We start from the raw sequence: 72089 nt of genomic DNA, 5'->3' as shown, positions 1-72089 counted from the left end.
GAGTACAATGGAGGTGAGGGGTACCTAGTACCTTCCCCTTACTTAATTGACTCCCGAACCTAGTCTCTCACCCTTAATCAATAGGTTTTATCATTGTTTCCTTGTTCCTTAGGAACAAATAAAGGATGATGGCGACTCTGTCATTTTTTTCAACCGCGACACCTAATATAGTCACGCGTGAGTCGTAAGTTAAAGCCCCTCAAACACGTACCAACATAAATGATCCACTTTAATTTCAATTTATCATCATCAGAAAACTCAAACGTCAACTATAGTTACATCAATAAGTATGTATTAGTAATTACAGAAAGTAATATCAAATCGATGATTAAAACTAATTCCATAACGTCTGTCCATATGGTATCTTTCATATCTTTTTTTTTGCTTCTTTCTAATCATCCATCAATATATTAACTTTGTTGCATGCAAGGAATCTAACATAAATTTTTAAAAGTAAAGAATAAGTACCATCAACTGTCGAATATATAACATTAAACTCGATCGACAATTTGATACCCGAGTTGCAAACTTTTGTTAACTTATCCATCATTGTGGCCCCTGTTTGTTTTCTTTTTTATTTTCCGTCTATAGTTTGAGAATCATTTGTATCAATTTCGCTGCTCCTAGATGAAGAAGAGTCCATTTATCTTCAAAAACAATAATAAAAGATTAATCAAATATCTTAACCAAACAAATGTGATCATAAACATTCAACAACAACAACATAAACAACAACATAACAAATGTGTCTCATACACATTCAACAACTATAACAAAAACAACAACAACATGACAAATATGTCTAATACACATTAGTTCAACAACAATAACATAAACAACAACAACAACAAAATATTAATCCAATCTTATCCAAACAAATGTGATCATACATATTCAACAACAATAATAACAACAAGAACAACAAGAACAACAACAACATAAACATTCAAGAACAACAACAACAACAAAAATTCAACATAAAAAACATAAGCCTAAAACATTCAACATTAACACAGAAACATAAAAATCAACAATAATGGCAACTAAAGTTTACTAGATGCATGAGGAAAAAAGTTTACGTACCAGAAACACGATGAATAAGTAAAAGAGTCAAATAAATGTTGTGAGATTATTCTTTTTCCTCCTCGACGGTTGTTAAGCCAAGAACGATGAATTTGGTGTCGTCTTCCTCCTCATAGGTACGTTAGCCAAGAACGATGAAGTTGGTTTAATGATGAAGATGACGTTGGTTGAAAAGGGGTTGGTTTCATCTCGTTTCGTTAATGAACGATGAAAATGAAGATGATATTAGTTGAAAATGGTTTTTTATTTCGTTTCTCAGCACTGAATGTTAGGGTTGAAAATGGTTTCACTAATGGAAATGAAAAAAAGGGCAATTGACGAGACAAGATAGTTGTGTTTCTTGTAAATTAATAAGGCATTCCATCACTGTCATTTAAATCAACTATGGTGATATATGATTTACTTAATGAAAATTTATAAAAAAAAGCATTAGTTTTTAAGCATTTAAATTTTTTAAAATAAAATTAAAAATATATCGTAACGGTTGGGTTAAACAACCATAGTGATATCTCATTTATTTTTTATTTAAAAATTAATCAAAACGAGAGGCGCAACTAAAATATGAAGTAAAATATATCACAACGGTTGGGTTAAACAACCACAGTGGTATCAAATTTATTTTTTATTTAGAAGTAAATCAAAACGAAAGACGCAACTAAAATACTTAAGAAATCACAAATTTGTAGGCGTTGATATTCAAACCCATAAAAGGTTAAAGATATCGCCATAATTGGTCTAACCAACCGTGGTAATATGTTAACAATTTTTAATAAAAAAATAAAAACTGTTGACACCTAAGTTTAGAGATGTCACCACGGTCCTTCAAAGGATCGTGGTAACATGTGTGTTGTCGTATATATTTTTTGTAGTAGTGATCAAGTCAAAATTGATAATTGCAAATGAATCTTAGGTACATGAACAATAAATCATATTTGCAATTCTATAGACTGATTTATATCTTATATTCCCTCCGTCCTATAATGAGTGACCCAAAATGAATGATATATTTCAATTTCCAATGCATTTTTTTCTCCAAATTTTACCCTCTAATTAATATTATTTTCATCATTCTCGATACATGATAAGGATACTTTAGTAAAAATATCATTCTCTCTCTTATATTTATTTATTTTTCTTAATATATGTGAAATGGTCAACTGGGTCACTCATTATGGGACGAAGGGAGTAGTGAATTAGTTCCTCCTATATACGTTGGTTTGCCAAATGGAACCAAAATTCAAGATCATATAGTTGGAAAAGTCAAAATGCATGATAATTTGATCCTAGAAAAGTGTTATACCTTTCTGGTTTTAATGTGAATTTGATATATGTGTCAAGATTATTTGAGAAAAACAATTGTACCCTAGTGTTTGTAGATGTCAATCCTCATAAAATAAATCTTGATCAAAGAACCAACAAGGCAGTCTTCATTAGATATAAGCAAGGTATGAAAGGGTACATTCCCTTATATCTTCATTCCAAGTTTATTTAAGTTTCTAGAAATGTCCAATTCTATGATCTTGAATTCTCTTTCCTCACTAATCATAATGACTTGAACCAAACCAATCAACCATTAAACCACAAAGAACTAACAACTCAAAACACATAAAATCTCAATCATAAAAAACTTAAATATATTCCAATTGATGAAGTCTCTATTGTAAACCAAGACCATACCTATGAAACCAATATGTCTCCTGAACAAATTTTAACACCTGCATAACCTACTAGACAATCCACTAGAATAAATAACAAACCTAGCTATCTAAATGACTATGTATGTCACTCCATCTCCACCTCACCTTATCTTATAACCTCATACATCAACTATACCAATCTTTCACCATAATATCTTACATACACTTTAGCCCTCATTAATGACATTGAACCAGCATCCTATGCATCTTCTAAGAAAGATTCCAAATGGATAATGCAAGCTAAAATATATGCTCTACATGCCAACCTGACTTGGGAATACACAACTCTACCTCATGGAGTAACACCTATAGGAAGTAAATGGGTGTTTAAAATCAAAATACATCAATGGGATGTAAATAATGCTTTCTTACATGGAGATCTCAATGAATCTGTCTACATGAAGATTCCACAAGGGGTTTAACCACCTAAGCCAAACTTAGTTTGTAGACTCACAAAATCCCTCTATAGCTTGAAACAGGAAAGTAGGAAGTGGTTTGACAAACTCACTTCCCTCCTTCTGAAACAAGGTTTCATTCAAGGATAATCTAATCACACTCTCTTTATCAAGTTCACAAACACTGCATTCTTGGTATTGTTAGTGTATATGGATGGCATATTATTGGCAGGTCCTGAATTAGCAGAACTCATATCTCTCAAAAAGGTCATTCACTCAACATTTTGCATCAAAAACCTAGGATAATTAAAATTCTATCTAGGGATGGAATTTTCTCAATCATCAAGAGGTATTTCCATCTGCCAAGAATATTGTATTGAGTTACTTGAAGATTCAGGAACAAGCAATTCAAACCCAACTAGCACACCACTCGATCATGCTCTAAAGTTAATTAGTGATGATAACCCTCTCTTTATGAATGTTGGTTCCTATAGAAGATTGGTTGGTAGACTAATCCATCTTACCACAACTAGACCAAACATTGCTTATGCCACACAAAAATTGAGCCAATTCATGTCATTACCAATTGAAAACCACCATAAAGTTTCTATTCGAATTTTGAGATATTTGAAAAAGACTCCTGACCGTGGTTTTCTCTTCCCAAGGAACTCAACTCTTCAATTACAGGGATTCAATGCTGCAGATTGGGGATGATGCTTATATATTTGCAAATCCATTTCAGGCTACTATTTCTTTCTTGGTGATTCTCTAATTTCCTGGAAATCTAAGAAGTAAAGCATTGTGTCTTGTTCTTCAAATGAAGCTGAATACATGGCTCTTGCTGTAGCCACCCTAAGATTGCAGTGGATAACTTTCCTCATGAAGGATCTTGGTCAAGATTGCATCCGACAAGCCATTATATATTGTGATAGTCAAAGTGTTATGCAAATAGCTGCCAATCATGTATTCCATGAAAGATCAAAATATTTGGATATAGACCACCACATTGTCAAATTAAAAGTTCAAGAAGGTTTCATGAGATTACTTCCTATTGCCTCTAATTCTCAAGTAGAAGATGTATTCACCAAGGCATCCAACCCTCGACCATTTCATGCATTAGTGGCCAAGCTTTTATTTATGGATATATTCCACCCTCCATCTTGTGTGTGTGTGTGTGTGTGTGTGTGGGAGGGGGGTTAACAAGAGAAGAAGATGAAAACGAGTAACTTATTGTGAAAGTTACCATTGTTGACTCATTGTGCAAGTTACCATTGTTGAACTAAGCTTTGATAATTTTCTCTAGCTTTACTTGTTGCATAAGTAACCTAGTTTCCCTTTTTGGTTAGTTAGAAAGCTTCTTAGGTATTTATCTCTCTAACTAACTCGTAACTACCACTAGCATCTATTTAAGCTAGTTTGGTTTTCATTCTTAAGCTAATGAGTCATTGCTTCTTTCGTTCAAAATACCATACAATCTATTTTACTATTAATAAGTGATAGTTGTTTGAGTAACGGTCTGAATCCTTATATTGAAAGCCTTCTTGAAAAGGTGGTGGTCAAACAACATTTCTAATTGAAGTGCCCGTGATATGGTAAGGGCGTCAACAATGATACAAGTGTATATGGATGAAAGAGCTTCCACTTGAGAGGGAGCATATAAATGGATGGACTCACACTTGTAAATATATTATTGTGACACAAGTTTGAGTTGAAAGTTTCACATTTCTTGGAAAAGTGGAGATTAAACACTTAATAAGTTAGAGGACCCCTATATCTAATGCCTTAAGGTTTTGGTTGAATATGTGGTGTATTTCTCACTCACATGGTTTCTCTTTGATTCAATATAAATTATCCTTCATAACCCATCATGATGGAAACTGTTGGATCAACGACTCTAAATGAAAGAGAGAAGCGTCTATATGCGATGCATGCACCTAAGCAACTCCATGTGATGCGTGACTATTTGTGTGGCACTGTAGCGAATTCTTGATGAAAATTGGGCCTATGTGGTTTGAACTGGTCTTTATGGGTCGTTGGCCATCCTGAAATAGTTATTCATATTTTTTATATCAAAAAAATACTTAATATATAATCATTTATGTGTGAACAATTATTTTTAATATAATGTTTTTTTAATGGCTTATATTTACAGAATTAGCGCTTAAACTAGAAAAATATGGCAATCCTAATTCACCCCCTCTTAGGTTCCATCTAATATTTACATAAAGGATATCACGTAAAAGGATAACAACATCCGTTAACATCCTATAATACCATTTACCTAGAAGAGTGTAACTGGCCAGACATATATCTCTTACTTTTAAACCACCTACCCCAAAAAATATTAGAATTCCCTTTAATCCCACCAAAGGAAACCTCTCTTGTTTTATAATTATCATTTAACACATCTTGATCAACAACTTCAAGAAGTAAAGGTTAAAAATATGGATTTAATTTAGGAATGAGTTTAACAACACCACCCTCCCTTCCATACTCACATACCTATTTAACCAAGAATAAAACCTACTTGAAATAATAGAAATCAGAGGCTCCCCTATTGTTGACCAAGTAACTCCAAACACAAGAGAAATGAGGTGAATTGTGATGGTTAAAAATCGATCACAAATTAAAAAAACTTTGATTTATGAAAACAATTAAATTAATTTTATTAATTAAATAGAGATTAAACAATGAAATATGTAAATAGATAGATATACGAGAGATACAGAGAAATAGTTAAGAAGGTAGGAAGATAAATAAATATAGCTTAAAAAAATAAAGCGATGGAAAATAAAGAGATAAGGGCACGAGACACATGCACCGGAGATTTATACTGCTTTGACTAATCACTTGGCATACTCTTATCCCACAAGAATTTCCTCTTGAGAGTTCCACTAAATTGAGATGTGAGTTTTTAATAGGTTATTCTATGATCCTTCTTACAACTAACAAAGAGATTTTAACTTGCTAATCCCAAACCAAACAAGAGATTTTATACGAGATAATATTTAAACCAAATAGAGCTTTTCACCAACCAAGCTTAAGAACTAGACAAAGATTTTTAACAGGTTATTCTCAAGAACCAAATAGAAATTTTATATGGCTAATCTCAAAAACCAAATAGAAATTTTAACATGCTAATCTTTAAAACCAAACAAAGATTTTAACAGGCTAATCTCAAGAACCAAATAGAGATTTTCACAGACCGATCACAAGAACCAAACAAAGATTTTGATAAGCTAATATCAAGAATTAAATAGAGCTTTTCACTGTCAAGAACCAAATAACAACTTCTTTCAAAGATATTATACAATATACAACACTCTCTTGAGTAAAGTCCAATGTTAGCACAACACTAGTACAAAATTCTCACAAGTATTTTTCACTCTTGATACTAAGAAAACTTTTGTGAAAGAATAGAAATTGAAGAAGGAAGGAATAGAAATAAAGGTGTTTTGTTATATTCAGATCAAATATTCTACCCACTTTCTCCAGCATAATATATTTGTTCAGACCAATTTAAAACTCAACCAATAAAACTTTCTTTAAAATAGTGGACAACACCCACTTCCGCTGACATGTTGTCCTCTTGTGAGTAAATATCCTACCCACTTTCGTCGGCGTAATATATTTTTTTATAGAAAATTTTGAATACAATTATTAAAAATAAAGTTTTCTCTATCAAGTTCAATACACTTTCGTCACCCCGACTTGATAGTTGGGTGCTTCTTGTCTGGATATCACATTATACCCTTTCAACTTACATGTGATATCTATTTTGTTCCTACTTTCGTAACGAACTTAAACATTGGAAAACAGAAACACTGGAATAATTTTTACTAGATTCTCATAATGAATTTACCGAAAATCTACATGAGGTATGTCACAAGACAATCCTCGTGATCCTAAACTCTTAATAAACTACTCAGACATGTAAATTGGTAAAGCAACAAAAGCGAAAATAACATACATGATTTGCAGAAATAATAATAATGATAAAAGGAAATAAGAACCTAAATTAAAATAAAAGGAATGCTTGAATAAGAAAAATCTCTAATGGAGTGTTTGAGTATAATTTTTATAAAAGGAATATTGTAAGAGAAATAAACTTTATGAAGTAAACTAAAGTCAGGGCAAGATATGTCTTTCTCCTATGATTCTTGTGCCTTTTATAAGATTTCTATCATGAATACCAATATAATTTCGTATAACGATCAACAAAGAAGTGTTCCTTCATGCCTTGGTACAATTGGGAAGTGAAAAAGGCAAAAAAATGTTACGAAATTGCAAAGGTGCGTAACTGGAACTGAGGCAAACACGAGTGGTGTTGATGGATACATGGGGTAGTGTTATGTAACAATTCCCATGTTAATTAACACTGTTAGGTGGTGTTTCTATCTGGAATTCCTACTGGAAAAACCTTGTTGGCTAACACGGGTTGTGTTGATGGACACGACCCGCCCATGTTGGCTAATGGAAATTTGTAATGGACAATTCCTTTTATATGTATTCTTTTATGCCTTTACTTATGTTTTGTCCCATAAGGCCCCTATCACCTTAAAATAAGAGAAATCATACAAACACTCATAAAAGTAGAAAAACAAGGATTTAAACAGGTAATAGCAAATGAAAAAAAAACTAATAAACTAGTGCAAAAATCGTCTATCAGTAATCAATTAGACAAGCCAAATATGGGAAGTTTTTGAATTTCACCATCATTAATCAATTAAAGGCACCAATTGATTGGAGACATTACAAATAAGTTAATCAATTAAACCTAATATGGTAATTAATTAATCAGGGTAAAAAGTACTCCTAATTAATTAAACAAGACCTTAATACATTAAGTACGCATATAAAAGGTTTTTAGGTATTTTGTAAAATACGATAGGCTTTTAAAAAACATTTGAGTGTGTGTGAAATGTCTTAGTATCGTGAGAATTACTCTTATACCGTTACATTAAACTGATCACTCAGACACACGCTACGGACATGATTATGTGAACTTTCACACTTTCTCTATTTCAGAACTTTTGAGCTTCGAGCCTCTTTTGCTAGTTCATCATTGACTTTAGCACTTTATCAAGAATTTGAATCTTCTGATTGATGAGGCTCAAGCTATCTTCTTGATAGGATGCCATCATCAGAGAGATTGTGGAACAGGTGATGTAACCCCAATTTTTGATTTCATTATTTTAATTAAGTTTACAATGCTTTATTTTGTTTTATTTGAGTGTTAGAGTGTTTTATTTGATTTAATTAGTATTTTTGGGAATTATTGGAGTGTTGGAAGAATTATTAAAAAATTTAATTAATTTTTAAATAATACAAATAATAGAAAAAATGAGATAATTGGTTTCGAAAAAAAATAGAAGTATAATGAAAATTAAGGAGGGGGGAGGGATTTGTAAAAAATAATGGGAATAAAGAGAATTAATAAAATAAACTAGGCTTAAATTAAATAGGGGAGTTGGGAGATATTTAAGTCAGTACGTGTTTTGGGTGGAAAAGAGACAGAATATAGAGAAACTTAGAAGAAGCTTTTGGAAGGAATGTAGAGGAAGCCTCTTAGTCAAAGCTTCATAGTGGTTGCAAATTCGAGGTATGGGGAATTATTTATGCATGAGTGTTTAAGCAGATAAATAGTAAGATTTCCTTACCCTCCTGCCTCTTTTTCTTCATTTTTCTCTGTGATTATATTTGTGGCCAAAGAAGGTTTGAGTAAAACCTTCTAAGGTAGTTGTTATGATAATGCTTTTCTTTTTGTGCTTGATCGATTGTTGACTTTGATTTGATAATCTATGTTGATGCCTCTTGATAAGGCGAGAGTATGTGTCTATGATTTTTGTTGATTTCTGCTATCCCTGGTTAACCTGTGGTGATTAGGACCGAAATAGGAGAATTTGGCGAGATTAATTGAATGAATGATGGTTATGCCTTATGATAAGGTATGAGTTTAATTGATAAATTATATTGTTTCCTTGTGATAAGGCGAAGGTTGAATTGGGATTTTTTTTTAGACTTCATGATTAGGCATGAATTGAATTGATTTTGTTGTTGTCTTGTGAGTTTTTTAAAACTGTGTTGATGCCTTATGTTAACGCGAGTTCTGGTTGATAAAATATGTTGTTGTTAATCCTAATTTTTGTGCCCTTTTAATGGCTATGTTTTTTTGTATGTTTTTAGGGTAGTGAAAACTAAAATAGGTGAAATAAACGAGTTTTGGATATGTTCAATAGAGAGAAAAACACAAAAAATCACAGGTAGACATAGAAGAGGATATACCGTCTTGTTTCATGTATAACTTGAGTTTCATAAGTCCATTTAAGGTGTCGTTAGTTGCGTTAGAAAGCTAACACAATAGTATTTATTTTGAAGTGGGGAAATTGGGTATATGAGCGCTACGATAGTAGAAAATCTCTATTTTTTTATACCAGAGGCATAGTCAAATTTCAATCCTGAGTTGGTCATCTTTTTTCATGCGTAACTTTAGTTTTGTAATCTCGCTTAAGGCGTGGTTAGTTATGTTTGAAAGAGGATTTGATGATCTTCCAAACTGGAGAGTTTCATAATTTTATCATAAGTGTATAATGTTTGGTTCTAATTTGAAGTCAGACATTCTGTTTTAGAGTTTATGCAAGAAATATTATGATATGGTTTAATTGAAACTAATAGGACTGGAATTTAGTAACTCTAATCAAGATGTAATCAATTGAGTTTGAAGCAGAGTTTAAAGAAATTTTAAACTAGAGAGTTTCATAATTTAATCATGAGTCTACAATGATTTGTGCTATTGTGAAGCGAGACAATTTTAGAGTTAAGTCCAGAGTTTGGGAAACCCTTCGGAAATTTAAGGAACTGAATACATTTATAAATAACTTTAATTGAGTAGTTTGATATGTTTAGAGTTGACTTCGATTAATTTAATATTTTTAGAGTTGAGTCTGGAATGTTTATAGATGAGTTTGAAGTATTTGACATTTTTAGAGTTGAGTTTGAGGTATTTGATATTTTTAGAGTTGAGTTTGGAGTATTTGACATTCTTAAAGTTGAGTTTAAGGTATTTGATATTTTTAGAGTCGAGTTGAAGAAAAGGGGTTGAGTTCCGAGTCACTTGATATGTTTAGAGTAATGAGTAAGTTATTTAGTTATGTTGATGTGTTTGGAGAGTTGTATGTGTTAACAGGGTTGAGTTTTTGAGTTATCTGACATGTTCAGAGTTGAATTGATGAGTAGTTGAGTTAAACTTAGAGTACGCCTCGTGACTCGTAATCCTTGAATAAAAAGTGAAAGATTTTGTTGTGAACTCTGGTGAGTTAGAAGTTGACCATGTTGAATGCTTAGGGTTGTTTAATGCTATTTTTACCTTGTTGGTAAGTATTGTTGAGTAATTATTGAATTATAAATATTGTTGAGTTGTAATTATAAATTCATGATGAATTATGTTGAGATACATAGTTAAGAGAGGAGCTACTTTAGTGGCCTTATATCAGTGATATTTATGTTGAGATGTGCAGTTCAGAGAGGAAATACGATGGCAGTCTTATATTGGCGATTATGTGGGTTTAGAGAGGAACCAACGATGATTTTTGCATTGGTATTGTTTGTTACATTTCACTCATCATGTATGTCAGAGATAAGTGTGCGGACTTTGGTCTAGAGAAGAGTTTCTAGTTTAGAAGTGGGGACAAGTGACGAGTCTGGAACTTCTGTCCAATGACAAGTTCCATGTTTAGAAGTGGGGCCTGGGATGAGTTTTAGTTTAGAGAGGAATCAAGTTCATAGAGGAACCATTAATGGGTAGATAAATTAGTAACGTAACTCTGATATCCAAAAGTCGGTACCACATGCATTGGAGTAGAGATGTTGATTGCATTGTATACACAAATGCACTGGTGAATGATGATTGTTATGGATGATTATATGTTCAATGGTTGAGTGAGCTATCCTTGTTGTTTTATACACCATTAATATTTATAAATGTATTCTCACTCCCGTTTTTATGGGGTTGACTCTACGCGTATGGTGCAAATACTCAGGTAGAAATTGATGAGCCTTATCTGCTGCTTGTATGGAAGATGGCTAGCGGCCTTATTCGCTTATTGTTTTCGGCATCGTTTAATTACGTTATGTTGCTCTGATAGTGTAACACTTGGGTTTGGATCATTTACTTATTTTATTCTACGAGTTATTATGTTACCTAAACTAATATTTCACTGAGTAAAAATGATATCTATTTTGATGAGACAATGAAGTTGTGTTTTTTTATTGTTTAATTTCTGCTGCTATTAAGTGTAATTTTGAGGAAGATGTTTAATTGAGAAAAATGTGTCATCCTTTTGAGAAAAATACCCATATTACTTTATATATTATATGTTAGGGTTTATGATGTTACATAGTTGGTATCATAGCAGGTCGGTTCATTCGGCCTAGGTTGTGAAATTGTTTGTACCCTAGTGTGCGACATGTATGTGAAACATTGTCGACCCGTTAATGTTAGCATGATAAGGGGGTTAGAGAACCAAAGGAGAGAGTATTATTGAGTGTTGTTTCCTTTAGGTAATTTTCGAGGGTGGAAATTCTTTAAGTGGGAGAGAGTTGTAACACCCCAATTTTGGATTTAATTATTTTAATTGAGTTCAAAATGATTTAGTTTGTTTATTTGAGTGTTAAGTGTTTTATTTGATTTAATTTTAGTATTTTCGGGAATTATTGGAGTGTTGGTAGAATTATTAGTATTATTAGAATTTTAATTAATTTTTAAATATTAGAAATAATATAAACAATGAGATAATTAGTTTTAGGGAGGAAAATAGAAATATAATGAAAATTAAGGAGGGAGGTGGGATTTGTGAGAAATAAGGGGAATAAAGAGAATTAATAAAATAAAGTTAGGTTTTTATTTAAATATGGGAGTTGAGAGATGTTTGAGTCAATACCTGTTTTGGGTGGAAAAGAGGTAGAATAGAAAGAAACCTATAAAAAGCTTTTAGAAGAAATAGAGAGGAAACTCCATAGCTAAAGCTTCATTATTGCTGCAAATTCAAGGTAGGGGGATTATTCATGTATGAGTGTTAAACAGGTGGATAGTGAGGGTTCCTTACCATCTTGCCTTCTTTTCTTCCTTTTTCTCCGTGACTATGTTTGTGGCGAAAGAAGGTTTGCATAAAACCTTCTAAGGCAGTCGTTATGATAATATTATTCTTTTTGCAATTGATCGATTGTTGACTTTGATATGATAATAGGTGTTGATGCCTCTTGATAAAGTGAGAGTATTAATCTATGATTTTTTGTTGATTTCTATTATCCATGATTAACTTGTGTGTATTGAGGCGATTAGGACCCAAATAGGCAAATATGGCGATACCGATTGAATGAATGATGGTTACACCTTATGATAATGCGGGGGTTAAATTGATAAATTATATTGTTGCCTTGTGTAACAACCTAAACCCTGAAACTTATATAAAAAGATTTAATTGACAAATTAAGGTGTCACTACGACAACCATCCAAAAACTTTCAAAAACATTTGACAACATGCAGCGGAAATTAACATAATAACAACTTCAAAATTAAATTTCACAAATAAAGTATTAGAATTTAAACCACATAATTCAACACTTACTTACAACAAAGTAAAGCGCCATATCCCCGATGTTATAAATCATAACATAATAAAAAAAATTATACTCTTGATTATCTACAATATCTCCTTTATGGACAACGGAGAGCAAAGGGGTGAGAATACACTTAAATATGTTAGCATTGCAAAATATTAGTGAAGGGTAGTCTAAACAAAAGCAACAACAATCATCGATAATATAAACTCTAACAAAACAATCCAATCAACTCACACAATCAATTACTCATTCGCAACAACTCATATCAATAGCTAACTCAAACTTAATGCAGATATGTATGCAACACTCGACTCCTTAACTCTGTCAATTCTCCTCACGGTCCCCTCTCATAACCGGACTCACAACTCAACTATTTATGAAAGTGGTACCAACTCAACAATGGTTCTTCATATGAATTGGGTCCCAACATCTGAATCCAGAGCCCCCTCTCTGAACTTGGGACAAATGACAAGTCTCCATATTTGAACTTGTGACTCACCTCTTTCACAATAACGAAAACATATGATGCATGGCATACGATAATGAAACGACAACAACAAAATAATGATTACAGCCCCATGTCTCACTGAAAATAATCATGCAACGACAACAACACAACAAAGATTACAACTCCACATCTGAATATAAATAATCATGCAACAACAACAACACAAAAATGATTATAGTTCCACATCTAACTATAAACAATCATGCATTTAGACGCATTAACAGTAGTTCTCATTCCGAACTATGCATCTCAACAATCATCAACAACTATTTACAACAATTCACCAAATTATACTTACACTTTACATCATATATTCAAACATAGAATAACATCCACACAACACTCAATCATATTAATTCATTCATTTAGAAAAATTAATTGTTTGTTTGTTACCATCAACTATTACATAACGAGTAAAATAATTAATTTTCAGAAGTTCCAGTACCCATCCAACCTCTTAATTCAACACTATAGTATATTCAGACGCGTTAGCTTTTCAACGCTTCAAACCACACTTCATTTAGATTTACATAATTAAAATTATGGAATAAACGATTGGATAGACAATAGGTTTCAGCTCATCAATTTTTCAAAATTTGAATAACATCAATCGATTGACATATACCTTCAATGGATTGACTTGATTCCTCAATACATTTTGTTTCTATTATTTTCATGTTTTGCTTAGTGCAATCGATTGATTCAGGGAACTATCGATTGGCATGGTTTGATTTTTCATATTTTTCCAAAATTACATGTGATCAATCGATTGACACAGGATGTCAATCAATTGACATCAACCAATTTTCCAAAAATTCAAGCCTTCAACATATTTACTTCATCTTCCTCATTCCCTAACCCTCATACATCAAACCAACTCATACTATAACACCCAAAACACAACATATCATGGATTTAACAACATATAACAATCTCATAACAATTAAACATGTTATAGCGCACATACTAAATCATGAATCATAACAATTGGACACACAATTTATACAATTTTCATCAAGAACACATGAGCACAACAACAATAGTGAAATCAAAAGAAAAATTTAGAAGACGGTGAGGATCCCTCTCTACCCTTCATACAATATACACCCATAGAACAATAATCTCTCTTTACCTTGGATTTCCAACAAAGCAAGCCCTAAGCTCCTCAACAATGGTATTTTCTTCCCAAACCCTAGGTTTCGTCCCTTGCCTCTTTTCTCTTGTTCCAAAATAATACATATTGTCAAAGTTCAACCCTCACTATTTTTTATTTAAACCAAAAATCTAATTCCCCTTAATTAAGTTATTCTACCATATTCTACCATATCCACCAAATTCTACCATTTCTCTTATTTTTTCTACAACTACCTTATTTTTAGTTATTCTACTCAACTTAAATTAATTAAAATTAATCTAATAAGTTCCTGTCATTTCCTTAACTCTCTCAAATATCCACCAAGACACATACATTCACCAATTATCTAAATAAAGGCATATATATAACTTAACCATTTAAATAAAATACACCTAAATTGAATTAAATAAATAAATTAAATTTAGAGTGTTACAACTCTCCCCAATTATAGAATTTTCACCCTCGAGAATTACCTGAAGGAAACAGAGTCAGATAGGACTCTCTCATTTGACTCTCCAGCTCCTATGTCATGTTGCCTCTAGTAGCTCCTCCCTACACCACCATCATCAACGAAATCTCCTTGCCTCTCAAGTGCTTTACCTCACGATCCTCTACTCCCAAGGGGATGCCTCAATGATCAAGTTCTCTCTAACTTGCTCATCATCCACTTGAATCACATGAGACAAATCGAAAATATACTTGCTCATCTAACACACACAAAATACATCATGAAGATTCAAAATAAATGGAGGTAAATTAACAATGTAAGCCACTTCTCCTAATATCTGTAGAATCTAATAAGGACCAATGAAACACGGCGTGAGCTTTCGAGATTTCAAAGCAGAACCAACACCTATCACCGGAATGACTCATAGGAATACATGATCTTCCTCTTGGAACTCAAGTTTTTTCCTCATCTTATCATGATAACTCTTTTGGCGACTGCGAATCTTTCATCTTCTCTTGGATCATCTCGATCTTCTCGGTAGTTTGCTGAATAATCTCAAGTCCAAGCACGACATTTTCACTAGAATCATACCAACACAAAGGTATTATACACCTCCTACGATACAAAGCCACGAATGGTTCCATTCCAATACTAGAACGAAAACTATTTTTGTAACTAAACTCAACCAACAGTAAGTAACCCGACCCAGTTACCTCTTTTCTCCAATACACAAGCTCTCAACAAATCATCCAAAGATTGGATAATCATCTCCGCCTGATCGTCCGTATGAGGATGATAAGCAGAACTCAACTTCAGCTTAATACCCATGGTCTCCTGTAAACTCCCCTAGAACCTCAATGTAAATCTCGGATCTCTATCAGAAACAATACTCGAAGGAATACCACGCAAGCTAACAACCTTCTCAATATACAACTCGACTAATTTCTGCAAAGGATAACTGATCTTAATCAGAATGAAATGAGCCGATTTAGTCAATCTATCCACTATAACCCAAACTGAATAATTCCCTTTAGAAGTCTTGGAAAACTCGTCACAAAATCCATGGAAATACTATCCTACTTCCACTCAGAAATACTCAACAGTTGCATCAAACCCTATGATTTCTGAGGCTCAATCTTTGACTTCTGGCAAGTCAAACATGCCTAAGAGAACTCGTCTATATCCTTCTTTACTCATGGCTATCAAAACATTTTCTTCAAGTCTAGATACATTTTAGTAGCACCGGGATGAATACTCGGACCATTTTTATGACCTTCTTGAAGAGTACTCTTCTTAAGTTTTAGCACATCGGGTAAACAAACTTTGTCACCAAAATGCATAACACCATTCTCATATATTCTGAAACCCACATCTTTACCTTGATTGATCAACACTAACCGATCAATAAATCCCAAATCTGATTTCTGACCATCTCTGATTTCTTCGAGAATTCTACTAGTCAGCTTCAACATACCCAACTTCACGCTGTTAGGATTCCTTTCACACAATAGACTCAAATATCTGAATTTCTCGATTAAATCTAATTCTTGAACCATAAGCATCGACATATGCAACTATTTTTTTCTTAAAGCATCAGTTACGACATTGGCTTTACCCGGATGGTAACTTAAGCCAAAATCATAATCCTTCAGAAATTCGAGCCATCTCCTTTTCCTCATATTCAACTCCTTCTAATTAAATAGATACTTCAAACTCTTGTGGTCAATGAACACTTCAAATCTGGAACCAAACAGATAATGCCTCCAAATTTCTAGCACAAACACTATGGATGCCAATTCTAGATCATACGTAGGATAATCCTTCTCATGAACTTTCAACTGTCTAGAAGCATAAGCCATTACCTGACCATTCTCCATCAACACACCACCTAGACCCATTTTCAAAGCATCACATTATAAAACAAAGGATTCACTTGGAATTGGAAAACTCAAAACTGGAGTTGATGTCAACTTCTTCTTAAGTTCTTGAAAACTCTCTTCATACTGAACACTCCATACATAAGCTTGACCTTTTCGAGTCAACTAAGTCAAAGGTAATGCTAACATCGAAAAGCCTTCGATAAACCTTTTGTAGTAACCAGTTAAACCAAGAAAACTTTTGATTTCAATAACAGACTTTAGAGTCTCCCACTACAACACTGCATCTATCTTTGATGGATCCATTATGATACCACCACTAGATATCACATGACCAAGGAAACGAACTCACATTTAGATAACTTCACATACAACTTATTCTCTTTCAAGGTCTACAACACAACCTTCAAATGCTCCACATGCTCTTCATCAAACTTAGAATATATCAAAATATCGTTGAAGAACACAACCATAAACTGATCTAGATACAGATGGAAAATTATATTCATGTGCTCCATAAAAAAACCTGGCGCATTAGACACGCCAAACGACATCACATAATACTCATAGTAACCATGTCTCATTCTAAACGCAATCTTTGGAATATCTTTTGACTTCACGTGAATCTGATGATAACCCGACCACAAATTAATCTTACTGAATACACAAACATCAACCAACTTATCCATCAAATAGTCAATTCTCGAAAGAGGATACTTATTCTTGATAGTAACTTTGTTCAACTGCCGAAAGTCAACAGACAACCTCATGCTACCATCTTCTCCTTAACTAACATCATCGATGCTCCACGACAAAATACTTGGTCAAACAAACTTCTTCTCAAGTTGATTCTCTAATTGTTTCTTCAGTTCACTCAGATCTGAAGCAGACATCCTATATGGTGCCATCGAGATAGGACTAGTACCAGGTACGAAGTTTATAACAAACTCCACATCACGCTCTGGAGTAGAATTACTGGTGTCATCTAGGAACACTTTGATAAAATCACACACATTAGGTAGATCCGTAATTATTCTCTTGCTTCCCCCTCTCAAGGATGAGAACACCATGAACACTTGAGAACTCTCTCTCTCTCTCTCTCTCTCTCTCTCTCTCTCTCTCTCTCTCGCAAGGACATCCTACCTGCCTTGCGGTCATGAAACTCAACTCCATACTCTTCTCGAATTCAAGAAACTTCACTCATTTATCAAAAAATTGATATGCACATGGTTGAAATCTAACTATTTCATTCCCAGAATAACATCGAGTTGACTTAGAGGTAAACAGACTAAGTCAATCCCAAAATCTCTACCATAAATTGTCAAAGGATAATTCACACACACCAACAAAATAGTCATTAAATCATTAGTCGGGGTATCAGTAACCATACTACTATTCACAACAGACACTTCTAAATTCAATCTTTTCACGCACTCAGTAGATATGAACTTCGAATCTTCCTTTTCAACAATCTCAGGCAACAACACTAACTCATCCAACAACCTGTACTCTTTTAATCAGCGGCACGCTGAACCAATCCTCCACACTTTAAACCTCTCAGAGAAACATAAGCTTTTTCCTCACTTGTTTCAATCCGCTCTTGCTGGCAAGCGGTTAGAAAAAGAAACAAGCACCAATAGTGTTTCATAAGCATGTCATGTACCAAAGAACATACAACATTATAAAAACCTTAAAATTGATAAATGATAAAATAAATGAAGATGAGCTCCAAGAAGCTATTTTTCACTCACACCAACAAACCTATACTCCCGATTATCTATAATATGTCCATGGTGGACAACAGAAAGCAAAGGGGTGAGAATACGCTCAAATATGTTAGCGGTGCAAAATATCAAGAAGGGTAGCCTAAACAACAACAACAAAAACAATCATCAACAGGTAATGTATTCACACAACAATCATCGATAAAATAAACTCACACAAAACACTTCAATCAACTCACACAATGAATTACTCATTTGCATCAACTCATATCAGTAACTAACTCAAACTCAATGAAGATATGTATGCAATGCTCGACTCTTTAACTCTGCCAATGCTCGTCACAGTCCCCTCTCTGAACCAGAATTACAACTCAACTATATATGTATGTGGTACCAACTTAACAATGGTTCTTCATATGAATCGGGTCCCCACATCTGACTGCAACCAATCATGCAACGAAAACAACAAAATAATTATTACATCCCTACATCTGACAATTAACAATCATGATAAAACAACAACACAAAAATGATTACAACCCCATATTTGACCTTAAGCAATCATGCATTTAGACGTATTAACAGTAGTCCTCACTCCGAACTAGGCATCTCAACAATCATCAACAGGTATTTACACTAATCCACCTAATTATACTTACACTTCACATAATATATTCACACATAGAATAACATCCACACAACACTCAATCATATTATTTCATTCATTTACAACGATTAACTGTTTATTTGTTACCGTCAACTATTACATAACAAGTAAAGTAATTAATTTTTACAAATTCTAGTACCCATATAGCCTCTTAGTTCAACACTATGGAATATCCATACGCGTTAGCTTTCCAATGCTTCAAACCATACTTCATTTGGATTTACATAATTAAAATTATGGAATAAATGATTGGATAGAACAATAGGTTTCAGCTCATCAATTTTTCAAAATTTGAATAATATCAATCGATTGACATATACCTTCAATGGATTGACTTGATTCCTCTATACATTTTGTTTATATTATTTTTCATGTTTTGGCTTAGTGCAATCGATTGATTTAGGGAACTTATGGATTAGCATGGTTTGATTTTTCATATTTTTCCAAAATTACATGTGATCAATCGATTGACACATGATGTCAATCAATTGACATCAACCAATTTTCCAAAAATTCAAGCTTTCAACATATTTACTTCATCTTCCTCATTCCCTAAGCCTCATACATCAAACCAACTCATATTATAACACCCAAATCACATCATATAATGAATTTAACAACATATAACAATCTCATAAAAATTAAACATGTTATAACGCACATATTAAATCATGAATCATAACAATTAGAAATACAATTTACACAATTTTCATCAAAAATACATGAACACATCAACAATAGTGAAATCAAAATAAAAACCTAAAAGAGGGTGAGGATCCCTCTTTATCCTCATACAACTTACATCCATAGAATAGTAGTTTCTCCCATTACCTTGGATTTCCAGCAAAGCAAACCCTAAGGTTTTCTCCCCAAACCCTAGGTTTCCTTCCTTGCCTCTTTTCTCTTGTTCCAAAATAATACGTACCGTCAAAGTTCATCCCTCACTATTTTTTATTTAAACCAAAACCTAATTCCACTTTATTAATTTATTCCCTTATTACCCTTAACCTACTCTCATATTCCCTATTTTGTCCTTACACTTCTTACTAACTCCAATTTCTTTTATTTTAATTTCTAATAATTCAATTATCCACCAAATTTTACTATTTCTCTTATTTTTCTATAGCTACCTTATTTCTAGTTATTCTACTCAATTTAAATTAGTTAAAATTAATCTAATTAATTCTTGTCATTTCCTTAACTCTCTCCAATACCCACCAAGACACATACATTCACCAATTATCCAAATAAAAACATATAAATTACTTAATAATTTAAATAAAATGTAACTAAATTCAATTCAATTAATTAATTGAATTCATGGTGTTACACCATGCGATAAGGAGAATGTTGAATTGAAATTTTTGTTGAGACTTCATGAGAAGGCATGAATTAAATTAATTTTGTTGTTGCCTTGTGATAAGGCGAGAGTTAAATTTTTAAACTGTGTTGATGCCTCAAGTTAAGACGAGTTCTAGTTGATAAAATATGTTGTTGTTAATCCTAATTTATGTGTCCTTTCAATGGCTATGTTTAATTGTATGTTTTGGGGGCGGTGAGAACTCAAACATGCGAAATAGGCGAGTGTTAGATTTATTCAATAGAGAGAAAATTGCAGGTAGAGATAAAAGGGGATTGATCGTCTTATTTCACATATAACTTGTTTTTCAAAGGTCCGTTTGAGGTATCACCGGTTGCGTTAGAAAGCTAATGCAATAATATTTCTTTTGAAGAGGGGAAATTGGTTCTAGGATCAGTACAATAGTAGCAGTTATCTGATTTTTACACCAGATGTGTAGTCAAATTTCAGTCATGCGTTGGTCATCTTGTTTCATGTGTAACTTGAGCTTTGTAAGTTCGTTTAAGGTGTTATTAGTTGTGTTAGAAATAGGTTTTAACGATATTTTATCATAAATCTATAATTTTTGGTGCTATTTTGAAGTCAGACATTCTGTTTTAGAGTTTATACAAGAAATATTGTGATATGGCTCAACTGAAACAAATAGAACTAGAGTTTTATAACTCCGATTGAGATGCAACCAATTGTGTTTGAAAGAGAGTTTAAAGAAATTTGAAACTGAAGATTTTCTTAATTTTATAATAAGACTATAATATTTTGTGCTATTGTGACGTGAGACAATTTTAGAGTTAAGTCCAGGGTTTTGTGAAACCCTTTAGCAATTTAAGGAATTGAATATATTTATAAATGACTTTAGTTTGAGTAGTTTGATAAGTTTAGACTTGAGTTTAAGTTATTTGATATTTTTAGAGTTGAGTATGGAATTTTTAGAGTTGAGTTTGAAGTATTTGACATTCTTAGAGTTGAGTTTTAGATATTTGATATTTTTAGAGTTGAGCCTGAAATGTTTAGAGATGAGTTTGGAAAATTTGACATTCTTAGAGTTAAATTTTAGGTATTTGATATTTTTAGAGTCAAGATGAATAAAAGTGGTTTAGTTTGAGTCACTTGATATGTTTTGAGTTATGAGTAAGTTATTGAGGTAGTTGATGTGTTTGGTGTTTATGTGTGCCAAGAGGGTTGAGTTTTTGAGTTATCTGATATATTCATAGTCGAGTTGGTGGGTCGTTGAGTTAACGTTATAGTACGCCTTGTGAGTCATAATCCTTAAATAAAATATGGAAGAGTTAGTTGTAAACTCTGTTGAGTTATGAGTTGACCCTATTGAATAATTAATAATTTAACTATAAATATTGTTGAGTTGTAATTATAAACTCATTATGAATTATGTTGAGATACGTAGTTCATAGAGAAGCTACCGTGGTGACCTTATATTGGTGATATTTATTGTTGGGATGTGTATTTCCGAGAGGAACTATTGCGGTGGCTTTATATTGGAGATAATGTGGGTTTAGAGAGGAACCAAAAAAGATTTTTGTATTGGTATTATTTGTAGCATTTCATGCATTATGTATGACAGAGATGAGTGTACAGACTTCGGTCCACATATGAGTATCTAGTTCAATAGTGGGGCCTAGTGACGAGTCTGGGACTTCAGTCGAATGACGAGTTCCAGGTTTAGAAGTGGGGACCTGGGATGAGTTTTTGTTCAAAGAGGAACTAGGTTCGGAGAGGAAACATTGATGGGTGGATAAATCAGTAACATAACTCTGATATCAAAAACTTGGTACCACATGCATTGGACTAGAGGTATTGATTGCATTGCATACATAACTACACTGGTGAATGATGATTGTTGTGGATGATTATATGTTTGATGATTGAGTGAACTATCCTTGTTATTTTATACACCATTAACATTTATGAATGTATTATCACCCCCTATTTGTTTCTGGTGTTAGCTTTACGCTTATGGTGCAGATACTCGGGCAGAGACTGAAAAGCCTTAAATGTTGCTTATGTAGAAGATGGCCAATGGCCTTCTTCGCTTATTGTTTTCCTTGTCATTTAGTTACATTGTATTGCTCTGATAGTGTAACACTTGGGTTGAGATCATTTACTTGTTTTATTTTGTGAGTTGTTATGTTACCTAAACTAATATTTTATTGAGTAAAAATGATTTCTATTTTGATGAGACAATGAAGTTGTGCTTTTTTAATTGTTTAGTTTCCGCTGCTATTAAGTGTAATTTTGAAGAAGATGTTTAATTTAGAAAAAATGTGACACCTTTTTTGAGAAAAATACTCTGATTACTGTATAAATTGCATGTTTGGGTTTAAGGTGTTACAATTGATACCAAATACTTCACCGAATTCCTTTGATCTAAGGTGTTATCATCATTGAGATGGCTTGACATTTATTCTCACAAAGAACATCTTGATAGATATAGACTGCACTATATGCCATTTTACATGAAGTGTTGTCATCACCAAAACCAACAATATTATTTAACGAGCGCAAAGAACTGTATATGTACAACACATAGATCCAAACCTATGTGGACTCTAAACGAGGGATTTACCCCACTTTAAGACCCAATTATTTAAAAGGGAGAGTTGCTCTTAGCCCAATGTTTACGCTCCTCCTCATGCTTTGGGTGAATATGTGGTGTATCTCTCACTTGTGTGTTGCTCTTAGCCCAATGTTGATGCTCCTCCTCATGATCCAATAAACGATATCAAAGTCTTTGGTTCGAATAAAGTGACCGACTTACTTGTATTGAAATGCTCAAGATGAGGTATCTCGTTGAAATCAAAATGTCCAGGAAGAGGTGTATCAAAATGCCCAAGAAGATGTGTCAAAGGCGGTACAAGTGTATGTGTACAAAAAGAGTATCCACTTGAAGGGATCATTATGGACTAACACTTGAGATAGAGGGGGTTAAGAATAATAAGTCAAGTGTGAGTTAGAGTCTTACATTGGCTATAAATGTGGATACTTGAACATTTATAAGTGGAAGAACCCACACACCTATCATCTTAAGTTTTTGGGTGAATATGTGGTGTCTCTCTCACTTGTGTGTTGCTCTTAGCCAAATGTTGATGTTCCTCCTTATGACGCAACAATAAGTTTGTTATTGTTTATAAAAAAATTCATATTGTTGTTGTAAGCTTGTTATTGTTCATAAAAAATATTCATGTTATTGTTGTAAGTTTGTCGTTGTTCATAAAAAAATATTCATGTTGTTGTAAAAAAAAATTATTTATAAAATATATTCATTTTGTTGTTGTAAGTTTGTTTTTGTTCATAAAAAATATTCATGTTGTTGTTGTTATAAGTTTGCTATTATTTATAAAAAAATCCATGTTGTTGTAGGTTTATCGTTGTTCATAGAAATATTCATGTGGTACTTGTAGGTTTGTTTATTGTTCCTAAAAATATTCACGTGGTTGATGCATATTTGAATGCTTTGTTGAATGAGAGAGGGAAAGTTTGTATGTGGTGGAAAACACAAATCGCATCCCCTCGGTAAGCGCACCCCACTATTTTTCTATTTTTTATAATTGGGCTCAAAAGCCCATTAGGAAGAGGCTTCATGTGTTTGAAAATTCAAATCACATCCCCTCAATAAGCGCACCCCCTGTTGTTTTTAAGTTTTTGATTTGGTTAAACTAGGCTCAAAAGCCCATTAATACTGAAAAAATCAAACTGCATCCCACCCCTCTACTTCTATTTGTTTTTTTATAATTGAATTTTAGATTATTTATGTGGTGCTAGTTTCTAACTAGGCCCATTGATATGTGAGTTCTTTTTTGTGTGTGTGTGTTCTACTAATGTTATCCTATATTAGATGTTTTGGTATTACACACAAAAATTCATATTCATAAAATTAAATTCAATTGAATTGATTAAAATAATTTTAAGAGAGCGGTCTAATAGATGTACATCTATCTTGATCATCGAGTTTTCAAGACACTAGTCGTACAACTTGTTTGTTCGACTCATTTTCCTTCCCGAATGCAATTTGGCCGCTCTAAACCTTCTTTTAACAACCACGTCATACTGAAAATTGATTAAATTTATGTACATCTATTTTGGGGGTTGAGAGCTCGAAACACAAATTGTACAATTTGGTTATTTTGAATCTTATAAGAAAATTTTAGAATAAAAAATAGAGTAATTTGATGTACATCATTTTTCTCTTGAGGGTTCAAATGCAAGGCACACGTCTTGTTCGTTATAACCCTTGTTTTTCTCCCCGAATACATTTAGATGTTTTAAACTTCATTCGTTATTTTTTAATAGATTAATAACTAAAGTTCAAAGAATAAAAACTGGTTAAATAGATGTACATCTATTTTAACCGTTAAGTTTGCAAGACGTAAGTTATACAACTTGGTCGTTTCAGTTCTCATTTTTTTTATAAACCAAAATGAAAGTAAAAAGGTATTTCTTGGATGTACATCCTTTCATCCTCGATTATGCATACATAAGTCATATAACTTGTTAGTTCAAATACTTGTGTTCCTCCTAAAAGCAATTACACCAACGAATAACTTTTCTTCATCCTTCGGGCGATCAAATCCTTTTATTTTTAACCAACGAACAAATTCTCCTCCGTGTCAACATGATCAAATCCTTTTTATTTTCAACCAACAAACAAATTTTCCTCCACCTCAGTGCAATCAAATCCTTTTTTTTTTATTTTCGACCAACGAACAACTTTCTTTCTGCCTTAGTGCGAATAAAGTCCTATTTTATATTATTTATTTTTGATCAAAGAACAACTTTGTTTCTGCCTTAGTGCAGATAAATCCCTTTTTTTAATCTAAAATCAATCAACGCACAAGATTTTCTACCAAAGAACTACGTAGTTTTGAATTCTCCATCACACCGGGAGATATGTAGGAGGAAGAATAAATCTTGTCAAGCACCCTAATAAAGGAAAACATGTTTCTCCTTTATTGTAAATATATCATAATAATTAGGAGAAATTAAATACGTTAAGGTTTAAACTATTTTTCTCAAAATTAATTAGAGGTAACCATTATTTAAGCGGATGTCGTAGGGTGCTAACACCTTTTCTACGCATATTCAACTTTGGCACCTAAATTTGGTTGCGACAACCATATTTTTTCTTTGAGGGTTTTATCAATGTTTTCCTTTTTTAAAATAAACTTTGGGTGGCGACTTCATTGTCTTTCGAGCATTTATGCGCTTGAGTATTTTTTGTGCCGCGACAGATACAAGGCAGAGACGTCAAGCAAAATAAATGGTTAAAAATCAACCTCATATCTTCCTAAAAGTAACTACTAAAATACCTTTAAAAATAAGTAACTAAAACCATCAGAACCCAATCTCTTGTTTCCATCACTCTGAACAATAATGAGATCAATCTTAGAGAAAGAAAATAAGACAGAAAGTATGGAGTTAACTTCTTGAGAGATCAATCAAAACTCAATCCCATTTAGACTTGGTCTATCTAGGAGAGGCTCCACAAACTGGTTATCAAAGCATTTAATCCCCTTATCCCTTACCTTTGAGATCCCTTCTACCTACACACCTTATACTTTTAGAGCTACCAAGATATTTATTACCATCCTCTTCTTCACACAAGTGCGGAAGTACCCTTAGTTGACATCGCCTTCCTTGAGTCACCTAGCCATAGACTTATAGAAGTTTAGAATATTGTTTTACACTTAAGAAGGGAAAATGAATATGACAATGCCTCATTCCTAAAATATAACTCAAACTTGGAGAATGCACTTCTCTTCCTCTTTGGAATCTATGTACTTAATTTCCTCCTTTAGAAGCTCAATATTGAAATAGAAGTTATCAATGATCTTTTTATCCCACTTATTCATTTCACCCTTTAGAGATTTGAGAGCTTCTCTTTATAGGTAAAGTCTTTCTACCTCGAAGATACATTAGAGCTCCAATAGCTTGAAACCACATATTGTAGATCATTATGATCAAGGTAGTAGTTATTAAAACAAAAGGCTTCAAACCTGAGTGTTGGTTCGAATAGTCGAGGACCAAAGGAAAATGATAAGATACATCCATTGGGAGATCCCACTAAGAAATCCATTCCCATTTCTCGCACCAGACTTTTGAAGCCAAAATTCTAAAATCTCACTTGGTGTTTTTCTACTAGGATAAAATCAAGTGATATACATTCTTAGGAGGGGTAGTTAAATCAAATCGATAAGATTAATGAACTTTTCGAATTCCATACACTCTGCCTACATTCGAATAAATACCATTCACACAGATCCTTTCATTGACTGTGCGAATGACATTAAAATCTCCCAAGACGCTCCAATTGTCTATGCAATACCTTTTTATCTTGAAAACACACACTTCGAGTAAAAATTTATCACAAAATAAACCATCTTATTTGCCCTAACTTTAGCCAAATACCGAAAAATCCCGACCCCAAAAAGGGAACAAGGAGGTCTCGTTGGATCTACACTCGATCAACAATAGACTTCCAGCATTTCCAACATCTTAAACAAAACTCCAATCACAAAAAGAATTCACCGACAAAAAATAAACCAAGGCTTCCCCCACCCCACTTAAATTAGTTTCATGGATCAGAGCCAACCCAAACAACTCATATGGTTTTTTTGTCACGCTCCAACAAATTTCATGAATATTAAAAAAGTTATAGTATATGATTTAAGTATCTATAAAATTTATTTATATTTTATAATATGTATCCACTTTTAGTCTCTAAAGATTACAAAACTGTTTATTTTTAATTCCTATTTAGAGATTAAAACTCTATATTTTTGTATTTTTGAGAAAAAAGTGAATACATTGATTAAACAAAGAATCTCTCAAATCTCTAAAGGGTGAAATAAGTAAGTAGCATAGGAGATCTTTGATAACTTAGATTTTAATATTGAGTATCTAAGGGAGGAAATTAGGTACATTGATTCCAAAGAAGATCATCAAGGAGATTATCCGAATATAGAGTTGATTTCTTTTGCATGGCAATGAAGATAAGAGAGGAATAAATTGAATAAAATGGAGTATTATTTGTAAACCTAAAGAGGGAGGTGGATAAGGTGTCATAAACATAGAATCTTTCAACATTGCATTACTTTTAAAGTTGAAATGGAGGATGTTGGATGAGGGTGAGGTTATTTTGAGGGGTATTCTAACTTTCAGGTATGGTACCTTCCAGAATCATACTTTGTGTGGAACATGCTTAAATGGAATTAGGAAAGCTTAAACTTGATGGAATGGCATTCAACAAATTGGGAGAAAAAAATCAAGCTAAAGATGAATGGTTTGCTTCTAACATTTTGAGTAAAGTAGGTGCAGGAAACATGACTATGTTCTGGAAGTGTAGATGGTTAGGAAGTAGGCCATCAAGTGTTACCTTTCCAGCCATGTACCAAGCGTCTGCTAATCCAGATGCCCCAATTAGAGACTGAGGAGCTTGGCTCGAAGGAGTTTGGATATGGTATGTCAATTTTGATGTTATTAATATCAATGTAGATGTCAACGAATAGAGACTAGCGCTAACATACATTTCGAAGGGAGTAATGGAGTTTAATATGAGTGCAACTTCTCGTTAGATGTATTTTGTATGATGTCAAAACTAGGATACTTTAGCGTTTATGTATATAGGATGATATCCTCTGAGTCTTAATGTGCGTCTTAGAATTAGGAACCATAAAAATATTTTGGAAATGATTTAGAAAAGGTTATAAATGATTCTACATGGAAAAATGTGTTTTTATGCAAGACATAAGCTTATGTGTTGACACATGCGTTGTATGAACCGACACATGTTGATGAGTTTTAAAGCCTGTAGCATATGTTTGATGTGCCGACTATGGAGGGCTTTCAGGTCGACACATAGAAGAAAATTTTCTTCTATGAGTCGACACATGACCTGTATAGGTCGACACATGCTTCTAATGTGTCGACACATGACTTACATAGGTTAACACATATGATGCATTTTCCGAAAAATTCATGATTTTTTCAAATCTTTTGCATTCATTTTGCCTCCAACTTGTATACTTATAAATACTTCATACATGCATCATTCCAAGAGGTGGAAAACCTGAAAGATACAAAGAAAAATCTCACCATCTTCAATCTCTCATTGCATGTGCATAACAATTACACATAATCATTCTTGTTGTGTCACATCAAGGTTTAAAATTGATAACGTCCAATTTAGGTTGGTGTAGCTGGTACAATTGGGTTGAGATTCTTTGGGGGTTTTCATCAGGAAAAACCAATTGGGGTTTGTCCTGCAAGATTGGTGTAGCTTTGGAGGTTTTACACAAGATTTCGCAATCAGATTCAGCTGAGTGAAAGCTTCGAAGAATGGCGGGTTCGTTCGAAGGAGTAGTGGTAAATGAAGGATCATTTGAAAATCTTGGTTGACATTAATTTGCAACTGGATTCAGCCAAGTGAAAGCTTCAAAGAATGTTGGGTTTGATCAAAGGAGTAGTGGTAACTAGAGGATCAATTAAGATTATTGAGTGCTTAATCGAGCTCAAGATCAAGAAAGATAAAATGTTAGAATCAACATCAAACATAGGGGTTGTGGGGGTTGTATTGCTACATTTTTCTTGTAAAACTACATTCGCAAAGTAAGATTGATATCTCAATTCTATTTGGAATTAGAGGCAGACGTAACCATAGCAAGGACGATTGGTGAAATGCCTAAACAAATCCTTGTGCACTCTCTCTCTCTCTCTCTCTCTCTCTCTCTCTCTCTCTCTCTCTCTCTCTCTCTCTCTCTCTCTCTCTCTCTCTCTATATATATATATATATATATATATATATATATATATATATATATATATATATATATATATATATATATATATATATATATATATATATATATATATCCCTCTATCTCTCTTTTAATTTTCACTTACAAATTGTTGAATTGATAGATTGTGCGATCAATACGTTTGGTTAAACTTTTGTTGATAAAATTTTGAAAACAGTTTTGTTGTGTAGATTGTATTTGATTTTTCAAATCAACAAAACCATAGAAAATTCTAAACGAAATTGACTGCACACAAAGTGTTCGATAATTTGCCTCAAGAATTTTTTTATGTATTTTGTCAATGGAAATAGCCTTCACCTTTAGCTATATCATTTAAATGTTTGATTTTTTAAACATATTGATTGATTTGTCAATCATTATTATCATTTGGTTTTCATATACGTATATATGAGCTTCTTGATAGAGGTTTGATTTAGATTATTTGATCCGGGTCACCTCCTATAACCGTTAAATTTTTCAAAACAATTTTTGTAAAGTTTTTTAACTTGGGATCTATTCACCCCCTCTAGACGAGTCTCATTCGCCTAACAAGTGGTATCAAAAACTCCGGTTAATTTTATGCTTCAATATTCGCTTATTATAAAATGGCTACCGAACCTAAAGGGGCGTACCATAGAGCCCCCGTCTTTACCGGTGAAAACTATGGCTATTGGAAAGGTTTTATGCATATCCATATCAACTCGGTTGATAAGGGTGTGTGGGACATCATCACCAATGATCCTAACCAAATTATAATGACCAATGGTGAATGTGTCTTTGTACCAAAATCAGAAGCACAATGGAATGCTAATAATAAGAAGATGTGATCACATGATTAGAAGACACAAAATATTCTCATATCCGAACTTGGTGTTGATGAATATTATCATGTATTCCATTGTGAAACTGCCAAAGCTATGGGAATGGCAACATAAGGTCACCATAATCAAAGAAGCAAATAATCTTAGAACACTTGACCTCACAACTTTATTTGGAAAGCTAGAAGAACATGACCAAGAACTCACTTTCTTGGAAAAACATGAGAAAAAGCATGAGAAGAAGATAAATAAGGATAAAGGCAAGGACAGTGAGGTAGAAAGGAAGTGTATTGCTCTAAAGGCTTCAAGTTCAAAGTCCTCAACCAATGAGCAAAGTGATTGTGAAACAAGTGATGATGAGAATTCCAATGATGAAGAAATGGGGTTGTTCGTCAAAAGGTACCATAGGTATATAAGGAAAAATGAAGCCAAGCACTATGACAAGAACTTAATCAACTTTATAAGACTATCGAAATCCTCAAAGGAAGATGAGAATAAGAAGGGTAAACTTAGATGCTCATGCTAGAATTTTAGAAAAGTCGGTCATTATAAGCCGAATTGTCCATTGATCAAGAAAGATAAAGAGAAAGCTCATCACAATAAATCTAGCAATTCTAGAAGAGCCTATATTGCTTGGGAGAGTGCAAGTGATTCTTCAAGTGACGAAAGCTTAAGTTCAAGTGACGAATCAGCCAAGTTTTTCTTCATGGACAATAAAAAGAAGAAGAAGAATGTAAGTCATTCTAAACTTGAATATTTTAATGAATTGTATTATTCCCAATTACAAAAGACTTTTGAAAATCTACATAGAGAAGTCGTAGACGCTTTTAAAACACTAGCTTCAAACAAAAGAATCGTTTCATATTTAGAAGATAAAGTTTTAGAGACCAAAAATAATATGGAAGCTCTTAAGAAATCTATGGTAGATATTCAAAAAGATAAGAATGAGGATGAAGAACCTTCATGGTTTGGTTGTGAAACTTGCCACATTTGGCAAAAAAAGGTAAATACTCTTAAATATAAATTGGACAAGGCATTACAACCAAAGATTACATTTTCTATTGATCTATCAAAGTTTAAACGGCCTTTGAACCCTTCATATAAAAAGTATAAATATGTTCAAAAGGATTCAAATAGAAAAATTACATCCCTTCACAACTTATCTTGTCACTATTGTTATAATAAAGGTCATACTATTGCAAAATGCAAGTTTAGGAGACTCTTTGTTCCTAAAAGTTTTTTTCAATGGTTTCCCAAATGAAACATTTATTTCACTCACTCTCAAGAGCCCAATGAAAATTGGGTACCTATTACTCTTATTTGATTCTATATGTCGAATGTCTTGGCTCTACAGAGAAAATATGGTTTCTCAATAGTGGATGCTCAAGACATATGATGGGTGACATCTCTTTGTTCATTGAATTTGTGCCAAAGAAGAAGGGTTTTGTTACCTATGGAGACAACAAAAAGGGAGTAATACTTGGAAAAAGTAGTGTAGGTACTCCCTTGTCTACTTCTATCTCTGATGTTATGTTAGTTGCAGGTCTTAAACATAATCTTCTTAGCATTAGTAAATTATGAGACAATGGGTTTAAAGTAACTTTTACAAATACTTGTTGCATGTTTGAACACAATAAAAATAAAGATTATATGTTTAATGGCTTGAGGGTTAATAACTCCTATATGCTTAACCTAGATAGTATATCCTTTATGGGAATTAAATGTCTAGTGACCATGAGTGAAGGCTCTTGGTTATGGAATATATGCCTAGCTCATGTCAACTTTGATTTACTAAACAAAGTTACTTCAAAAGATTTAGTAATCGGTCTATCAAAAATAAAATTTTCAAAAGACCATTTATGCGATGCATGACAAATGGGTAAGAAAACAAGAGTCTCGTTTAAATCAAAAATTATTATTTTAACTTCGATACCTCTTGAGCGTCTCCGTATGGATCTCTTTCGTCCCTCAAGGACCAAAAAAATATGTGGTAATTACTATGATTTTGTGATAGTAGACGATTACTCGAGATTTTGTTGGGTCATCTTTTTGCATAATAAAGATGAGACTTTTTTAGCTTTCACACAATTTGCAAGGCTATCCCAAAATAAGATGAATTTAAAAATAGTTTATATCCGAAGTGATTATGGAGGTGAATTTGAAAACCACCTCTTTGAGAATTATTGTGATAAACATGACATTAAGCATAATTTTTCTGCTATAAGAACTCCACAACAAAAGGGTGTTGTGGAGCGTAGAAATCGTGTTTTAGAGGAGTTGGCTAGAACTATGCTCAATGAGGGTAATCTACCTAAGTATTTATAGGCTAATGCCATTAGCACGACATGTCATGTCTTATATATGATATTAATACGCTCTATTTTAGACAAAACTCCTTTTGAACAACTAAAGGGTAGAAAACCAACTTTATGACATCTTCATGTTTTCGGATGCAAATGCTTTATTTTAATTAATGGAAAGGATAATCTTGGAAAGTTTGATACGAAAGTTGATAAAGATATCTTCCTTGAATACTCTCAATCAAGCAAAACTTATAGGGTTTATAACAAAAGATTACTTATTCTCTAAGAGTCGGTACATGTCAATTTTGATGAATCTTATCCGAGAAATGTTGGGAAAGGTGTTTATTTTCATGATGCAGAAGTGTCTTTACAAGACATACTCAAAGAAACCGAAGAAGGAATTGATCAGCATAAAGCGATGCAACTTAAGAAAGAAGAAGATAACGATTGTGAAAAGGAAAAGGTTGAAAGTCCAACTGCAGTTGATGATCTACCTTTGGCTTGGAGGACCTCCAAGGATCATCCAATCGACAACATACTTGGAGACATCACCAAAGGCATGACAACATGCTCCAAGATAAGTAATTTTTGTTATCACTTTGCATTCGTTTTACAAGTTGAACCTAAAAATGTAAAATATGATTTACTTGATGAGCATTAGCTTATGGCCATGCAAGATGAATTAAACCAGTTTAAAAGAAATGATGTGTGAGACCTTGTCACTCATCCGCGAGATCATCAAATTATTGGCATTAAGTGATATTTTAGAAATAAACTTGATGAAAATGAAGTGATAACTAGGAACAAAGCCCGAATAGTGGCTCAAGGTTATAACGAAAAGGAGGGCATTGATTATGAGGAAACTTATGCTCCGGTTGCTCGCCTCGAGGCTATATGCCTTTTACTAGGTTATAGCCATAAGGCTTGGTATGAGAGACTTAGTAAGTTCTTAATCAATCAAGGATACTCTAGAGGGAAGGTATATACTATATTTTCATTAAACATCAAGGAGAACATACTTTTATAGTTCAAGTTTATGTTGATGATATCATCTTTGGTTCCACTAACATGCAATTAGTCAAAGAGTTTTCTAAACTAATGCAGGGTGTGTTAGAGAAGAGTCTCATGGGGGAGTTGAACTACTTTCTTGGTCTTTAAATCAGGTAACTCAATGAAGGGACGTTTGTGTGTCAGACAAAATATTACAACTAATTTCTAAAGAAATTTGGTACGAAAGATGCAAAATCAATTGACACTCCAATGTCTACAAATGGAAACTTGGAAAGAGATGAAAATGGTAAGGATGTTGATGTCAAAAAGTATAAATCTATGATTATGATTGGATATCTTCTATATCTTACTGCATCTAGGCCAAACATTGTGTTTAATGTGTGTATGTGCAATTGTTATTAATCAGCTTCTAAGGAATCTCACTTCAAAGTCGTAAAGCGCATCCTTAGATACCTTCATGGTACATCTAAGTATGGGGTTTGATATTCAAATGGAAGTGACTCTAATTGGTTGGTTATACCGATTCCGATCTTTCCAGTTGCAAATCGGATAGGAAAAGTAGTAGTGGAACTTGCCACATGTTTTCAAACTCCTTAGTAAGTTGGCATAGCAAGAAACAGTTTTCCGTTGCTTTGTCAACTGCCGAAGCGGAATACGTTGCAACCGGTAGTTTTTGTGCTCAAATATTATGGATAAAACAACAACTACTTGATTTTAATATTAAACTACAATGTATCCCTATTATGTGCGATAATATTAGTGCTATTAATCTAACCAAAAGTTCAGTGTTACACTCTCGCACTAAACATATTGAGATACATCACCACTTCCTACATGACCATGTTGAAAAAAAAGATATTGTATTTGAGCATGTTGATAGCAAAAATCAACTTGCGGATATCTTTACAAAACTTCTTGCGAATGAACCATTTTTCAACATTTGAAGGGAATTGTGCATACTTGATATCTCAAATCTTGCCTAAATATGATTTGTTGCATGGACTTTATATACCTTTGCTCTAACTTTCCTTGGAAGTTCAATTACATACGAGTGCATCCTTCATCAATTCATACGTGAGGTAATATTGTTTCATTTTATCTCTTTGAAAGTAAGTCTTTTACTTTTGCATGTTGTCTATGTCCCAAATGCTTGATATGCTTGATGTATGAAATATTTCATGAATGTTGACTTTCAAAAATTTCAATTGATGTATTTCAATTTATATGCTTATAGTGACTTCATGCTATTCTTCTTCCATACTTGAAATATGTTCTTTTTGTATAAGCATGTTATCTATTATTAGTTTTTGCATGATATATGTGAGGCTATTGTTTATTTATTCTAGCATGAAATCTATTTGAACATGTTATAAATTTCAAAAAAACTCTTGTAGTGTGTCATTGTTATGATAACATTTTTGTTTTTGGTTTGATTGATGATAAATCTAAATAATCGCCTTGCTAGAGCACATGCGTGTGCAACATTCGGGAGCACCAAAAGTATATGTCACGTAAACGTGTCACTTTTGACGCAACTCAAGAGTTTTTTATTGCATTAGATATTTCATCTTTTGTCTTTATTGTATATGTTATTTGGCATGATTTGTGGCAACTATGTTATATTGTTGCTTAATTTGCTTTTATATATGTTTAGGCATTTTCAATACTTACATCATTATATGTGAGTGTTGTTTTATTGATGATTTTATCTCTGCAAACGCCTATGTGTGTTATATTAGTATATATGTGATATAAAATACTTCTCATAGACTGTTTTGTCTCCTTTTGATGTTGTTAAAGGGGGAGAAACATCTGCAAGAGGAATTTGGGTTGCATACATTCAGGGGGAGCTTTCACTAAGACACGAAATGCATCATCTTAAGTTTTGCCATCATAAAAAAAGGAGGAATATGTGAGTGCAAATTCCCGTTAGATGTATTTTGTATGACGTCAAAACTAGGATACTTTAGCGTTTATATATATTGGAAGATATCCTCTGAGTCTTAATGTGCATCTTAGAATTAGGAGGCATACAAACATTTTGGAAATGATTTAGAAAAGGTTATAAATGATTCTACATGGCAAAATGTGTCTTTATGTAAGACACATGCTTATGTGTTGACACATGCGTTGTATGAATCAACACATGTTGAGGAGTTTTAAAGCCTGTAGCATCTGTTTGAAGTGCCGACCGTTGAGGGGTTTCAGGTCGATACATAGAAGAAAATTTTCTTCTATGAGTCGACACATGACCTATATAGGTCGACACATGCTTCTAATGTGTTGACACATGACTTACATAGGTTAACACATACGATGCATATTTCCGAAAATTCATGATTTTTAAAAATATTTTGCATTCCTTTTGCATCTAACTTGCATACTTATAAATACTTCATACATGCATCATTTTAAGAGGTGTAAAACCTGAAAGATACAAAGAAAAATCTCATCATCTTCAATCTCTTGTTGCATGTGGATAATAATTACACGTAATCATTCTTGTTGTGTCGTATCAAGGTTTAAAGTTGATAACGTCCAATTTAGGTTGGTGTAGATGGTACAATTGGGTTGAGTTTTTTGGGGGTTTCATCGGGAAAAACGAATTAGGATTTGTCCTCTAAGATTAGTGTAGATTTGGGGATCTTGCACAAGATTTCACAATTAGATTAAGTCAAGTGAAAGCTTCGAAGAACGGTGGGTTCAATCGAAAGGAGTGGCGATAACCGGAGGATCATTTGGAAATCTTAGGTCACAATAATTTTCAATTGGATTGAGCCGAGTGAAAACTTCGAAGAACAGTGTGTTTGGTCGAAGTAGTAGCGGTAACCGAAGGATGAATTGGGATTATTGGGTGCTTGATCGAGCTCAAGATCAAGGAAGATAAAGTGTTAGAATTAAAATCAAACCTAGTGTTTGTGGGGTTGTATTTCTATATTTATCTTATAAAACTACTTTTGAAAAGTAAGATTAATATCTCAATTCCATTTGGAATTGGGGGCAAACGTAACCATAGAGAGGACGATTGGTAAACTGCCTAAACAAATCCTTGTGCTCTCTCTCTCTCTTTCTCTCTCTCTCTCTCTCTCTCTTACTTTTCCTATGCAAATATTTGAATTCGTAGATTGTGCAATCAATATGTTTTGTTAAACTTTTTTTGATAACATTTTGAAAACAATTTTGTTGTGTTGATTACAATCCATTAAGTTGTGGTGTTTTTTTCAAATCAACAAAACCATAGAAAATTTTAAACGAAATTGACTGCACACAAGGTGTTCGATAATTTGCCTCAATAAAGTTTTTGTGTATTTTGTCATTGGAAATAGCCTCCATCTTTAGCTATATCATTTAAACGATTGTTTTTTTTAAACATATTGATTTATTTTTCTATTATTATCATCAATTGGTTTTCATATATACATATCCAAGCTTCTCGATAGTGTTTTGGTTTAGACGATTCGATCCGGGTCACTTCCGCTAACCGTTAAATTTTTCAAAACAATATTTGTAAATTCACCTTCGTCTAACATTTAACACCTAAACTCCTTTAATAATGCACAAGAGGAAGAAGATGATGAACAGTTGCAGAGAGAGAAAGAGAGAATTACTTAACTAACTTTCAAATCTCAAATTACAAATGTTCAATTCTGTTACAATCTCTAACTAACTTTGGGTTTTATACAATAACAAAAAAAATGCACACTAAATGCAACTGAAATATGATTGGTAAATTACAAAGTCTACTAATCTTCCAATGTAGTAATAAGGGAAATTTTCCCAAGTATCGGTCTCAAGGACTGCTTGATGATACATAATTAGTGTTTTAATTTAGTTAAACAAAATACTTATGGGGTTTTGGATTGTTGGTTTGAAAATTAGAAAATATAATGCAACAGAAAGTAAAGAAAACAGTTGAACATTGTAAAAGTATTTTGAGTGAACATGATAAAGAAGGTGTATTATTGGATTCTTCAACAACATTAAACTAACCTTGTAACAACTTGATTTGATAACATTGACTACCGATTCTTAAGAGTGTTTACTCCTAAGTCCTTAGTGAGAAAACATTTGATCATTCAAATTAATCCCTATGTCCATAGTGAATCACAAATGAAATTAAACATTATTTTAATCAAGAATATTCCAGTTTCCACTGGGTATCCCTAGGCCTAGGTGATATCTACTATGAATTATTCACAATTAAGTATTAACAATGGCGGTCCAACCGAAATATTAAGCACATATCAAAATCAATTTTTCTAAAAGATAAAGCATTAAGCACAAATTGTAAATAAAACAAATATCACAAAAACCAAAGACATTACAAAGGTAGAAATTTAGAATTGTATCATAAATCTGAATCAGGGACACTCCATAGCATTGAGGGGTTTAGCTACTCATAACAATAATGAACAACATGACATAAAGTGTAGACGTTACAAATTAATGGAAGAAAAGAGGTCTTCAATCATAAAAATTCATGAAAATCTTGATCCACCATGAGTTCCTTAGTGTTCTAGCTTTCAAAACGCGTTCTTTGTACTAAAAAATTGTCCAACCCTGAGAAATTCATGTTTTTCGGCTAAATAGACAAATTATGGGCCTTTTCAGATTTGGGTCGTGCCATATGCGTATGGCCTCGATCTATACGCGTATGTGCTGGTTTTGGACTGACTCATATGCGTATGGCTCAGGGTAGGGCGTATGGCTTTGCTGGAGCCATACACGTAAGGCTTCTGGCTACGTAGAGGGGGTATGGCTAGTTAGCCTAATACGCGCATGGGCCTTCCCATACGCGCATTATAAGAGACTTGAATTTCATCTCCCTCCCATTGTTAAACGTATGGTGGAAGGTGATGCTGAGTGGCCATACACGTATGAGAGGCCTCAGACGTGTATGGGAAGGAAATGTGATTTTTCCTCTTTTTTTCTCCTGCTCATGCATTGTCGTCCAGTTTCTTCTCTGATCCAGCTCCTCTTCACTTTTCAGCCATGTGAATACATAAAACACTACCTCAAGTGCGTAAAATAACTCAGAATTATTAAAACCTTCGTAGATCAAGTTATTGTAAAAATCTACCAAAATAAACTTAGACTACTGCCCAAACTCACAACAATTCACATGCTTTTGACATTCAAATGATATAAAATATTATATAAATGGTGATTGATCATAATCCCAAACTTAACATATTTTTTCCCTCAACTAACTTTTAGCACAAAAATATCATGTCACCAATCATCAACACACTAAAGCTATAAACACATACATCTGAGATCTTCCATGGTTCTCTTTCCTTCCTACCTTTAGTTCGGCCTGATCATAAAGATCGAATGTTCTATCACACTAAAACTTGAGAACACTGTTTCTCTTGTCAGCCCTATTCACACTCTAACCATTTCTCTCCGGTGTTAATGCATATACTCTCAAAAATCACAGTATGCATTACCATACCATAGGCTTTCATAAACTCTATTTCACTTACCAAATACACACTACACACACTTTTTAAGGTCTTTTAAGGTTATAATATGGCTAGGGATATGGTGGGATATTATATGGATAAGTAGGCTAATGGTTTAAAGTATTGCAGTCACTCTTTTCACTATGTTCACTCCAAGGTATTACTGCTGGAATCTCTTAAACATTTCAGTTCTTTGGTCAGCTAGTCTGGACTTCTCAATTTTTCACTGAGTTCTCCTTTTAGTGAGTGCTCATGTGTCTTATTATTTTTTAAGCTCTTTTTCATTTCTTTTTTAATTTTAATTTTCAGGTGCGCTCATCTTTAGTACTACTACACAACTACCCTAAACTTAAAGGTTGATATTCCAACAATAACCTCAAACTTAGAATGAAACACAAATTCAAAAAAAAAAGACAAAACTTTGAACAAGGTAGGGAGGTGTTTGGGTCATGGGTTCATGATGTGGTGAAATAATAACAAACAATGTGGATATAGGCTTAAAGTGGGTTAACAAAGGATACATTAATATAAGGGATGGCTAGAAAGGCTCAGGGCTTAAAACAAACAACGTGCCTCAATGTGTCTAAGCATGTAAAGGATATCGAAAAAGAGAAAACACAATTTCTAGATGATAAAAACATACATGGATGCTCTTTCATATGATAAAGTTGGTGTTTGTCTTTTTCTGTTCTCACCATGTTGATAAGAGCTAACAATGTCCATAATGTCTTTCGTATGATGCAACATCATAAACTTATAAAATGACCCTACACCCATTCCAGTAAAACTTATATAAAACCATATCAAATCATTTCAGAGATATTATGATTGATTGGTATGGTCATGAATAGGGCATATAAACTTTATCTGGGTGCTCATAGTCAGTCACTCATGCTAGCTATCACCACTTAAATAACATAAACATAAAATTAGATTAACTGAAAATAACTGCAATATTATGAATATAAAAGTTTTGGGCAATACATAAAAATTAACCAAAAAGGAAAGTACATCGAGCTCATCAAAAAAAAGAAGAAGCTAAAAATAGAAAAAAAATAAAACTAATCCTCCTTCATGCCCCTGTCTTTGTCCATCATCTAAGTGTCATAGTTGATCATGGCATTCGGGTCTCCATGATGCACAAAGGTAGAAATATGAGACATTTGTCCCGACTAGCCTCTTTGATCTGCACTTTTGAAGGGAATCTGGTGCTACTGAGGGGTGTGCTAAGAGAAGGGAGACTAGTGGTGAAGCTGTCCTCCTAGGGTGCTCTGCAATCCACCCGACATCCAATGGCAATGTTGGGTTCATAATGCGGCCATTTTTAAACTTTGGTACCCCTGCTTGCCTGCACAAAAGAAGGATGACAATAGCATGCCCCATAGAATTCTTAGTCTGACTCTGGCCATCTCATCCATGTCAGAAGAGAAAATACAATTGGCGTTCATAACATGTTGATTCAACAAATAATATAAGGCTAGATCTCCCATAGTGATGAGCTTTGACCCACTACGATTAATGTTCATAGTGTGGTGCAGAAAGTAAGTCCACGCCTTCGGGACAACATCCAGGTCCACAACAACTAGCTTCCTAGGAATAGTACTAGAAGCAGGTTACCAACCTCTTCCCTCAAGTGCTAAACAATTCAGCATTGCTCGGTAAGGCCAACCAGTCCTAAAGGACGTCTTCATCAGCTGATACTCACAATTTGGTTACGTAAACTTCATCTTCCACAACCTGTTCACAATTTTCCAATCGTACAAGATTTTTTTCTTTGACCTAAGAAATTAATACAGGCTCTGCGGGAGCATCCTCAATAGGTGGTCTGTAAGCATTTGTATTGAACTATAACACTAGCTCCTTAGCCATTGGCTGAAATTTGACTATTCAGATAAGTCAGTTTATGCTTCTTGAGGACATCATGTATGTCATTGTGTTGGTTAGGATGAAGGTTGAAGGTTCTCTCCTCAATTATTTTCCTATCTAGCAAGGAAAAGCATCTTTCTTCGTGTTCAGCAGAGAAAAACCTCTTAGATTCATGAGATGAAGAAGAATAAGTATCCATTTGTTGCTTACTTGTGGAGATCTAACCTGTAGCAGATGAAATTCATGGAAAACAAGAAAAACTCAGAGAACATAGTGAAGCGTATAGCTCAGGATGGGAAATGTAAGAAAAATGTCAGAAAAAATATATATAGTGCCCAATATGCATCATACACGCTGCCAGGTGTCGCAACTGGTGCGAAAAAAACAACCGGCGAAAAAAAGAAACAGAAGAGTCGCCACCGTTTGTTATTTATCCCAAAGGAGGGAAAGGAAACGATCGAAGAAAACCTGAAGAGAAGGAAAAGACAAGGTCTCGCAACCAAATCTTGGGTTCGGGAGTCGATTATGCGAAGGGAAGGTATTAGCACCCCTACGCATCCGTAGTACTCTACGGGATCCACTCTTGTTGTTCTAGTCTAAAGGGTGTAGGTATATCTAAAGTACTATCTGCTAAGAGAAGGTCAAAAGAACATGACCCGCAAGGATGTCGCATCCACTGCCTACGTATCTCATCTGAATATGAGAATAAGAGTCTTTGTAGCTTGGCTACCTATGGGTTAAAGAGAAGTGTGCTCTCTAAGACATCGCGTCTTATGCCTACGTATCTCATCTGGAATGAGAATCAGAGCAAGACGTAGTTCAGCTAACTACGGGAACAAGGGTCTCGATTGCAACTAGGGCAAGAGAAAGGGAAGGTCTTGATCGCAACGAGGGCGAGAGAAAAGAATCGCAACAAGGGCGAAAGCAAGCAAGGATTAGTTGTTAGTTATCAGTCAAAAACTCGGCAAGACATCGCATCTCGTGCCTACGTATCTCATCTGAACATGAGAATCAGAGTTGTCGTAGTTCGGCTAACTACGGGTTAAGGATTGCCATCTGAACATGGACTTACAAAAGAGGACACCAGCTGTGTCAAAGGAAAGTGGGAAATGTGTTCAACGTCCTAGCAGTAGGTGTCGCAGCTCGCTGAATCGAGTCTTAGGCAGTTACCTCTTTGCAATAGAACGAATTGACATGCCACAAGATCGGAGACGCACGGAAGGTCTAAAAATGGGGAAGCTCTGCCCTAGAGTTGTCATGCAATGTGGACCTATGTGTTAGGATATACAGAGGGGAACATCTACCTAATGTTAGCATGCAAAGAATAAGGGAATTCTACCTATGTTATCATACAAAGGGTTCTACCTAATGGGTGCTACCAAAACGGAACAAGTGTCGACGGATGGAGCAAGGAGAGGAGCCACGGATAAGGGTAGATGGCGATGCCTAAGGCAATCGACTTACAAGTAGATGGCGATGCATGAAGCGATCGACTTACAAAAGGATGGATGAATATGTGCTGGTTCTGTTAAGTTTTGAAAATGATTACTCGACGTTGGGTCGAGCTTTTGATCTTGCTTTGAAATGATTATCGTATTTTCGTTTTAATTCTTGTATTCATAGATGAATAAAGAATGAAAGAATAAATATTATACACTTTATGGGAGAGGGGTACATTTGTTATGAATGGGGATTGTTCATGGCAATTAAACAATAAGAATATATGCCTCATACATCATACAAGTAGGCAACAGTTATCGATCAAATCAAATAAGCAAACAAGTATATAATCAAATCCAAGAATCAAAGAATGATATGATGGAGCATTAAACAATGTATGGGAGTATGAACATGGTAAACAATCAAGCAATATTAAGCATGGATGAAAGAAACAAATGCAACAGATAATAGGTGAATCAAACAGATGAAAAGAAATGCACCAAAGGTTCACTGAATAATTTAATAAGGAAATGAGGTAAGTACCAAATAAAATCAAGATGAAAGGCCTCTAATACATGGCATATGAGATGAACAAGGGAGGATTAAAAGATCTCTTCAATTGCCATAAGCAATCCCTAAGTCAAACATCAATCATAGAAAAGTCAACTGAAAAGTCAAGTCAACTTAAAAAATATGAAATAAATAGCAAATTAATCAAGAAAATTATGAAAAATTAAACTAAATGAGTTGGGGTCAGGACATCATCAACCCCCAAAAATATTTCAAAAATAATTAAAATTGGTGCATAAATTAATTGAAATAATACAGAGGTCAAACCAAAAATCAACCAACAAGACTAGGTAAAAAATAAATCCAAAATAAATTGAAAATTGGAAATAAAATTCCAAGAAAAGGTCAGATTGACCATGGGACAGTGGTCAACCTTCATCCCAAAAATCAAAAGCTAAAAATAATTTTAAGACATAAAAATAAAATCAAGAGTGAAATGTATGCTAAAATGGACCACTTGGAATAAATAATTAAAATAAAATACTAATATTAAATAAATACAAAAATAAAAATTAAATAAAATTAAATAAGACATTAAGAAATATAGAAAATATTTTTGGATATTTTTATGAATAAAGAAAATATTTTAAAATAATTAAAATCTAAACAGAAAATAAATGGAAATTAAAATAAGAAAATAAATGAGATTGTTGGTGGGCCTTGTGCGTGGGGGTGTGGAAAGCAGGAAAGCGGAGGCCCAGTCCACAACCATTTATTCAGGGCGTGACAAAGATTAAATAACGTTTTAATAAAAAAATCATGTAACATGGTTATCAATCGGTCAAGGTCACTTAAGTGACTAAAAGACAAAAACGCATGCACGGCCAGGATTAGAAGATGCGCGCTCGATCCATCGGTTTAGGAGGCGCCACGTAACCATCTTCTTCCATAAACCAAACCCTAACCATGCCATGCTCATGCAGCCACGAAAATATGCAGTGAGTTTCTTCAATCTTCCACAATAAAATACAACCACTATGGGGCACCAAATGAGATGAAATAAAAACCAAAATTCAAGTACAAAATGTGTAGATCATCATGGTATCCTTGTTTGAGTAAAATGATGGCTTGATCATGGAGAAATATTGACAATAAGATGTCAATATGGGCACGGCATAATGGAAAATTACAACACAAATCCATAACATCATGAACACAAGCATAAGATTGGCATTATAAACAAACATGAAACAACATGAGCATATGATTAACAATGGCAAAACAGTAGTGATAATAATGATGAGCATGGTAAGCAAGCATAAGAATGAGGAAAACAATGGCCATGGAAGATGGAGTAAGATGGTTACCTTGCCTTGCTTGCCACGAAAATTCACCAATGCCCCTTTTTGGTTTAGGGTTTGCAGCTTTTAAATAGGGTGGATCACATGCTTCATGGGCTTTTAAATAATTGATTTATCCATAAGTAAAAATAATGCCAAAGTGAGGTGTATTAGGGAATGTGAAATGTTATATTTTGGGCCAAAATTAAGTGAATGGATATCCAATGCATGGCCAAAAGAGGTGGCAAAAACGTGGGCTGGTTTGCTGCATGGCTTGGCAAGCAAGAAGTTCATTTCAAAGTGATGACTTTGAGGCCATGTAACTTAATGAGCAAGCTACCAATTGATGAGACAATGCAAACAATAGTAAGACCTCATGGAGTATGTCATCTTTCATGTTGAGCACAAGTTGAAATGATGAATGGAAGAAGGTGAAAAATGGTCTCAAAGTCATGTAACAACATTGCAAAATTGGTTGGTCCAGCTAGGCCCAAAATCTGCCTAGAAAATCAAGTCATGATGCCCACTTTAGGTGGATGTATCTCTCAAACCATGGATCCAAATGAGATGATTCCAAAAGGAGGTGAAAGAGGACATGGCAAGGTATAATTATTGTGAAGAAAGTATTTTCAACTAATGCCTTGAAGTGCAAGAAATCTGGCCAAGAAGTCTTGACAAACTTTGAAGATCTTTGGACTTAGAAATTTTCTAAGTGTCCTAAAAATATGTCTCACTTTGAGTAAGCATAACTTTCTCAATCTTAATCCAAATGGAGCAAACTTTATATGTCTAGAAAGCTTGGAACAAGAGGAACAACTTTCATGTTGGAGAAATTTTCAAATGGAGCTTTTAGCTTGATGGAAAATGGGCTTAAAGTGAGTGCAACAACCATGAAAACTTGCCCTAAATGGAAAGTCAATCATTTCCAAATTAAGTAACTTTTCCAATTCCTGATTAAATGATGAATCCATGATCCAACCTTGATCAAATTTCACATGTAGGATCCTCTAGGCCTGGATTTTGAGATTCCACTCTCAAGATGTCAGGAGTTGACTTTTCTGGCCCCACAGTTGACTTTTCCCAAACTGTCTGATCCCGATTCCAGTGATCAATTGAAGCACTTCTGGCTCAAATAAAAAGCTGATTTTTTTGTATGTAGACCCTTGTGGACATATGGAGAGCCATGGAAAAGAGTTTCACCCAAAGAGTCAGAAATAAACTGATTTTATACCAAACCCTAGTTTTAGGGCAAAATGATCAAGAATTGATTGAACTGATTGCCAATGGATCTTTCTGAGATAATTATGAATCTTCCTAGGCCAAGATGCCTCTCCAATCATGACATGGATAAGCCCCTCTACTTCCAACCAAACATTTCCTGTTGCAAGTAGCCATGAAACCCTAATTTCTGATTAAATCCAGATGAACACTCTGATAGCTCTGAACACTTCACTGATGAACTGAGGACCATAATAAGACACCTGGACCCTCTGAGACCCTTGAGACTTGTATATTTAGAAAATGAAGTCCAATTCTCAATCTTGCTTTATGTGGGCTCCTTCTGTTAAGGAGTGATCAATCAAAACCTGATTTCCATGTCACTAATGCAGTATGCAATGAGTATGACCTAGTATGATGCCAATGAAATGTGAAATATAATCCCATGTTTCCAAGAAAAATGAAGGGTAAATTTTGGGGTATTACAGATGCCCCTATTCAATCAACTAGAGACCCGAAAAGAAGATAGCACCGGCTTTCGCACTTTCGAGGTATGAAGGGATTGAATACAATAAAAGCCAGAAACTTTACACTGAAGTGAAAAAAAGAAGTAATAATGGCTGTCAGAATCGGCAAAGAAGTGGTCTTGAAAAAAGAATCCGTCTGGTACGGTGAGAGTCGGTCTGAACACCGAAAAAAGAATGTTACCTTGAATACCAAAATAAATGGTAACACAGAAATACCCATGGCCTGAATGCCGCTCATCAATCTGAATACTGGAAATGACTTCGATCTGAGTATCGGAAGATACGAGATTATCAAACATTGGTCTGAACACCGGGAAATTAGCCTGAGCGCCACTTCGGTCTGAATACCGGAAACTGGCCTGGATGACACAAGTTGCGTCGACCTGAACGTCGGAAACTTCTTCGATCTGAACATCGGAAAACTGGCTTGAATGCCACTTCGGTCTGAATACCAGAAACTGGCCTGAATGCCACAAGTTGCGTCGACCTGAACGTCGGAAACTTCTTCGATCTGAACATCGGAAAACTGTCCTGAATGCCACTTCGGTCTGAATACCGGAAACTTGGCCTGAATGTCACTTCGGTCTGAATACCGGAAACTTAGCTTGAATGCCACTTTGGTCTGAATACCGGAAACTTGGCCTGAATGCCACTTCGGTCTGGATACCGGAAACTTGGCCTGAATGCCACTTCGGTCTGAATACCGGAAACTTGGCCTGAATGCCACTTCGGTGTGAATACCGGAAACTTGGCCTGAATGCCACTTCGGTCTGAATACCGGAAACTTGGCCTGAATGCCACTTCGGTCTGAATACCGGAAACTTGGCCTGAATGCCACTTCGTTTTGAATACCGGAAACTTGGCCTGAATGTTACTTCGGTCTGAATACCGGAAACTTGCATGCCTGTCAGCATCGACATAAATAGGGAAAATGATAATTGAGGCGGCGTGTGGGCCGACGACCCCTGCTGGGAATAATAAAGGATAAGTCACGAACAAACTTCAGTCTGAGTACTGGAAACAAACTTCTGGCTTATCACTTGTGATACCGAGAATGTCTTATGCTTCACATGCGTATGTTTGAATTTTTCAATGGCGTAATGCTCCATGAAAATGGAAATGCTACGCGATTTGGGAGGATGCGATGCGATATGATTCTACATGGAGGGATGTGAAATGCTAGGTTAGAGAGGATGCCAAGCCGAGGCAAGAAATTCTATTGGGGGAAATTATCGCAATCTTTTGGACCCTGGCAAAGCTGTTGGAGATACACAACACAATGAACTTTGTAGGGAAATGACCAACCATGCGGTGTTCTGGCAATAATAACAATACCGAGACTCTGACTGGGGAGAGAATGGCACTGAAAGCTTGCTGCTGAGGAAGGCGACCGTGGTTCTGGCAACCATAATCTGCGAGAGAGACGACTCAGCAGGGGAAGCAAACACCGATACAGTATCAAGATTCTGCTTCAAGGAAAGAGACCGCGGGTCTAGCGTCTAGATCATCGATCTGGCATCGAACTTTGAGGAGCAGCTGCTTCTGTTGGGAAGATACAGTCTGGCACTATCGAATCCGCTGGGGATATACAGTCTGACACTGTCGACTCTACTGGTGAGTGTATAGTCTGAAACACATGCTTGGGGAAGTACAATAGTGAGAACCTGCTGGGGATTGAAGAATCCAATGCTTGGATCAACTTTGCAGGGATAAGATACCAAACCAACTACTGAAGAAAAAACATCCACGATCATCTGTTGGGAACCTTAAGGAAATGCCCCGAGTGTACCTGTTCTGAATAGACAATCCAAAGCACTTAAAATTTACAGCACTTTTAAATGTTTATTAAGCATGTACCTGTAAAGCTCTTATGTTTCGTGATGCAATGTTTATCAAAAATTCGGACGTCATTTTTGCAAACAAAACAGTAAAATGAAAATGAACACAGAGATATACTGAATAGCATGATTTTATTGATTGAATGGCCTCTGAATAGGCATTTACATCAGGAAGCAATCCCTGGAAAGAGGTAATTGCACAAAAGATAAAAACAGAAGTTAATTTAATGGCAATGTGAAATGGATTTCTATCGGGTTCCAATTCTGCTATGACTCGCTCGTCTTCAAGATCCTCCAGATGATCAGCTTTATGAAAAGATGATTGGACTACTTCCTATCCTTCGAAAGTTTCCAGTTATCGACACGAGATGATATTCAGAACTACTCGGAACACAGTCATTCGCTTAATCCCTAACTTTTGCCTAGATCGCACTTTCGGGTTTTCAATCCACCGGGATACCCATTTTTGCCTAAGTTGCCTTTTCAGGTTTTCAACTTACCGGGTGTACAATCTTTTCATTTTTAAATCCCTAACTTTTGCCCGAACCTTTTTCTTTTTCTTGGTTCGCCGGGATGCCCATTTTTTGCCTGGACTATTCTTTTTGTTGTCCAGCGGGTCTATTTTATGCGAAGTATTTTTTAACCGCGTATGAGTTCACAGGGGAAGTGAAGTCTTCACCATCCATAGTTGCAAGCATTAAGGCTTCACCATCAAAAATCTTGGTGACAATATACGGTCCATCATAGTTAGGAGTCCACTTGCCCCTGTGATCTGTCTGAGGAGGAAGGATCCTTTTCAACACCAAATCTCCGACTTGGAAGCATCGAGGACGCACTTTCTGATCAAAGACTCTCTTCATCCGACTTTGATACATCTGCCCATGACAAATGGCTGCCATTAACTTTTCTTCGATAAGACTCAACTCATTGAACCTTGTCTGAATCCATTCAGCTTCGTCTAACTTGACATCCAGCAGGACTCTTAGAGAAGGAATCTCCACTTCAACAGGTAGGACTGCTTCCATACCATACACAAGGGAGTAAGGGGTTGCCCCTGTCGATGTACGTACTGAAGTACGGTACCCATGCAAGGCGAAGGGTAGCATCTCATGCCAATCTCTGTACGTAACGACCATCTTCTGCACAATCTTCTTTATGTTCTTATTTGCTGCCTCAACAACGCCGTTCATCTTAGGACGATAAGGGGAAGAATTATGATGTTGAATGTTGAAGTTCTTGCACAACTCCTCATCATTTTGTTATTGAGATTAGAACCATTATCAGTAATGATTCTTTCGGGAATCCCATAACGACAAATGATTTCTTTTTTAACGAATCGGGCAACCACATGCCTGGTGACCTTCGCAAATGACGCTGCTTCGACCCACTTGGTGAAATAGTCGATAGCAACAAGGATGAAGCGATGCCCATTGGAAGCAGTCGGCTCAATCTTTCCAATCATATCAATGCCCCACATAGCAAACGGCCACGGCAAAGACATCACATTCAGAGGATTTGGCGGCACATGCACCTTATCAGCATAAATCTGGCATTTATGACACTTTCGAGCATATTTAAAACAATCAGACTCCATGGTCATCCAGTAATAACCCGCTCTCAACAATTTCTTAGCCATTGCATGTCCGCAGGCATGAGTGTCGCAACTTAAAAAATACAGTGCGTGAAAAAACAACTGGCGAAAGAAAATGACAGAAGAGTCGCCACCGTGCGTTATTCATCCCAAAGGAGGGAAAGGAAACGCTCGAAGTAAACCTGAAAAAGGAAAGGACAAGACGGGGTCTTGCAACCAAATCTTGGGTTCGGGAGTCGGTTATGCGAAGGGAAGGTATTAGCACCCCTACGCATCCGTCGTACTCTACGGGATCCACTTTTTTAATTCTTGTCTAAAGGGTGTGAGTTTATCTTGTGCTGTTTACCAAAAAAAAGGGTTAAATGAAAATGACTCGCGCGGATGTCGTATCCACTGCATACGTATCTCATCTGAATATGAGAATCAGAGTCTTTGTAGCTCGGCTGACCTGTAGGTTTGGGGGATGTGTGCTCGCTAAGACATCGCGTCTTATGCCTACGTATCTCATTTGGCCTGAGAATCAGAGCAAAACGTAGTTCGACTAACTATGGGGTTATGGATTGGGTTTTGGACGAACGACGTCACTACGCAATCTACCGGATGCTCGACCTTTGGAGACTTACTCGCCTGTAGTAGAAGGAGTTAACGTGTTGCTTTGGGTTTTAGGGTTTGGGATGCTCAAGGGCAAAAAGGCAGTCCTTGACGAAGGAACCGCGCTACCTGCAGATATACGAACACATACAAAACAAACATGTATAAAGTAAATGTGCCAACAAGGGGGCTCAGAAGTAAATAAACAAAAGAAAACAAATGCCTCCTATTGAGGTCTTCCAGCTAAGAAAGCGATAAAATGCGGAAAAGAGGTAAAAGTACCACACGGATAAAGATCCGAAGTAACAGCAATTAAAGGAGTAAGAAACCCAGGGATCTCCCAAGCTAATGCCATCAAAGAAAGGTGAGTCAGTACAGGTAATCAGAATGAACCTCCAGGGGTTATCCCACAAATAAAGTGGGAAACCACGCAAGTTATCCCTGCAAAAGTCATGTGCCTTCACAAAAACTCAACAAAAGGGTTAGTGAAACAAGATAGGGTAACCAAGAGTTGTCCCCAAATCAAAATGTAACCACATGAATCATGCCCTTTCAATTCACAAAAAGCAACCAAGGGTAGGAGGCCTAAACCTCTTGTTAAACATATGCATCAAAAGGGTATCAAATTCACCCATAATACCTCATACATTCAAAAAATTCAAATTGAAAGCATAGAGATGATGGATATAGGGCAAACCTGATTGGAGAGCTTGATTGAAATTGGATTGCACCGGGGTTTGCAGAACAATCTCAGGGTTTATATGAGGTAGAACTGGTTCTTTGCCAATGAGTTCCCTTCAGTGTCCGGAGGTTGCTCTGAACTCTGTTGGCTCTTCTCTCACTTTCTTTTTCCTCCAGGATTTTGTTCCAAGGAAACCTCAGAGTATTTTGCTTTTCCTCCTTCTTCTGTCTGTTCTCCCCCTTTTTTCTCAAATGAAGCCTTGATATTTATAGACTAATATTGGTAGCTTAGTGGGCTTTTGAGAGAGGTCCAAGTTTGACATTTTTCTATTTATTTATTTAATTAATTTTTTTATTTTATTTTATTATTATTATTATTATTATTATTATTTTTTATTATTTTTTGTAAAAAATTATTATTATTATTATTTTTATTTTATTTTATTTTTTCATTTTTCGTTTTTTTTTTTTTTTTAAGTTTCTTGGATCTAATTCTGATTGAAATGCAATATGAAATGCTAAATGAATGCATGAATGAGGAGGGCAAATTTTGGGGTGTTACAGCTGCCCCTATTCAATCATCAGCTAACTCGAGTAGGATGAAAGCGAACAGCTTATCAGACAAACGGGGTGAGCTGTGATTGAATACCAAAGACAGACCGAAAATTTGCGCTCCGTGAATACCACAAAAACGCGGAAATACACCGCGCTGTTTATTTTTCTTCCGATCCTCTAGCTGGATCTGAATCAGTCTTCTGGCTTAATCTGGAGTTTCGATCCTCTGGCTGAACCTATACTCAATTTAGTCCTCTGGTTGGATATTAATTTTGATCCTCGGGCTGGATACGATTTTGATCTTCTGGCTAGATCTTCTTCGATCTTCTGGCTAGATCTTCTTCGTTTCGATTCTCTGGCTGAATCTATTTCCATTGTTTCTCTGGCTGAATCTACTTCGATCTTCTGGCTAGATCTGAATTGTTACGATTTTCGATCTTCTGGCTAGATTTTCTTTGTTTCGATTCTCTGGCTGAATCTACTTCGATCTTCTAGCTAGATTTGGATTGTTTTGATGATAAATTCCCATCATTAGGATCCCGCATCTGAGGCATGCGCTGGTTGACCCTCTTTTGAAATCTACACCCAACCTTCATATTAGATATGCAGCTTCGAGAATATTCCACTTTTGGGCTTCGTACATATTCTTCGGTCTAGAACATGTTGTAACGACTCCTCAATTAGACTTGGGCTTGCTGGGGAAATAAAGCTTGTAGGCGACTTCACTGGGGAATCTTCAAATTGAGCCTTAGGCTGGCTTACTGGAACACGATTCTCAAGCTGAATCTTCGAAATGACCCTCAGGCTGGAACACTAGAACACGATTCTCAGGCTGAATCTTCGAAATGACCCTCAAGCTGGATCACTGGAACACGATTCTCAGGCTGAATCTTCGAAATGACCCTCAGGCCGGATCACTGGAAAATGATTCTCAGGCTGAATCTTCAAAACGACCCTCAGGCTGGATCACTCACGCTTGATCCTCTGGCTGGATCTCATGACCTTGGTTGTAAAGTAATTCTTCAGTCTGCTTGGAAGAACCTGTTTATCAGCTTATGTGTATGCTTGATATGATATGCATGCAAATGCAAATGTTATACATGGTGTAAAAAGAAATCTGCTTGGGGAAGCAAACTCCGGTAGGGAACAGATCGCTGTATCAATCCTTGAATGCTCTGTGGGGAATGATCCGTCTAACGGGACCAATGAGCCACCAAAAATAAATTGGCTGCTTGAAAAGTTGACCTTGTGGGGGGAGTATCAACTATGGAAACTTTGTTCGACGAGGCTCTGTGAGGAGAGTCTGTGGGGAAAACACTTCCTAGGGAAATGTCGTAGGAAACGACCTTTGCTGGTGATATGAACTTGCTAATCGCCCTCAAGCTGGGGATTAACAAATCTGTTAAAAATAATCTGATGGGGAATGAGATGAACACTGGGAACACCATCCTCTCATCTGTTGGTTATGCAACCATTCTGCTGTTGCTAGGAAGATACAGTCTGACACTGTCAACTCCGCTGGGGATATATAGTCTGGATACTGTCAACTCTGCTGGGGAACATGCTCTGCTGAGGAGAGACTTTGTCAACCGCTTAGGGATGAGGATTCATGACTTGGCATCCGGTTCCTGTGACCTGCAACCAAAAATACACGTATGCCTCGGGGGAATTACTCGGTTTGAATTCACCGTCCGAGATTAAGCACATTCAAAGCAATTTTAAATGTTTTCCTGTGCAAATCATCTGCAAAAGCCACCATTATGTTCATATGCAATATGTTTTATCAAAAATTCGGACATTTTTGCAAACAAACTGATAAATGAAAAATAAAGAGGCTCTTTAACTGAATTATTCGACTCTTACTGGGGAGAAAATTTGTGGCAGGAATAGGCGAGGGTATCAGGAAGCTGATCCCTGAAAAGAGGTGATCGCTATAAAAAGAGAACTATCCTAATGGCAATGGGGATACGGGGTCCCACCGAGTTTCGACTCTGCTATGGCTCGTATGTCCTCAAGACGCTCTGCTCATCTTGCTTTCTGAAGTGGATGATTAGTCGATCTTTAACCTTCGAAGATTGCCGGATTGAATGAAACGGTGATATAACACTGATGAACTCAGATCACAGTCATTCGCTTATTCCCTAACTTTTGCCTGGATCGCCCCCTTTTCGGGTTTTCAATCCACCGGGATACCCATTTTTGCCTGAGCCGCCCTTTTGGGTTTTCGACTCACCGGGTGTACTCTCTTTTATATCCCTAATTTTTGCCCGAACCTCCTTATTCTTTTTTTTGGTTCGTCGGGATGCCCTTTTTTTGCCTGGACTATTCTTTTTATCGTCCAGCGGGTCTATTTTATGCGAAGTATTTTTTTTAACTGCGTCTGAGTTAATAGGGGACGGGAATCCTTCGCCATCCATGGTTGTTAGCATCAAAGCTCCGCCATAGAAAATCCTTTTAACCACGTACGGACCCTCATAGTTCGGTGTCCATTTACCCCTGTGATCTGTGTTGGGAGGAAGAAATCTTTTGAGTACCAATTCACCGACTCGATACTCCCGAGGGCGCACTTTCTGACCAAATGCTTTCTTCATTCGTCTCTGACCGAGATACGTCAATTCTGGGCACGTAGTTCTAGCATAGCACCATTTCCCGTTGGTTTGATTGATGACCAAAGCTGAATCCCCGTATACATCCAGGGTTTTAATCTGTATATTGACGGCTTCCTCAAGTCTTAGGATACAAGCTTCGTATTCGGCTTCATTGTTGGTGCAGGGAAAAGTTATTCTGGCACCAAATGGCATATGAACCCCCTTCCGGTGTGATCAACACTACACCAACTCCGCGACCATTGACGTGGACCGCCCCATCAAACATCATAACCCATTTGGATTCAGGGTCAGGCCCCTCCTCCGGGAGTGCTTCCTCTCAATCTTTCGATTTGAGAAACATGATGTCCTCATCAGGAAAGTCAAACCTCATAGGTTGGTAATCATCAATCGGTTGCTCTGCAAGATAGTCTGACAAGACACTTCCCTTGATGGCTTTTTGTGAAGTGTATTGGATGTCATACTCTGTCAGTATCATTTGTCACCTAGTAACCTTTCCGGTAAGTGCTGGCTTTTCAAAAATATACTTGACTGGATCCATTTTTGATATCAATAGAGTCGTGTGAGTCAACATATATTGTCTTAGTCGGCGAGCAGCCCATGCCAAAGCGCGACAAGTTTTCTCGAGCAATGAGTATCTTTGTTCACAGTCGGTAAACCTTTGCTAAGGTAGTATATTGCATGCTCTTTTCGACCTGACTCGTCATGCTGACCGAGCACACAACCCATTGACCTTTCTAACACAGTCAAGTATATGATCAACGGTCTTTCCTCTCGGCCTGTAGACTTTCCCCGATCTTGATCTCTTTCTTGTCGTCTGCGGTACCGATGTTGACGGTCTCAATCACCTCCTGATAAGGTGTAATAGCTCGGTCCTCTTGTTTCAACAATCTGGCTAACCCTTCAGGCAATTCACAATCTTCCTCAACCCCTTCTTCGGCTTAATAGATAGGATTGTCGAAGTCATACTTGGCCATAGCAGTGTCGTTAGTAGTGAGATCCGGGTGGTCCGCTCTGCATGATGGAGGATCATGCTTTACCTTAGAATGAGAGTTTTTTTTTTGGAAAGAAAGAAAAAACGAAAAAAGAAACATTGCCATTTTTTTTTTGTAAAAGTAAAAAAACTGAAAGAAAGAGAACACAAAATTGTTTGCAAAAGCCGTCCTTTATTGATGATAAAAATAATTGCGAAATGTAACTAAATGGATGGCCCTACAAATGAGCCGTTACACCTTGGGCAAAGTGTAAGACTTTATTATGCATGTAATAAAGGAAAACAATAAAAATCACTCTTTCAGTAGAGTAAACCGGACGGTTTTTTCAGACAACCAATTGTCGAGCTTTTCTCCCGGGACACACGGGCGATTCTAGCTATCTAAGTCACAGTCGCTGTCAGCCTTGTCTTCGTCTTCAGCATTGACGATGTGGGGAGAAACCAAACCCCCGTTGGAGAGAGTATCGGTTTCATTCTTCTGAGATCCCGGAGCATACCCCAATCCAAACTTGTCTTCTTTGATGACTGGCTCCATAAATTTGCCCCAGCCTTGGGCATTACCAGCTTTAACCACTTCGACAGCTTGCTTATATGAAGAGATAGAAGTCCCGACCTTCTCAAACTCAGGTGAAAAGACAGCTTTGGGCGCGACCTCATTGATGTTTATGGCTTCGAAGCCCTGACACAGCATCTCGTGCATCTCGCCGTCCATCTCTACATACTTAAATGTAGACAGATGGCTAACAAAAATATCCTCTTCACCACAGACAGTGACGACCTGACCTTGTAGTTCATATTTGAGCTTCTGGTGGAGGGTAGAAGTAACAGCACCGGCAACATGAATCCAAGGCCGACCTAGCAGACAGCTGTAGGCAGGCTGGATATCCATCACATAAAAGGTGCTCTTGAACACCTGCGGTCCAATCTTAACTGGAAACTCAACTTCGCCAAAGACAGCTCTCTTAAAGCCATCAAAAGCCCTCACAACTAAGTTACTTGGCCTCAGGATGGTGTCATCGCAATCCAACTTCATTAAGGCTTTCTTTGGAAGAACATTCAGAGAAGAGCCTGTATCAACCAAAACATGGGAAAGCATCACCCCTTTGCACTCCATTGTGATATGCAAGGCTTTGTTGTGATTCCTGCCCTCAGATGTCAGGTCATTATCGGTGAAACCTAGCCCCCGGCTAGCGTTTACATTGGAAACTACCGACTCCAGCTGGTTAACAGTTATCTCCGGTGGAACATAGGCCATATTCAGTACTTTCAACAAGGCTGCTCTGTGCGCCTCAGAGCACATCAATAGTGACAGAATGGAGATCTTTGAGGGTGTCTGATTTAGATGGTCGACTACCTTGTAGTCACTTTTCTTGATAATCCTCATAAACTTATCCACTTCCTTCTCGAATGCGGTCTTAGGATGATCTTCCTCAGTAGTAACCTCTTCGGCGGCCATCTGTTTCCCTTTAGCCTTGGCAGCTGCCTCGGCTTCAGTATTCACGTGTAATGTTGATGGTGCAAATAGGCGTCCACTGCGAGTGAAGCCACCAACCCCTCCAACATTGTCTACAGCGGAGCTACCAATGTCAATGTCTTCTTCGTTAACTTTCTGCCCCTGGTAGTAGATATCAGCCCCATAGTGCCACGGGATAGCACTGTCTTTCTCATACGGAACGGGTCCTGGTATTGTGATGGTGATCAGACCAACCAAAGTCGGTTGAGGGCTGTCAGAGTAAATTGCAACTGGTGCTGAACTTTCGATGTTCACCGCTGCTGGTTCTGTTCTTTCTGGGAAATATATTGTTGTCGGAGCGAGTCTCTCGGGAACATATATTTCTTCAGGAGTGAAATAAAACGTCACCGTCGATACATCATTCTTCACTAGACGGGCCTGATCGAACTGAAGACAACCTTCATCTATCAGTTGCTGAATACCCCTTCTCAAACTGTCACATCCGTTTTCGGCAGCTTGACAATTTCTGCATTCTTCCCCACAGCCCGGGAAAATCTGTCCTACCAGAAGTCGGTCTTTAACCACCGATAGCGAAGTCTTCACCTTAGTCACATCAGAAACCAAATTCAAAGTTCCCCCACAATCAACAACATTAATCCTCTGCCCGCCGTGAGCCGGCATCGGGTTCTGGATAACATTAGGCACCGGAGCAAAATTGATAGCCTGGGCATCTCTCAAATCTTGTACCTTTAACTGGAGAGCCTTGCAATTATCTGTAGTATGGCCAGGTGCGTTGGAGTGAAAAGCACATCTGGCGTTGACATCATAACCTCTAGGCAAATTATTGGGATCGATTGGTGGGGCCAGAGTTCTCAACGTAACCAGATTCATGTCAATCAGCTTGGGAAGTAATACTGAATAAGGCATTGGGATTGGCTCGATGACCCGGTCCGTCTGCCTTGGACATTGTTGATAGTGTCTCTGCTGACCCGGATTACCTCCTTGTTGTTGATTGTTGTACCTGGGTTGTTGTTGCGGATGATATTGCGGTTGAGGAACAGGTGTTGGAATAGTGACTGCGGCCACTTGATCTTGATAATAACTAGGGCGTCCTCTACCCCTGCTTCTGCCGGCATACACAACGCTTGCCTCGCCTTCTTTTCTTCGCTGACCGTTACCAGCAAACGGTCTCTTGGGACCTGATGAGTTGGAAGCACTATTGTCTTGAATTCGGCCCATCTTCAACAGACTCTCGATTCTTTCTCCAGCAATTACTATCTCTGCAAAGCTGATTGACGAGGAAGCAGCCAATCTCTCAATATAATTGCCTTGAAGAGTGTTCATGAACATGTCCGCCATCTCCCTTTCAGACATAGGGGGTTGGACGGACGCAACAATCTGTCTCCAACGCTGAGCATACTCTCTAAAGGTTTCCTTGGCAGTCTGAGACATACCTTGCAACAAGGTCCGATTTGGAGCCATGTCCAAGTTGTATTGATATTGCTTGACAAAAGCCTCTGCCAAGTCTTTCCAGCCCTTGATGGTAGTACGAGACAAATGAGAATACCATTCACGAGAAGCTCCAGTTAGACTGTCTTCAAAATAGTACATCCACAACTTTTCATCTTCCGTGTGAGCTCCCAACCTTCCCAGATAAGATTGGAGATGAGTGCGTGGGCAAGAAGCCCCGTTGTATTTCTCAAAAGTAGGGGGTTTGAACTTGTGAGGAATCCTTACTCCCTGAACCAGACCAAGATTTGTGACATCAAAGCCTAAGGAATTTTGAGACTCCAAAGATTTGAGCTTCTCAGCAAGCTCATCCATACGACGAGTGGTCTCGAGGGCCTCGTCGTGCAAAGAAAATTGATCATACTGATAATCTTCAGTAACGGGGCGCCCGTTAATCCGAATTCCTTGATTCACATTGTACCTTCCGCCAATACCATTTCCAACATTCCCTGTGTTGCCAACATTACTCGGGTTTCCATCAGCATTTGCGTTACCCGCGTTACCAGTGTTCACAGGGTTATCAACGTTCCCAGGGTTACCAGGGTTTCCCTCAGCATTTGGTATCTCCACCTCCGGATCGGGTCTCGGTTGCTCAACCAATTCCCTCAGCTTTTCCTGGCCTTCTGCCATACCAGTCATCAATGTCATGAACTGATCCATCCTTTCACGCATATCAGCCAGCTCTTTCTGTACTTGGTCCATCGCTAGCTGTGGACGATTTTCCTTTGTCGGGTACCTGTGGACTCGCTTGGGACCAATAACTGCCTGATACAGGGAATAAACATTAGACACTGCGGTGACACCTGCAAAACAGACAAGGGTTAATATGCATGGTATGCGATGCACTGCTTGTTCAGTTTTAAGGCACCCCCGTTTTGAAAGGGAATACCCTGCAAATGAATAAGCATGAGATGTTGGATGCAAATATGCAGATGATGTTATGAAATGCAAAGGCATGTCAATTAGAATTGATGGATCTGCTTGAACATCTGTCAGGTTGCACTGCCTGGAGAGAAATTCACTGAGGAATATAATACAAGACCAAAACTCTGCTCCAGAAAACCGAGTTGGTTGGAGGTTAAGGTTTCCTGAATTTAGCCCGCCCCTCACTGGTAGGTTCTAAGAACAGAAGTTCGTCAGCTTCAGCCCTTCAGTCGCGAATAATACGTTTACCACTGAAGGTTTGGTATTATTACGGGACAAAAGACCTCCATTGACTCCCCTCAACAGGACATCCTAATAGCAAGTTCCCAGTCTCGGGATCCTCGGATTGAGCAGCGAGAATGCGCCCACCAGAGCTAACATAATCACGTCTCAGAGGAGAGGCCTCGACTGAGTTCTCGGGAAATGGTCACCAGAGTCGACGATTTCTAGAGGAACATCCTGCCATTACGGAACACCCGTAAGACATAATATATCCAAAAGAAACCTCGTCTGGGTGTGGTTCTTCACGAACTACTTAACGTAGCAACACGCCACGCAAGCCTCATGATTATCCACTCTAAAACCTGTGTGTACACTCAAGCCTGGGTAATGGGCTTATCTCTCATAGAACACCCCATCCGAACAAACAAACAAACAGATCCAACAGATACAACAGATGCATGCAAGCAGGTAAGCAAATAAATGTACAAAAGCATGAACACCTAATAAACAAGAAATCACACAAGCTAGGAGGGACTCGCTTAGGGAAGATGGACCAGCAAGAGGTCAACTTCTTTCAATCCCCAGCAGAGTCGCCAGCTGTAGCTACCTGAAAAATACAGTGCACGAAAAAACAATCGCGAAAGAAAATGACAGAAGAGTCGCCACCGTGCGTTATTCATCCCAAAGGAGGGAAAGGAAACGCTCGAAGTAAACCTGAAAAAGGAAAGGACAAGACGGGGTCTTGCAACCAAATCTTGGGTTCGGGAGTCGGTTATGCGAAGGGAAGGTATTAGCACCCCTACGTATCCGTAGTACTCTACGGGATCCACTTTTGTAATTCTTGTCTAAAGGGTGTGAGTTTATGTTGTGTTGTTTACCAAAAAAAAGGGTTAAATGAAAATGACTCGCGCGGATGTCGTATCCACTGCATACGTATCTCATCTGAATATGAGAATCAGAGTCTTCGTAGCTCGGCTGACCTGTAGGTTTGGGGGATGTGTGCTCGCTAAGACATCGCGTCTTATGCCTACGTATCTCATCTGGCCTGAGAATCAGAGCAAAACGTAGTTCGGCTAACTATGGGGTTATGGATTGGGTTTTGGACGAACGACGTCACTACGCAATCTACCGGATGCTCGACCTTTGGAGACTTACTCGCCTGTAGTAGAAGGAGTTAACGTGTTGCTTTGGGTTTTAGGGTTTGGGATGCTCAAGGGCAAAAAGGCAGTCCTTGACGAAGGAACCACGCTACCTGCAGAGATACGAACACATACAAAACAAACATGTATAAAGTAAATGTGCCAACAAGGGGGCTCAGAAGTAAATAAACAAAAGAAAACAAATGCCTCCTATTGAGGTCTTCCAGCTAAGAAAGCGATAAAATGCGGAAAAGAGGTAAAAGTACCACACGGATAAAGATCCGAAGTAACAGCAATTAAAGGAGTAAGAAACCCAGGGATCTCCCAAGCTAATGCCATCAAAGAAAGGTGAGTCAGTACAGGTAATCGGAATGAACCTCCAGGGGTTATCCCACAAATAAAGTGGGAAACCACGCAAGTTATCCCTGCAAAAGTCATGTGCCTTCACAAAAACTCAACAAAAGAGTTAGTGAAACAAGATAGGGTAACCAAGAGTTGCCCCCAAATCAAAATGTAACCACATGAATCATGCCCTTTCAATTCACAAAAAGCAACCAAGGGTAGGAGGCCTAAACCTCTTGTTAAACATATGCATCAAAAGGGTATCAAATTCACCCATAATACCTCATACATTCAAAAAATTCAAATTGAAAGCATAGAGATGATGGATATAGGGCAAACCTGATTGGAGAGCTTGATTGAAATTGGATTGCACCGGGGTTTGCAGAACAATCTCAGGGTTTATATGAGGTAGAACTGGTTCTTTGCCAATGAGTTCCCTTCAGTGTCCGGAGGTTGCTCTGAACTCTGTTGGCTTTTCTCTCACTTTCTTTTTCCTCCAGGGTTTTGTTCCAAGAAAACCTCAGAGTATTTTGCTTTTCCTCCTTCTTCTGTCTGTTCTCCCCCTTTTTTCTCAAATGAAGCCTTGGTATTTATAGACTAATATTGGTAGCTTAGTGGGCTTTTGAGAGAGGTCCAAGTTTGACATTTTTCTATTTATTTATTTAATTAATTTTTTTATTTTATTTTATTATTATTATTATTATTTATTATTTTTTGTAAAAAATTATTATTATTATTATTTTATTTTTTATTTTTTTTTTCGTTTTTCATTTTTTTTTCATTTTTTTTTTCGTTTTTTTTTTTAAAAGTTTTTTGGATCTAATTCTGATTGAAATGCAATATGAAATGCTAAATGAATGCATGAATGAGGAGGGCAAATTTTGGGGTGTTACAATGAGTACCGAAAGAGCCTTCATGAACTTCCTGCATTAACATGTCCGCTTCGTGTCTATCCACGCATCTGAGCAAAACCATGTCGAAGTTCCTCTTATACATCACATCGTCTTTGTTCAAGAAGAAACTGCCTGCCAATCTTCTCAAAGTCTTTCTATCATTGTTGGATGTCCCTGCAGGGTACTCTTAATTCTTCAGAAAGCACTTGATGTCGTGATACCAGGGCTTGTCATAAACTATCAGTTCAGCAGCAAACACATACGCGGCCCAATCAAGGCGCATAACATCGATCTTGTGAGCATGGTTCCAACGAGTCACTTTGATCATGGAGGATAGAGTAGCAAGAGCATCCGCCATCTGGTTTTCATCACGAGGTATATGATACAGCTTTACTGTTGTGAAGAAAGTCAACAGTCTTCTCGTGTAATCTCTGTAGGGGACCAGATTAGGCTGGAGAGTATTCCAATCACCATTCACTTGATTGATCACTAGAGCTGAATCTCCGAAGATGTCCAGAGTCTTGATTCCCAAATCAATGGCTTGCTAAATACCCAAGATACAGGCCTCATACTCAGCTTCATTATTGGTGCACTCAAAAGTCAAACGAGCGGTGAAAGGCATGTGGGCACCTTTCGGAGTGGTAATGACAGCACCAATTCCACTTCCTTTGGCATTGACGCCCCCATCAAACATTAAAGTCCATTTTTCATCTGGATCAGGTCCCTCCTCAACAACTGGCTCTTCACAGTCTTTCATCTTGAGGAACATGATGTCTTCGTCCGGAAAATCAAACTTCATCAGCTCATAATCATCGATCGGCTGCTGAGCAAGATAGTCTGACAGAATACTCCCTTTGATGGCTTTCTGGGATGTATACTAGATGTCGTACTCTATCAGTACCATTTTCCAACGAGCAACCCTTCCGGTGAGAGTTGGCTTCTCAAATATATGTTGGACTAGATCCATCTTGAAGATCAGTAAGGTTGTGTGAGTCAGCATGTATTGTCTCAATCGCTTAGCAGCCCATGCAAGTGCACAACATGTCTTTTCAAGCATTGAGTATCTCGACTCGTAATCTGTGAATTTTTTACTCAGGTAGTATATGGCATGCTCTTTCCTACCTGTCTTGTCGTGTTGACCGAGAACACAACCCATGGAATTATCAAGTACTGTCAGATACATAATCAGTGGTCTCCCTAGGACCGGAGGCATAAGGATTGGAGGATTCTGCAAATACTCTTTTATCTTCTCGAAAGCCCTTTGGCAATCATCATTCCACCTGATAGCCTGATCTTTTCTCAATAATTATAATATTGGCTCACACGTGGCTGTTAGGTGAGAGATGAACCTTGCAATGTAGTTCAACCTTCCTATGAAACCACAGACTTGTTTTTCTATTCTTGGCTCAGGCATTTCTTGTATTGCTTTTACTTTGTCAGGATCCACCTCAATCCCTTTTTCACTAACAATAAAACCCAGCAATTTTCCAGATCTCACCCCGAAAGTACACTTGTTTGGATTAAGCCTTAGCTTAAATTTCCTCAAACGCTCAAACAGTTTCTGCAAATTCACCAAATGTTCTTCTTCCGTCTGAGATTTAGCAATCATATCATCAACATAAACCTCAATTTCATGATGAATCGTATCATGGAAAAGAGTTACCATAACTCATTGATATGTTGCCCCAACATTCTTCAGACCAAACGGCATCACATTGTAGCAGAAGGTCCCCCATGGGGTTATGAAAGTTGTCTTCTACATCTCTTCTGGTGCCATCTTAATTTGATTATAGCCGGAAAAGCCATCCATGAAGGAGAATACCGAGAACTGAGCCGTGTTATCCACCAAAACATCGATGTGAGGTAATGGGAAATCATCTTTGGGACTGGCTCTGTTCAGATCCCGGTAGTCAACACACATCCATACCTTTCCATCCTTCTTAGGTACTGGGACGATATTTGCAACCCATGGCGGATAATTTGTAACCGCTAGAAACCCTGCATCCAACTGTTTTTGCACTTCTTCCTTTATCTTGACAACCATCTCTGGTCTTGTTCTTCTGAGCTTTTGCTTAACCGGAGGACTATCCTCTTTGAGAGGCAAACGGTGTACCACAATGTCTGTGTCAAGCCCTGGCATGTCCTGATAAGACCAAGCAAAGATGTCAACATACTCTTGTAGCAACTCAATCAGCCCCTTCTTCACATTATCTTCCAAAGCAACCCCTATCTTGATTTCTCTCTTGACATCCTCGGTGCCGAGATTAATCACTTCAATAGACTCTTGATGCGGTTGGATGACCCTTTCCTCTTGTTTTAACAACCTGGCAAGTTCTTCAGGGAGTTCACAGTCTTCATCCCCCTCTTCTTTAGCTTGAAAGATTGGATTTTCAAAGTCGAAGCGAGCCATAGCAGAACTATTATCAATAGGATCCGGTGACGTGCATCTGCATGAGTGATGGTATGTGCTTATGAGTGTGAACAAGGAGTGAAAACTAAACAAAACATTGCCAAATGTATTTTTTTGATTTTTGATACTTGAAAACTGCAAAAATAGAAAGATAGTGAACAAAATATTTGAATGCAAAAAGACGTCCTTTATTTATGATAAAATATGCAGGTATTCACATAGATGAGCCCTACAATGAGTCATTACGCCCTGGGTGGAACGTAAGACTTGGATATGCATGAATAAACAAAGAAAATTACTCTTCAAGAAGAGTGACTTGGATAATCTCTTCAGAAGACCAGTTGCGGAGAACTTCACTCGGGACCCTTGGACGCACCCAGTTGTCAATGTCGCAATCATTATCCCCATCTTCTTCGTTGATTGCATAGATCTGGCCATACTGAATGATGCCAGCGCTGGAGAAAGTAATCGGCCCCTGAAGAGTCTGAGGCGTTGAAGTTGTAGAAGTCAATGTCGGCTGATACCCAATCCCAAACTTGTCTTCCTTTATAGGTAAATCCAACAGACGTCCCCAACCAGGAGCAACACCTAAATTTACCAAGGCCTGTGCCTGCTTGAAGGACAAAATAGAGGCACCTGCTTCAACCTTTTCCACTAGAGCTGCATCCTTGACTTGAACTACCTCAAATGCCTGACACAAGGTCTCATGAATCTCACCTTCTACCTCTACATACTTGAATGTAGACAGGTGACTGACCAAAATATCCTCCTCACCACAGACAGTGATAATTCTTCCGTTGACCGGGAACTTGATCTTCTGATGCAAGGTCGAGGAGACTGCCCTGGCATTGTGGATCCAAGGATGACCCAGCAAGCAGCTATACGAAGGACTGATATCCATCACATAGAAGACAGTGTTGAAGGTTTGTGATCCAATCTGAACTGGCAATTCTACCTCTTCGAACACCGACCTCTTAGAACCATCGAAGGCTCTTACCACAAGATCGGAAGGCTTCAAGATCAAACCTTCTACATCTAACTTTGACAGGGCTCTCTTGGGTAGCACATTGAGAGAGGAACCTGTATCCACCAGAACATGGGATAACACAGTGTCTTTACACTCCATCGAAATGTGCAAAGCCTTGTTATGATCGCGTCCAGCTGGCGTCAAGTCAGAATCAGTAAAACCCAACTCGTTGCTTGCATGAACATTTGCAACGATCCCTTCTAGTTGGTTCACTGAGATCTCCTGAGGCACATACGCAACATTAAGGACCTTCAGGAGTGCTTCCCTGTGTGCCTCCGAACACAGTAGGAGTGAGAGAATAGATATCTTGGACGGCGTCTGAATCAACTGATCAACTATCTTGTAGTCGCTTTTCTTTATAATTCTCAAGAGCTCGTCCACATCATTCACAAAAGCAGGCTTAGAGCCAGCCTGTGGTGCAGAGGTACCCTCATTCACAACTTGCTTGCCTTTGGCCTTCGCCGCAGCGTCAGAACTATCAGGTTGGGTAACAGGTGGTGAGAACAGCCTACCACTTCTGGTGAATCTCCCAATTCTACCAACATTTTCCACTGCGGGATCTTTTATCTCAACTCCAGGTCCAGACTTCTGATCCTGCACCTCTTCTACTTTCAGTGGCTGCTCCACTCCATGATCATGCGTGTATAAACTCCCCCCGTAATGCCAAGGAATGGCCCTTTCGCTGGTGAAAGGTAAAGGACCAGGGGTCGTGATAGTTATAGTGGATTGATGCGGTCGCACTGGTGGTACCGGTTGCGCTACTGGCACACTGATCTGAGCGGTCGGGTAGAAAATTATGATAGTGGCAACATCACAGTCATACTCAAAAGTCTTATTTATTAAAGTGCAAACATCCGAAACATCGGAATCAATTTCAACAAGTACATCAGCATCAGACACAATGTTTGGAATATTAGCAACAACATCAGGAAAATTAATTATATCATTGGGAATTACAAGATCAACAGGAACAACATTTGTAAATTCATCAACGGCAATGGCATCTTCAGACAAGAGAGGATCAACATCTCCATTCTCAACAACTCCTTCAACAACCCCTTCAACAGACCTTTGGGCAGATAGGTCTTCAGCTTGAAGGACACCATCGTCAAGCAAGGCCTGGATACCCTGCTGCAGCTTCACACAACCCCCACTCTGTGCAACACAACCTAAACAACCGCTCCCACAGCCGGGGAAAACATCTGCCTTTAGCAAGTATTCCTTGATTTCTAACAGCGGAGTCTTCAATTTCAGCACATCCTTGACTAGTTTGACTTCTCCTTTAACCATGTTAACATTTGCCCTACCATGCCACGACATGGGATTGTTGACAACATTAGGAGCCGGCGCGAAGTTAATGGCCTTTGAGTCAATAAGGTCCTAAACTACATGCTTAAAAGCTTTGCAGTTCTCAATAGTGTGGCCAGGTGCCCCAGAGTGGAAATTACACCTAGCATTGGCGTCATAACCCACTAGAAGCCTGCCAACGGGAGGAGCCAAAGTGCGTAACTGCACAAGTTGTAATTGTTGAAGGTTGGGAAGCAACTGGGCGTATGATATCGGAAGAATGTCGAAACGCCTATCCATCATTCTGTGTCTCTGTTGATAAGCAGGTCTGTTACCCTGTTGTTGTTGATATTGATTTTGTTGATGTTGCGGTTGTTGTTGTTGCACTGGTGCTGCAGCCGGAATGGTCACAGCTGCAACATAGGGTTGCTGATGGTAATTCTGAAAATTAGTCCTGGGGTTACCCCTGTTCTGATAAGAATATATGGCATTTGTATCTCCTTCTCTCCTCTTCTGTCCTCCTAAGAACGGCTTCTTTGACCCCGAAGATGATCCAACCTCATTTTGGATCTTACATGTCTTCAAGTAGTTCTCCACCCTCTCACCGGTAGAGACCACATCAGCAAAATTGGAGGCATTGCAACCCACCAGACGCTCCAAATAAGATCCAGGCAGTGTGTTCATAAACATGTTGGCCATCTCTTTTTCCAACATCGGAGGCTGAACACGGGAAGCCATCTCTCTCTAGCGTTGAGCATACTCTTTGAAGCACTCGTTGCTCTTGAGAGACAGATTCTGGAGTTGAGTCCTGTCAGGTGCCATATCTGCATTGTATTGATATTGCTTCACAAAGGCCTCATCCAAGTCTCTCCAGCAACGGATATGGGCTCTGTCCAGCCTCATATACCACTCCAAGGATGCCCCAGCTAGGCTGTCCTGGAAGAAGTACATGAGCAGCTTCTCATCATCAGAATACGCAACCATCTTGCGGAAGTAAGCTTGTACGTGAGTCTTCGGGCAAGAGTTGCCATTGTATTTATCAAAAACTGGGACTCTGAACTTTGGTGGAACTCTCACACCTGGGACCAGCCCCAAGTCAGCAACATCCACACCAAGAGCATTATGCCCTTTCACAACTTTCAACCTCTCTTCTAGCCTCCGAAACATAGGGTCCACACCATGGCCTATGCCAAAGTCTTCCTTAAGCAGGGGGAACTGATCCTCCTGATCATCATGGATGGGTTGTTGATCAAGGTTGACATGTGGGATCGGGATAGGCCCCGGTCCATTGGGTCCATTAGCCTCTCCAGCTGGAGGATCAGCCACAACCTCCGGTTGAGTAGTAGGGGGATTCCTCTGTACCAACAATCTAAGCTCCTGCTTTCCATGAGCCACTCCTTGGACCACTTCCATGAACTGATTCATGCGAATCCTCATCTCAGCGAGCTCTGCTTGTAGACCTTCCATTGCCCTTTATTGATTTCTTCGGGTACCGTATCGGTGAATGCCTGAGTCAGCTATCCTGCTAGTGGAATACCAAACAAACTGAGAACACTGCGGCGGTACCTGTTATGCAAGACATGCTAATGAATATGCAAATGCAATGACATGTTTATCAATTCCAAAGGGTATTCTACCCCTTGATTCCAGTCTCACATCAGATGAACAGTACAAGAAGATCGAGCAATGGATAAACTTTTGAGACCAAGATGCAATAAAGAATAATCGTCATACAAAATGAGTTCAAGGAGATGGGCCTTAGCCAACAGTACATCAAAAGGGGATCTCCACAACAAGCATGTGGATCATCACTACAAAGCAACAAAGAACACGACAAGTAAGAATAGGAACAGAAAATCAGGAATCAGCCTCCTGTATACAACCCATAGGGACTGCTCCTAACTTCAGCCAGCAGTGCCACCGCGTCGGGATGATCTGGAGATTCTGTCAAACGCCGTATAAGCAAATTCCTCTTGTGAATAATCCCATCCAGTTCGTTGATGTGCTATCTGTAATAATCCCCATTATCCTCCCCGAATACCTCTTCAAGTCTAGATTTCTTCAAACCTGCCCGCACTTTGAGTTCTTCAATCTGCTCTTGAGCCTTGTCGAGTTGATTTGTGATGTAACCATTGGTTGTACGGGCACACAAGAGCTCATTGTTCTTCTCTTTCAGCAGAGTCTTCAACTTCTCCTTCTGACCAGTCAATTCGGCCACCATCTCCCCCTCTTTTGCCTTCCTAGAAGCTGAAAATGCATCCCATTGTTCTTGCCACCCAGCTAACTTACCACGGGCATCTGTTAACTGCTGCTTGACTCGCCTCAACTCAGAAATGGATGATCCCAAGGCTTTGTCAGTCTTCCTGAAGAAGTTCACCTCCATAGCCAATTTCTTCTCTACTTCCTCTTGCAATCTGACAGCTTCCCCCTTTTGATACTCTGCCTCATGGTATAGACGCATAAAGTCTTGTAACTTCACACTCAACTCCGAGTTTTCAGTTTAAAGTTCCTCCATGGCATTCTTCAATTTGTCATACTCCTATGGGCTCACCATTGTTGACTGCTCAGGAGTAGGTGGATACAAAGGTTCTTCAATAGGAAATGGCAGACCAAACCCTTCGACTCTTCCCCGAAGCCAATCTTCATATTGAGGATAAGTCCTACAATCTCCTTTCCCAAGCACAGTCCTTCCTCTCTTGATTACCTTGAGCCAGGCCTCAACCGCTTTATGGAACACAGCCAGATCAGATGAAGAATGGAAAAACAGAGATTCTTCCACATCTTTTTCCAAAGGCGGAGTTCTTAAAGCATATCCAAACTGTCTGACTGCTAGAGACGGATTATAGTTGATTCCTCCTCTTCTTCCTACCAACGGTACATTCGGGAAGTTCCCACAACTGTGAATAATATCCGCCCGAAGTAAGTTCTGGTCAGCCCACCAAGAAATATCTTTAGCTCTTATCCCCATCAATCTCTTCGACCAACTCAACGAGTCCTCGACATCAACGAATGCTCCCGACTTGGGTAGGTGAGAACTGAACCACTTATGAAACAAGGGTGCACAACAATTCACCAATCCTCCTTTTCTATTCTCATTCCTATTATGCACTGAATGAAAGAAATCTCCCAGTAAGGTCGGTACTGGATTTCCCAACACGAAGAGGCGTATTGCGTCTACATCCATAAATTTTGCAACATTAGGAAACAGGACAATCCCGTATACACAAAGAGCCAACACAGCATTGAGACCTCTCTGATCACCATCTCCAAGCTTCTTCTTGGCTTCTCCCACTAAGAAACTCAAATGAAAACCACTGACTCCTCCCTTTTGACACATATTAGCCTTCAAGATTGATTTCCCCAAATATGTGGCTGAAGCAACCATGTTGAGATCGGGCAGAAACTCTGAACTGTAGAATAGCAACTGCGGCTTGATAGGAACTCTGAGAAAACTGGCAACCTCCTCCAAAGTAGGGACCAAGATATAATCCGGGAATGTGAAACACCTCAATGGAGGGTCATAGAACTGCAACAATGTAAAGAGAGCATCATGTTGATCTTTGGAGAGAACCGTGACGAAACATAGAATCAACCCATAATCCTTCCGGAATCTTTCTAAAGAATCATGATCATTAACTCCATCAGCTGTTGAATGGGATCCAAACAAACCACAGGAAATTTGTAGGCGACATGTCTTTTTCTGCCAATATCCATCTTAGGAGAACCAGAAGACCCCGACTAGAATCAAGAAGATATAAACCCCTGGGAATAGATAAACATATGTTAAATGATATGAATGCAAAATGATGTGATGCAATGCAGTGACATGGGAATCAGGATTGCGGTGTCTTCTTGAACAACTGTCAGGTCACACTGTCTGAAGAGAAACCCACTGAGGAACATATAAGAGATCAAAGCTTTGCTCCAACAAGAATAACAGAAAACCGGGTTGGTTGAAGGTTAAGGTTTCCTGAATTTAGCCCGCCCCTCACTGGTAGGTTCTAAGAACAGAAGTTCGTCAGCTTCTAGCCCTTCAGTCGAGAATAATACGTTTACCACTGAAGGTTTGGCATTATTACGGGATAAAAGACCTCCACTGACTCCCCTCAACAGGACATCCTAAAAGCAAGTTCCCAGCCTCGGGGTCCTCGGATTGAGCAGCGAGAATGCGCCCACCAGAGCTAACATAAACGCATCTCGGAGGAGAGGCCTCGACTGAGTCCTCTGGAAATGGTCACCAGAGTCGACGATTTCTACAGGAACATCATGTCGTTACGGAACACCCGTAGGATAGAATATATCCAAAAGAAACCTCATCTGTGTGTGGGTCTTCATGAATGACTTAACGTAGCAACATGCTACGCAAGCCTCATGACTATCCACTCTAAAACCTGTGTGTACGCTCAGGCCTGGGTAGTGGGCTTATCTCTCATAGAACAACCCACCCCAACAAACAACCTCACAGATCCAACAGATACAACAATCATATGTACACAATGTAATAAGATAAAGCAGATAAATGCTGAAAGTAAATAACTGTACAAAAGAATAAACACCCAACAAACAAGAAACTCACAAAAGCTAGGAGGGACTCGCATAGGGAAACCGGGTCCCCAGCAGAGTCGCCAACTGTCACAACTGGTGCGAAAAAACAACCGGCAAAAAAAGAAACAGAAGAGTCGCCATCGTTCGTTATTTATCCTAAAGGAGGGAAAGGAAACGATTGAAGAAAACCTGAAGAGAAGGAAAAGACAAGGTCTCGCAACCAAATCTTGGGTTCGGGAGTCGATTATACGAAGGGAAGGTATTAGCACCCCTACGCATCCGTAGTACTCTACGGGATCCACTCTTGTTGTTCTAGTCTAAAGGGTGTAGGTATATCTAAAGTACTATCTGCTAAGAGAAGGTCAAAAGAACATGACTCGCAAGGATGTCGCATCCACTGCCTACGTATCTCATCTGAATATGAGAATCATAGTCTTCGTAGCTCGGCTACCTATGGGTTAAAGAGAAGTGTGCTCGCTAAGACATCGCGTCTTATGCCAACGTATCTCATATGGAATGAGAATCAGAGCAAGACGTAGTTCAGCTAACTACGGGAACAAGGGTCTCGATTGCAATTAGGGCAAGAGAAAAAGAAAGTCTCGATCGCAACGAGGGCGAGAGAAAATAATCGCAACAAGGGCGAAAGCAAGCAAGGATTAGTTGTTAGTTGTCAGTCAAAAACTCGGCAAGACATCGCATCTCGTGCCTACGTATCTCATCTGAACATGAGAATCAGAGTTGTCGTAGTTCGGCTAACTACGGGTTAAGGATTGCCATCTGAACATGGAATTACAAAAGAGGACACCAGCTGTGTCAAAGGAAAGTGGGAAATGTGTTCAACGTCCTAGCAGTAGGTGTCGCAGCTCGCTGAATCGAGTCTTAGGCAGTTACCTCTTTGCAATAGAACGGATTGACATGCCACAAGATCGGAGACGCACGGAAGGTCTAAAAATGGGGAAGCTCTGCCCTAGAGTTGTCATGCAATGTGGACCTATGTGTTAGGATATATAGAGGGGAATTCTACCTATGTTATCATACAAAGGGTTCTACCTAATGGGTGCTACCAAAACGGAACAAGTGTCGACGGATGGAGCAAGGAGAGGAGCCACGGATAAGGGAAGATGGCGATGCCTGAGGCAATCGACTTACAGGTAGATGGAGATGCATGAAGCGATTGACTTACAAAAGGATGGATGAATACGTGCTGGTTCTATTAAGTTTTGAAAATGATTACTCGACGTTGGATCGAGCTTTTGATCTTACTTTGAAATGATTATCATATTTTCATTTTAATTCTTGTATTCACAGATGAATAAAGAATGAAAGAATAAATATTATACACTTTATGGGAGAGGGGTACATTTGTTATGAATGGGGATTGTTCATGGCAATTAAACAATAAGAATATATGCCTCATACATCATACAAGTAGGCAACAATTATCGATCAAATCAGATAAGCAAACAAGTATATAATCAAATCCAAGAATCAAAGAATGATATGATGGAGCATTAAACAATGTATGGGAGTATGAACATGGTAAAAAATCAAGCAATATTAAGCATGGATGAAAGAAACAAATGCAACAGATAATAGGTGAATCAAACAGATGAAAAGAAATGCACCAAAGGTTCACTGAATCATTTAATCAGGAAATGAGG

General features: G+C 37.4%; 1 protein-coding gene across 1 annotated transcript; it reads left to right on the top strand.

Annotated features, from left to right (window-relative positions):
- Nucleotides 1-30211: 30211 nt before the first annotated feature.
- LOC127102934 (uncharacterized) lies at nt 30212-31722 on the top strand. The gene is made up of 3 exons (XM_051040249.1): nt 30212-30540; nt 30676-31376; nt 31496-31722. The coding sequence occupies exons 1-3, from the start codon at nt 30212-30214 to the stop codon at nt 31720-31722; spliced, it is 1257 nt and encodes a 418-aa protein (XP_050896206.1).
- The last annotated feature ends 40367 nt before the right edge of the window (nt 31723-72089 follow it).

This window comes from Lathyrus oleraceus, chromosome 7 (assembly GCF_024323335.1).
Source record: "Lathyrus oleraceus cultivar Zhongwan6 chromosome 7, CAAS_Psat_ZW6_1.0, whole genome shotgun sequence".
In the NCBI taxonomy this organism is placed as follows: Eukaryota; Viridiplantae; Streptophyta; class Magnoliopsida; order Fabales; family Fabaceae; genus Lathyrus; species Lathyrus oleraceus.
The sequence above is the reverse complement of the archived record's forward strand: the minus strand, read 5'-3'. Positions and strand labels throughout refer to the sequence as shown.

Coding starts and splice junctions, on each gene's coding strand:
- LOC127102934 (XM_051040249.1), top strand. CDS start 30,212: ATGTATTCCATTGTGAAACTGCCAAAGCTATGGGAATGGCAACATAAG. Junction 30,541..30,675: donor ATGGGGTTGTTCGTCAAAAG/GTACCATAGGTA, acceptor CTAGAATTTTAG/AAAAGTCGGTCATTATAAGC. Junction 31,377..31,495: donor GAGACTCTTTGTTCCTAAAA/GTTTTTTTCAAT, acceptor TTGGCTCTACAG/AGAAAATATGGTTTCTCAAT.